General features: G+C 40.1%; 1 protein-coding gene across 1 annotated transcript; it reads right to left on the bottom strand.

The window, feature by feature from the left end:
• Positions 1-22,435: 22,435 nt before the first annotated feature.
• On the bottom strand, positions 22,436-60,755 carry LOC139740496 (uncharacterized). Its single transcript, XM_071651093.1, has 10 exons — positions 60,595-60,755; positions 44,064-44,198; positions 43,558-43,755; positions 41,731-42,279; positions 37,234-37,968; positions 31,937-32,671; positions 29,937-30,671; positions 24,204-24,938; positions 22,609-22,940; positions 22,436-22,450 (listed from the first exon to the last, which is right to left on the bottom strand). Exons 2-10 carry the CDS (start codon positions 44,167-44,169, stop codon positions 22,436-22,438), a joined length of 4,140 nt encoding a protein of 1,379 aa, XP_071507194.1. The 5' UTR covers positions 44,170-44,198; positions 60,595-60,755.
• Between the last annotated feature and the right edge of the window lie 11,334 nt (positions 60,756-72,089).

Below are 72,089 nucleotides of genomic sequence, written 5' to 3'. Positions count from 1 at the left end.
TATGCAGACTCCTTTGTTCCATACGCAATCAGGATGTGCAAAACAACCGCTGATTTTTGCATAAAGTGAACACTCTTAAAACATGAGTCAGAACTGACCCGGAACTGGGTCCATTGGGTCATACACCGTTCCGCGGGTCAGAAATGACAAGGAATGGGGTCAGATATGACCCATTCAAGTCATGAATTGGGTCAGGGTGACCCATTCGGGTCTTCATGACCAAATTCCAAGTCATTTTTGACCCGGAACGGTGTGTGACCCCAACGGACCCAGTTCCGGGTCAGTTCTGACTCGGAATTTTTTAGAGTGAAGGATGAGCTGTAGCTGGTTTGTGTATGAAGGCAGGCGGGGGGGGGGGGGGGTATTTTTGTACATTATTAAAAACACGCGAGAATTTTAAGTTTGTGATTTTTTTTTTTGGAACAAAATCATTTCTATGTGAAATAAGATTATGATTTAACCCTAGGCCGGGCTATTTAGGTAGATCATAGAGCGGGGGGGGGGGGGAGCTCCCAGGTCCCCCCTCCAGATCTCGACTGTCGAGCGCGCGATCGCGACGGAAATTGGCACACACATTGCCTATGATGTACTCTAAAGTACCACAAAGTTAAATTGAAAGAAAAAATAATCATTTATGCTAAATTATGTTAATTTATGCATAGTGATGCATGAAGTCAGACAATTTAGTATAAATTACTAAATAAGCTCAAAATGGGCACATTTTTTTGTGTAAATATTCTTTTAAGTGTCCTGAGCAAATATAGGAGAAAAATTGCGCTATCAGAAAAAGATTCTGAAGTATTTTGTTGTTTTAAAAATTTCTTATGTATTTCTTTGTTTTTTGGATTTTATCTTTTCATTGTTTTTTCGATGAAGCTTGTCCGCGACATTGTTCCGAGCAAGGAAATATATGTTATTAATTGATTATAATCAATAAACCCCCAAAATAATCATGCTTTTATGAAATTGGCCTGTAAGCACAGTTTGCATTGAAATTGTACACGAATTCACGTTTTTGAGCAATTTTTGGTCCGACATGCACGTACATATTTATGCGCAACTTCGGAACCACGCGCCCGGGCGTCGCAAATTTGGTGTCAAAAGATGCGGAAGACTCGAAAGAAAAAAGTCATGAAACGTCGCGGCGATTGCTTCTCGCGTTTAGTAGCGATACATCGCGCGGAACGTCGAGGGGGGGGGGGGGGCTCGGAGGCCCCCCCCCCCCCGGCCTAGTTAGGGTTAAGATTTTGGGTTGGATGTATATTTTGTTATGAAATTACCCGATGAGTTTATTTTGTGTCTCTGTGTTTAAGTTTAAAAATAAACATGGTTTTCATGGTATTTGAAATGAAGTATTAACAGAAATGTATCTTTTTATTTTTTATTGGAAATATCCCATGATCTATCACAGTATATTGGAAAAAGATATATTTGATTCCTAATGATGTAAATGTATGTATGGATTTTTTTTCTGTATGTTAATGTGCAATCAGATAATGGTTGTTCGACTGAGCGCATCAGGCGTGTCAGGGCATCAGTGAAAGGAAGCAAATTTTAGCTGTGTGTATGGGGGTTGTAAGGAATACGTGCAATATGTGTTTTAATTTATGGTTTATGATGTTGTGGTGGTCTGTATAAAGTAAGGTGTTTTAGAATTTGTGGTTATATATACTTTTTGCAGCAATTGACTCTTTCATAATTTTCTGTGTATGTACACAAATGTATCTATTTTTCCCTCTCTGCACGTTCAACACATGATAGTCTGTTGCTATGTATGTTTAGTTCCCTGTATTTTTTTTTTAGTATTCATTTAGTGTTTTATATGCGATGTAATTTGTTATTTATGTGTTGTCGATGTGTTTATGAATCTGTGACAAAACCAAATTTCCATGCCATGTTTTTATACATAATTTGGACAATAAAGAAATGAAATGAAATTACAATCTGAATTACACGAACGTTAATTACATGTAAAATGTGTATGTTCGGTGATAGTATTGGCTGACGTGAGAATTCAGCTTTTGACTTGCGAGATACACTATACTTTGAAAAACAATTTTTGAAATGTTCAAAAGCATACAATTCTAAACGGAATTAAGTTTAATTGATGAAAATCAGTTTTGAACGATTGGTCGAGATGTTCAAAAAGAAAAGCAACATCGCACAGAGCGATCGTAAAGGCTAAAATGTGATGGGTCCTACCTGTTCCTTCTATTAGGATTGTTTGGTTTTTTGGATATCTCAGCCATTTCAAGACCAATATTTATCAAATAAACTTACCCAAAAAAATCTCTTAGAATATTACATGCTCTCTTAATATTTCATAGGTGTCTCTTCATCTAAAAAACATAAAATTGTTGTCCATATATATATATATATATATATATATATATATATATACATATATATATATATATATATATATATATATATATATATATATAACATATTAACATACTATATATAATAACACGTATTATACAAATCTATTGCAAATTATTTTAATATCGGAGGATTGAACAACCCCCATTGCTGTAGGTCCGGCATAGTAAGATTCGTGAGATTCATCGCTACCAGAATGACACTAAACTTCTGATCCTTCTTCACTCCCCTCATCAAATGGGACTTTTTCTTTTAAAGTAAAGTAGGCCTACACCATATGAATTCTAATAGCCTCGTGTAGAAAACCTTCAAATTACAATTGAACTCAAATGCTAATGATAAAATGAAGATATCCACTGATAAATTTTGTTACTGGTGATTAAGACATTTTGTTCAAAAAGTTCTTGATCTAGCGGAATACAGTGAGAAAACGGAGTGCATGCTGACTGCACATCAACTCCTGACTATAATGCAAGGCCGGCTTTAGCTTTTTGAGATGTGTTGCTCCCAAAATTACATCGTACACATATCATAACATTTTTGCATCTGCGAAATATTTCATCTTGATGCACATAAATTGAGGGACTAAGAAAAACAGGGTAATGTGAAGGGATAACAAATCAACAAAGAAAGATACACGAAGTCGAAGAAACTATACCATTGTAGTTACTAAAACGACGCTTACGGTTGTTCACAACCATGCTAAAAAAACAACTAGTTTTATCAAAAAGGATACTACTTGTACATCCAAAAAATCCTCAAATTATTATTTTTGGTAATACAGGATAAGAATGTAGATTTTTGAGGAAAATTTCTTTATCTCATTATGGGGTGTGCACTCCACTGGGACACAAAGTCATTAAATTGGAATTCTTATCAGCTTGTGAAATGAATATTCACTTCTTATCTCTTTATATACCATTGAAAGTAGATGAAGCATCTTCTGGAAACAAAAAAACAAACAAACTCACAAATCCAATGTAACTCAAGATAAACAATTTAGATAAATCCGTATTTATTACAAAATATTCACCTTGTTTGCACAAATGATACAACTGTCCTACGAGAACACGTAAAAAAAAAAAGAGGACAGCATTAATCTAGTCGTACACCTAACTGCCTATATAGGAGCGTAGCATATGAATATTCCTTGGGCCAAACGGAAGAGATTACACAAAACAAATCGCCAGACTTTTTGAAGAATTCCTTTCATTAGCAGGAAAAATGCATACAAGTGTATAAACAATGACGTAACATAAGATTTTAAGCATGTATAATGTACAGAATATACATGTTACATTAATGAAAGCTTTCAAGCGAAATAAATACATAAGGTGAAACCTGATGCTGAAATTTAGGGTATATATTATTGTATTGACCCTATGTTCATGCTAAAGTGAGATACTGGACATAATAGGGCTACATGAATTGAGGTCACCAACAAGCAAGAATTTACCACCAAAACCGTTCCTACAAGCAGTTTCAAATCGTTACAAATTCTAATTCTTTTGATAGGCACATTTTTTCTTTGTGCTAACTGAAGCATAACACAGCGGAATGTTTTTTATTTATATCTTCGAAAATGAAATCAAACTAATTCCCAACGAATAATTCTGAAGGTTACTCAACACAGGAAATGAATATAGACCATCGTGCAGGGAAAAGGTGTTTTTTAGCTCCACGTGCTCATTGACGCTTGACACCTTGAAGGAAATGCCACAGGATCACTGTACAGACACATCAGTTTTTAGCACAACAAAAATGCCATTAAGTTGATTCAAGTGTACAAAATCAAAGCACTATCTACTGCATAAATTCAATGATTTTTCTGTTTGTTTTATAATGAGTTCATCCAATTAAATGTCCTGAATTAACCAACATTGCGTGCCAAAGTCGTCGTTATAGCTTATCAAAACATCGATTCTATCCGTTTGAACAAATGTTCCATGCGAAAAATGTCCAAACTGCCATTCGGCAATTTTTACTCCGTTTTCACTCAACCGTGACATTTTGCCCACAAGTCATATGGTACGACAGGAAGCACATAAATTGTGCATTGCATGCCTTCTTATGCTGGCAATGTGAGGTATGTTCCGATAACCTTAAATCTAAGATACGAAATAATATGGCTTGTGAACTTCAAAAAGTGACCATTTTGCCTTGAAGGCGTGCTAACTGAAGCGTGACCCGACAATATACATACAGTGAATTCCACATGATAGCTAACTACAGCTACTTGCCCCTGTGCTGAGATTTCCTCTAAGGTTCCTGATTTAGAAATTACAGCGATTTGCTTTAGGGGGAACTTATTTTGTGTGTGTGTGTGTTTAGTGTTAAGACTGACTCATCGCTGTGATACACTTTTCAATGGAGCATGTTGAGAGAGACAGAGAAAAAAAAAAATCCCGTTCTATATTAATAGAGAACCACCACTGTCTTCGCAATTTTAGTGTTGAATACCAACATAAGTACACTTACAAAGAATAATAACATCCAAAATATCTTACATGTATATTCTACTTACAGTATATCATGGCAATATTCCAGACCATACACTTTCAAGATTAACATCCATTGGTCTCCTTTTGGCAAAAGTCTTCTTGTGGGGCAGATAAAAGATGTCTTTCTGTCCCGAAACAAATACACAGATATTTCATATAGTACATGTATGTACATGTATATAGCTCACCCAATCTGGAATGATCTAGGAGGTGCCTATTGACCGATTCTGTGACGCGCTATGTGTATTTTTGGCATGGGCACAGCCATAGTGGGTGTATCAGTCGACCCCCCCCCCCCCTCCGCACTCCCCTACCCCTCTCCCTACATTAGCACGCGCGCAGAATGAAAAACTGCTTTAGCCAATGGGCGTCTCGTACTGAGTGCGCGAATGCTTGCTAGTGCGCGAACCTTTGTTACAAATGCGTGATAAACATGTTGCCCTGGGGTGGGGGAGAGCAGGGGGGGGGGGTCGGCTGATACACCCACTATGGCTGCGCCCTGTGTCGTAAAATGTCTGCTGGCCTCAACGAACCCGAATCGGTCAATACATAGGCCTATTTTGCTGAGTGATGCACTGTACAGTGTATTTGAAGCCTAACATGATTGTTATAGTTATTTTTTAGGGATGAAGTACAAATGCAATTCCTACACTGTCCTTGTAGCCAAAATCTTCAAGTGATCCCTGAGGTCACTCGCAAAATGAGTGAAAATAAGCATTTTCACTCAAAATTCACCTTTTTTTGTATTCACTCGATTTTTTTTTTTTTTTTTTTAATAGAGATGTGCATCGAACATCGTCTTTGGATATTTCCAGGGATTACATCATGGACCTTGTGATTTCAGATTTGACTGTATTGCATGCATGAAGTGATTCCATTATACCGATTTATAATTGTTTGTATTGATTTATTGTGAACAATCATTACGAGTCTGTAACAGCAATATTACTGTTAATTAAACCGCTTGAACATCAACATATTGGTTCATTTGTGCGATCGTTTCCAGTGTGATTTTGGTCGTAACACAACAAATCAACCGAGAAAAATAGAAAATGTCAGGGAAACTAAATTAACTAGTTACTAAAACAACATATACGGATTGTTCATCACCCTCAAACTTGCATATAAGTCGAATCTAATTTGGAATGAAGAAATAGCTTCGACTTAGGGAAATTTTACTTGGGAATTAAAGTCAGTAGAATATAAAGAGAAGAGGACTTGAAAAAAACTTCGACTCAGGCCATTATTCGACTTATGCGCGGAAAACTTGAGCAGGGTTTTTTTTTTTTTTTGTCGAAAAGATGGTAAATCCACAAAACCCAAACTGTTCCTTTAAAAAGCAGAGTAAACGTACACGTAGATTTTTAAGGCAAATTTTCTTTATCTCGCCATGGGTATGATAAACTGCAATGTGACATAAAGTCACTGAATTGAAATGATTTGTAGCTTGGGGAAAAAAGAAGCTTTTTTCTCTTTATATGCCATTGAAAGTAGATGAAGTATCTTCTTGAAACAGACAAAAAAGTACGAATTAATACAATCCAATTACATTCAAGATAGACATATTTATTATAGATATACATGTATTCACCTTGTTTGTGCAAATGATACAGAGTATAAAAATACTGTCCCATGAGAACATTAAGAAAAATGACAAAAGAACTATAATAGTGTTACTCGAAGATTTTGGAGTGATCCCTGACGTCACTCCAAAATGAGTGAAAATGAGCATTTTCACTCAAAATTCACTCCAATTTCACTCGAAATTCACTCTTTTTTGTATTCACTCTTTTTAGAGTGAAAATTTTCACTCGATTTTTTTAGAGAGTACCATGGACATAACATTGATAAAAAAAGACACTTAATAGAGGTATAATGTACATAATTATATACATAGTGGTACATCAATGAAAGCTTTCAAGTGAAATCGATTTGAATCATACAACTTACCACGGACCAGGTTGAGACAAAGAAAATGCCCTAAGAAGACTACCACTGTCTTTGCTATTCCAGTGTTGTCTACCAACAGAAGTACACTGTACACTTAAATTTATCATTATATTATTCTAAATGTATACTAGTATATTCTACTGATATAATGGCGACAGACCATACACTTTTCAAGATCGATATCCAATGGTATTCTTTAGGCAAAACTCTTTAATTTGCCTAGTAAAGGCTACGAGTTCGTCTGCCTCAGAGTTTTGCCTGAGGCGGACAAAATATTTTCTCTGTCCCTATACATAAATAAACAAATATTTTAGATGAGTTCATGTATATTTCATAATATGATCATAATGTTGATATGACCTCTTAATTTGCATGATCATGTAAATTAATGAAACGTAGTATAGCAATTTACCATCAGACGATATAATCACAACCATGTCATTCAGTAAATAAATTTAAAAACATGTAGTCACCAGACAGTCAAACAGCAGACATCTGCGAGCAACGTTTTTCTTTTTCCATCACTTTGTGTTCATTGTCCCGATTGCAACGAGTGGTAATGTAAAAAAGTGGACGGGAATGGTTCGCATACTAGGCAAAATAAAAAACTAAAACCACCCCCCCCCCCCCACCAAAAAAAAACAAAACACAACAACACCAACACACAAACATAAACACACACAAAAAAGACAAACAAATAGAAACAAAGCCAAAACAAAAACAAAAGAGGATTTGGGTTGTCTGTTAGTAGTCTCACAGTCTGTGTGTATATACGCGGCAAAACCAGCAAAGATACAAGTCCAATATCGAGAAAAGGTCGTTGCCGGTATAAGAGGGGAAAGGGAATAGTCACCACACATCACCTCAAAGTGTGTAATGAAATTCCTGGTACCTCATTCTACATGAGTATTGAAGTCGAAGAGAGATGCACGAGAGATGCTAATGAATTATCAGTTAAAGAAAATAAAAAAGAAATTCCAGATAACAAATAAAACTTTTAAAAGATATATAATTGCCACTGAAGTAGGCGAGGTTAGACAGACTGAAGACCACAAGAAGTGAATAAAGCGCTGTTTTATTAAAGGAAGGGGTTTCATGATCAGGGGTTGACTAGTAACTGATCAATGGGAATCAATGGGAATACTGGGGTATGATTGTGCCAATTCCTGTGGGATTCATTTAACAGTACATTATAATTATATTTTTGTTAACGGCTCGTTAAAGATCGCCGACACTGTACAGGCATGCAAACCTGGAAACATTGAACTGCACATTACTTGAATACGAGACAATTCTGAAGCAAGTAGTTTTCACACAAAAATAGATACATGTATATAATGTTATAATTATGATATGTTGCAAATGCAGCAGGTGTAGGTGTGCATCCATGGGACCATACACACACAGGTGTCAGTTGAGGTTCACCTTCCTTCGAAGCACTTTTAACACACTTTACAGCAAAATGGTTTCTCCTCAGTGTGCACCCTCATGTATATACTGAGTATTTTGAGAGATGAGATCGCAGACCTCTCCCGAGCAATCAACAATAAGCTCTACGTGTTGGAGGTGGTGGTGAACGAGGTCAAAGAAGGACAGACCGGAATCTTGAATTCGATCTCTTTTCTGAATGAGAAGCTTGAGAAAATGAAGGCAACAACGCAGAAACTGGAAAAAGAAAACATCAACCTAAACCAAAAGAATCTAGCCCTGCAGAAGCAGGTTGATGAGCTCAGCCAGAACGTTCTCGATTTCGACCAATACCACCGACGCGTCAATCTGGAAATCAGTGGAGTGCCGAAGAGGAAGGAGGAAGAACCAATGAAAATCGCCCTGCAAATCGCCCAAGTCGTCAGCTCAGCAGTCAAGGCTGACGACATAGACATCGCCCACCGAATCGGGAAATCGAAGGAAGGAGATCGACGACCTCGGCCTATCATCATCAGATTTTACAACCGCCGCCCTAGGAATGCCGTGTATGATGAAAGGGGGAAACTCAAGGACTTCATCATCAAGGACCTCGGATTCCAGGCAGAGATCGGATCTACATCAACGAGAATGTGATCAGCAGTACTCACGAGTTGCTGGGAGAAGTCAACAAGGCCAGGAGGAGTGCAGGCTACAAATTCCTTTGGACATATAACGGGAGAATCTAGGTGAAGAAGAATGAGACGGCCTTCCCGGTCATCATTCATGGAAAGGAAGACACGCGTCAGATTAAGTAAACCCTTTCTCTCTTATAATATCTTAAATCGCTAGATATTGTATTTGATACGGACGATGTTGAACTTGAAAGAAATGATTCTTTTCTGCAAAACACAAATAATAATTTTGATATAAATGTCAGCTCATCTCGATTATTTCCCAAAAATTGTAATTCTACCATTGACGAACTTATAGAGAAGTCATTATCTATTTCGCACGTAAATATACGATCACTATACAAGAACTTTGATTCTTTACAGGAATTGTACGACGAAAGTTTAGAAATAAGTTTACATTAATTGGATTATCTGAGATTTGGAACGTAATAGATATTGACCATTTCAAAATACCTGGCTTTAACTTAGAGATACAGTGCAGAGCAAAACAGAGAGGTGGTTGTGTGGATGCATATTATATCCATTCCTCCTTGAATTATTCACGAATTAATAATATATCTCTTGTCAATGCAGAATCTATTTGGCTTAAGTTGAATTTAATGAATAAAACTATCGTCATTGGAGTGGTGTACAGAAAACCTGGAACGAATTTTGAAGAATTTCAACTTGAACTCGAGTTTGTTTTACAAAACATGAATCTTGACAAGAAGCTAGCGATTATAATGGGAGATTTTAATGTTGATCTTATGAATAATGAAGACAAGGGTAGTGAGTTAATACGTCTTACAGAGTCATACCGCTTAGACCACTTCATAGAAACAGCAACAAGAAATACTAATACAACCTCAATGCTAATTGACCATATATATATACGAATATTTCGTCGTGTTGTATTCAGTCAGGATGTATTGAGGCTGGTATAACAGACCTTAGCAACTTTTAGCAATTTTAAACACCGTTGTTTTGAGAATTTGTTTATACAGTGTTCTGCTTTATACAGTTACCTTAATTTCCTATTTTATTTGCCTACTTTGTAATTCTGTCAATTTTCCCGGATATTAACAATGACTGGGGGACGGGGGGCTGGCGCCTTTAACATGTCATACCAATGTGTACACATGTTTGAAAACATTTCAGAGGTTTGGTTTTCATAAAAGATATATCTATACACTGCAAAGAAATTTAAATTGAAATAAGTTTATTGTTCCTTTTTCTTCTTGAATATGCTATTTGAATTGATTTAATAAGACGTTAGTAATGGTAATAATACACATACATGCCAAGTTTCATTAGGATACCTCAAAAGGTTTTTTAGTTACGCTTGCCACAAAATTCATTACGGACGGACGGATGGAGGGACGGACGGAAGGACAGACGGAAGGATGGACGGACGGAAGGACGGACGTACGGAAGGAGGGACGGACAACCCGAAAACATAATGCCTCCGGCACCACTTCGTGGTGGAGGCATAAAAAAACGGAGGCGCCATACCCAAGAGTCAACAAAGAGAATAGCCCTCAGAGGATTCAACTACATGAGCAAAAACGAACAAAGCTCCGCAATTTTCGCCATCGCTGCAACCTATTGACAGCTGTCATCAGTCAGGATCTTGTGAATCAACTCAGACAATGCTGACACTACATCAGATGAAGGTCATAGTGCTGAAGCGATTTTTTTTTCTCACGTCAGGGATGTAGTCCTCATACTGTAATAGCTCTGAAGGCTCTTCAAGTTCTAAGCATCCACCAACACCTGCCAAAAAAAAGAGAGGCCTCGTCCATGAAGGTCACACCTACTGTATTAGTGAGAGTCTACGTATAAAGCAAAATCTTGAAAAATAGTTTGAACACACTTTCAAACTACAAAAGCGTTTGAAGATTTCAGCAGCAAAATGAAGATACTTACAGATGTAGCTGCAACGCTGAAAGGGAACAAAATTTCTATCAAAAAAGTGGGCTTGAAGCAATGGATAAGACATGCGATATTCCCAGTGAACTGAAGGAGATTGTAAGAGGGGGTAAGAGGAGTGACAAGCCATCACGAGAGAAGTATCCATCAGCCCTCCGTGCATTTGCCATCACGCTCAACTTGTACTCAGCAAAGGCGTATTGGTATTTTCTAAAGACACTGACCTTCAACCTCCACATTCTCAGACATCCATAATTGGTATAGATGGCCAGCCTTGATTTAATGATGAGGCTTTTTGCACACTTACGCAGAAAGTGCAAGAGGCCAAAGATGCTGGTCGGGAACTGGTTTCCATCCTGACGCTCGAAATGACCATCAAGAAGCATGTCCAATGGGACGAAAAGATATTTCACGGCTATGTTGATATTGGTACAGAAACAGGGATGACACCACTCCATTGACATCTGAAGCATTAATCTTCATGGTTGCAGCGTTGAATGCCCCGTGAAAATTACCTGTTGGCTACTTCTTGATTCAGAGCTTCTCTGGAAAGGAAAGAGCGAACTTAGTACAGCAGCATCTCAAGAAACTGCATGCACATATAGTTGATGTTGGCGTTTGGATCTTATCCTCATGTGATGGCCTCACCTGCCGCATTATCATGTTTGAGATCCCAGTTACGAGGAATGAAACTTCCCGATATCCAATCTTCATTCACACATCTACAGGATGAATCACGGTATATCAGTGTCTTTCTAGACGTGTAAACTGAGAAACACACTCAGCGCCAATGAGCTGTGAAGGCGACGGGTGAGGATGAGACATCAGATGGCATGTATACATTATGAAAGAATCACACAAAATTTACGAAGAAGGCAGGAGACTAGGAAACAAGCTCTGCAACGCACACATCCAGTGGGAACATCAGACGATGAAAGTGAACCTTGCTGCCCAGACCCTCAGTCAAAGTGTTGTCGATACCATTGAATTCCTGAGGGCGCAAGACCTTCCACAATTTAGAGGATGTGAGGCCACAGTCCACTTCATCAGGACTCTGGACCGACTCTTTGACCTACTGAATTCAAGAACTGTTTGCTCGAGGTTCCAAAACACCACTCTATCCATCAAATATGCATGTCTGGCAACCATTTGATTTTCTGCAGAAATATACTCCCATCTACAAGAGGTCACAAATGCTGAGGGAAGAAAGATGTCATCAACCGCAAGACTCTCTTCCTTGGCTTTCTCACTGGAATAAGGAGTGCTGAATGCATGTACAGCCACCTTATACACCTGTAGTTCCTTGCAATTCCACCATTGAAATACCTCTACTTACACACACGATGAGCAAGGACCACATTGAGCTCTTCTGTGCGATCAGGTCGAGTGTTGGTTGCAATAATAATCATACCGCCAGACAGTCCATTTCAGCATACAAGAAGCTTCTGATCAGACATGAAACTCAGAGAATTGGTGACAAGTGGCAACTGCACAGTGCAAGACCTATCCTTTATATGTCTAGCAGCAATTCCCAAACTTCTGCAGACAGTAACAGTCATGAGAATGACATCCTTCCTCTCCGTAAATAATTATAATCTTCAAGAACCCCATTTGCCAGCAACCACGACTATTGCGATACCTCTAATCTCTACCATGCTTTTACCATGAATAAAAAAGCTGCTTTTCCATACATTTTAGAACGGAGTTCATTATGAATGTGAAATTTTTGGTTTAAAAAAAAAAGCTACTTGATTTCAAGAAAAGGCAATTTGTGACCCTGCACCTCAAAACAAACAAAAAGTCGCCAGACATGAATTTTTAGGTAAGACCATATTCTGAAAGAGCAGACTTTAAGCTTTAAAATGGTGTATAATTCAAATCAAATGGATTCTCCTATTGCCTATCTAAATATTGGAAAGAAAGCACAAACTCAGGAAAAGTGTGAACTGAGAAAAGAGGCTCTGAAGTACAGTGTCTATTCAAGCATTTAATCTTTACCAAACCGTGCTGGCTGTGCGATGAATGGGACAAAAAACAAGAAATAAACCACCAGAGTAACAACAATGAAGGGATTATCAGATAAAATTGAAATTAGGCATGCCTCATTAACACATTCTGTCCATAATTAATACCAACTTTCAAAGCAGTAGCACTATCCTTTCAAAGGTTATTAGAGTTGAAAGTGAAGAGTGTGGACAAGGTTTTTCAGAAATGAAAAAGGGATATTCTAAAGACACACCTAATCACACTATTCTACCAAAAATGTTCGAGATAAACTGCTAAAAAAACTCACTTTCCTGATCGTCTTATGATACCAAATTTTAGCATAATGTCAAAGAAGACCCGCTCTTTTAGAAAATATGAAAGAGTAAAGTTCGGCTGGGTTGACCCATTTCACTTACTTTCAGTCCTCACGCAAAATCAGTGTGTCCGACTTTATGTTCGTTTTGAGGTGCACAGTTACATTTTATGAATTAGAGCAGAAGTTGAATCATAAAAATTGTTTTATATATGTGATTAACTGTGGATGCAGAAATTAGTATGTCGAGATAATGTTACAATAATAGAGTTTCTGGGATATACTTGTATCTGAAGTGTACTTTCATCACAGGAATTGAATTTCATGTGGTGATATGATTTTGACAGCTAATTGTTCATACATTCTACACTTCTTTTCTACGTTCGTACATCTTGCTCTCTGTACAGCGATGTAACTAGACACCAGGAGCTGAAATTTCAAATTTACTCATTTGAAAAAAAGGTATATATTTGGTTAGGTAAATGTTCAGAGTATATTTGGTTAGGTAAATGTTCAGAGTGTGAATCTGATTTTTCATTCCTTTTCACCTTCGAACAACCGAGTTACACCTCCTGTAACAGAGCTTCTTTTTATTTTGTCTACAGAAATTATGCCTCTTTAATACTTTTTTCATTTAACACTATCAAAAGCATGTTCCAGTATCTATAGATGTATCGTTTTTGTATTAGATCTTATTTTACACCCATTAAACCATATCAAGTTAGATAATGCATTTCTATGTGACGTGCTTGACTGTATTTTCGATTGAAAACACCCTCAAAATGTGTCACGCAAGTCAAAAAAATATGTCCATATTTTAGATATATAAATATATATATTACATTAAACAAATACATACTGCTACTGAACGTTTTCAACGTGCACTCTTCGGAGTAGAAACCGCACGTATGAAACAGGAAGCGCGAACATAGCAATATAAGCAAAACGAGCAAACCATTAAAGCGAAACAGTGCGTACGCTGATCTCGCGAGCAAACCATTAAAGCGAAACAGTGTGTACGCTGATCAGCGTACGCACTGTTTCGCTTTAATGGTTTGCTCGTTTTGCTTATATTGTTATGTTCGCGCTTCCTGTTTCATACGTGCGGTTTCTACTCCGAAGAGTGCACGTCGAAAACGTTCAGTAGCAGTATGTATTTGTTTAAAGCAATTTTGAAGTTTTGTACCACTAAGCATCTCTTTATATATATATATATATTAATGGAATGTCAACATTTGCTGGGCCATACTGTTCAGCAGCTATGCAGACTGGGGAGGGGGTTCTAGATTTACTCAACATTCTGATTCCTCCAACTACTAACAGCTCCATCCCCTTCTTTTAAATGTGAACTTCCAGCTGTTCATGGATATGACAGATTTATGTCTTTTAGCCTTGCAAAGTCACTTTACTTCAGCCACATGAGCATCCATGTTGAAAAGTGGTAGAAGTATTGCGTGTTCTTCATCTTGTCTGCCTAAAGAAAGGAGAGTTGCAATTTTGACCAACACATTTTCTAGAGATTCCCTGCTGCAATTTTGCACACAGGTAAGAGCAAGTTTTGATTTTCTTTTCTTTTGAGTGCTTTCATTTCCAACTTATAATACAGACTGTACAATGTTCGTTTCAATAAGCTAGACAGAGTGGTCTATAACAGACATAGACACTGTACTACAATCTTACAATCTTTTGCATTTGTTATCATACCAACTGGCCATATATGTACAATGGATCTATGATATGAGTTGACCTCTTTTTTGTTTTATTGTTATTGTTTGCATCTTGTAACATTTAGTGTGATAGATAGCTCAGTAATGAGGAAAGCTTAATACATTGTATTCACTCAGTCAATAAGCCTATACAGTACATTCACTTTCGTGTTATTGTTTTTTATAATTGGCAATGACAAGCATATTTTTTAAACCAAGATTTAGTTATTTTGTTAGAATCCTAAAATGCCTCAAACAGCCAAGGAAAGGCAATGCAAACGTCGTGAACGATTCAAGGCAAGTGGGGAATATGAGACCTACAAGATGAAGAATTCAGGCTAAAGCAGAAAGTATCGCACAAAAAAAGAAAGAGGAAATATCAAAAAAAGAGCAAGGCAGACTAAGCCATTCTGCAAAAGGAAAAAAGAGAGAGGGACAAAAAGGGACAACAAAGACATCGCTTTCTGAAGAGGAAATTCATTTGAAACACTGCAGACGAAAATGATGCCTGAAACAGACACCCCCTTACACTATTCTTCCACTCCCACCCTCAACAAGGCTAGCAACAAGGCGAAATCCTCATTCATTAAGCGACCTGCATCAGAATTCCTAGTGTCCATGACGTGGCCCAAGAAAAACTCTCGGATCACACGATTGGCCATGGACACCATTGATGCAGTGAAAGATTACTACAGGCGTGATTACATCAGTCGAATTTCCCCAGGAAATAGAGATGTCGTTACCATTAGTGATGACAACGGGAAAACCAAGCTCTAGAAACGACACATGACTATGAGCATCAAGGAAACTTACGCTTCATTTAAGGAGGGATATCCAAATGTGAAGATTGGTGTGGGCAAGTTTGCTGAACTGCGACCGCATGATGTCAAATTAAGCTCTGAAACACCAGTCAATGTATGTAAGTGCACTTATCATCAAAATTTCATCATGGCTGTGGATGCTCTGCACAAGTACGTGCCAGATATCCCATTATACTCTGTTGCATTTCCTTCCTCATGCTTGGAGTCACCGGATGATGAAAAGTGCTGGTTTGGTGAATGTACTCACACCTCTTGTGGATTTTCATCTAAATATCCACTGCCAGAAGATCCAGAGGTGAGGAATAAGCGCACTCATCGGAAGAACTGGCAAGAAGTCAATGGCCGTCTTATCAACAAGGAAGTATCAGGAACTCTTCATGAACTGTACAACTACAGTATGTCAGCTCCAGTTCTGTAAAGTTCTTGGAGCACTGCTACATTAAGCGGCGACAGTCGGTGAGCTACGAAGAGGATAAGAATATGGCCTCAAGTCCTGCCTCGGATTTTGCTGTCCTCTAGATTGACTTCGCGGGAATTATACATGCTCTAGTCAAGACGAGGTCCAGTCTGTCCATTGGAATCAAGGGAAAATAACTCTGTACACATCGGTGATGTGGTTTCGGGAGAAAATAAAATCAGAGGTCATCATCAGTGATAAATGGCCCATGACAAAACAGCAGTTGTAGTCTTTTGTGGATCAGTGGATGAGCTTCTGTCAACAGTCAGCAGTGATGTGAAAGCAGTCAAAATATGGTCATATGGTCCTGCAAGCTAATTCAAGAACCGATTTTGTAATGAATGCCCTACCAATGCTCGCAGAGAAACACAACATTGACTTGGAATGGAATTTAAGTGCTACAAGTCATGGGAAAGGCCCAGTTGATGGCATTGAAGCAACCCTGAAACGCAGAGCTTCAGATTTGGTAAAGAATCGAAAGTGCTCTATCTACACTGCTGAAGAATTCTGTGATGTTGTGAAAGATTCAACCATTACGACCACACTCATCACAGCAAGGGAAGTTGAAGATCGGTCTGAGGCCTTGAACCTGCCTGGCATATTTGGAGTAGCTACACCACTTAAAGGCATATGATCTCTTCATTATGTCACCTACAAGAGTGGTCAGCTTCCCGCAAAAAAAGTTCACTTCACAGAGAAGCAGTGGTGATCTATCTGTCGTGGGTTTGTGGCTCGACCACTGCATTTAGTAGTTTCGGGGGTCCGGTTGTTCAAGCAGAGAGATTATACAGGCTATATGTTTGAGAGCTCCATCTGAGACACGAAGAAGACTTCTTCATGGGTATGGACGAAGTATAGTTCCATGTCAAGAAGAAAAGAGCGATTCTGAACAATATTGCTGGTGTTTAATAACTTTTAACGAAGTTCAGAGAAATGTTAATGGAGGGTTTAGGGTCGACACGCAAAACATGGTCCATCAAAACGAATGACATGATAAACACACAAAAAGGTGAATGTGTGTTTTACACACAACGTTACTGTTAAAACATACATTACAACAATGCGGAATTAAACACTCAATAATTGGCGGATAACAACTGATTATCTCCCTGGTACACTATTCTAATCCAGCTTGGGAGGAAGCTCTGAAATTCCAACTCCTTAAACAGTACGCAATAAATAAAAAAAACAAAACGAACCCCTTGTTTCCATTCATTTATGATCACTATACAGTAATTTGGGGGAGTTTTGTTAAACTAGAGAAACCGCTCCTAAGTTTCAAAAAATTGTAATTACTCATTATTTCCGATTCTACTTTTTGTGGAAGCATAATAGGCCTACGGAACACTGCAGATTGTCTTCCTTCACTATACGGGGTGGCCCAAAAAGAATGGAACACCGAAGATCTTTAATTTCAGCAATATTGTTGCAAATATATTATTATTTTGCATACTATTTGAAAGACCATTCTTTGTCCAATAGACTGACACCAAGTTCTTTAATTTTGGTTAATGCGTTATGATTTTAGGACCATTTTTGTCAACCCGTGCAATTTTCAAAATGTGATCATTTTGCACTCTGAGCGATACCGAAACCAGACACAATTCGGCTGGTCATAGAACCAGTAGCGTTCAGAGTGTGTAGAATGTGAGGCCAGACGTGTGATTGTCATTGTCCGCCCCACATTCCACACAATGTGAACGCTACTGGTTCTACGACAAGCCGAATTATTGTTGATTTCTGTGCCTCTGAGAGTGCAAAATGTTCACACTTTGAAAATTGCAAGGGTTGACAAAAATGGTCCTAAAATCATAACGCATTAACCAAAATTAAAGAACTTGGTGTCATTCTATTTGAAAATGAACGGCCTTTCTAATAATATGCAAAATAATGACATATTTGCGACAATATTTCTACAATTAAAGATCTTAGGCGTTCCGTTCTTTTTGGGTCACCCTGTATAGTATACGAAACCGTATACAAGGTTAGAGAAAAAAGACTGACAAAGAGCAATAGCTTTGTATACATAAGATACATTGTTAGTACATTGAACAAATCATGGGATCCGAGGACAAGGTGTACACTTATACATCCGTCGCTTATTGCCCGGGTTGTAAAGTATCATCATGAGTAATTACATGGACAAATCTGACTTTACACAACTCTGTACAGAACTTGAACTCTGATAGAAATGCACACGTACTACCAGCACATGAGACCTTTCACCAGGACAAGATGTCACCTGCCACAACCCAAGAGAATGAGGCCTCATGATGGAGGTACACCCAACATTGCTTAATTTGACCTCGTCTTAATCCTACAATAGCCAAAGTCGAAGGTTCTTTCAAGAGGATATTCATCCCTCATATTTATATTTAAATTTTCTCTCAGTTGAAGCTATTTTTTTCCTTGGGGAAATTCGTTCCATTGTAGATACTGTGTTTTTCCTTGGGGAAATCAGTCAATTGCATGGGGTTTCCCCAAAGTATCTACATTTTCATCAATAACTTAAAAACAAAACAAAAACACAAAATGATATTTTCCTGGAAAATTGGTAGCTATTGTAGATCGACTAAAATTCCACAATGAAGAAATTTTTCACAAGAGTATATTTTCCAGGGGCTTTGGCAAAAATATGAAATGGTGAATATCTCGGTTGTTTAGAAATGGAGCTGGATGTAGATACTGCGTTTTTCCTTGGGGGGGCAGATGTGGACAATCATCTTGTGCCTGTGTATGAATTTCCTACACACTTTGCACTGCTCCCTTTTAAAGAAGTACTTGGGTGTCTTCGACGGGGGCTTGCTTTCATGGTCTTTGTGTGCCATCACCCCATGTGATATTTCTCCTCCGACACCAAGCGCTGGGAAATCTAGCTCTTTTTTATCCTCTCCTGGTACGGCTTGTCCTTCTGAGGGCCTGCAAGGACCTGTGTTGGTTTTCTTCTCACCTCCAAGACACACTGTATTATTTGTAGCATGTGTGGAATTATGATGGGAAACGTCTGTGCACATTACATTCTGTACCTGGTCAGATTCTGCAGCACTAAATTTTCTCAGCAATTCACTTTGCTCAGGAGTGTTCACTCTGGACTCAGAATCCTCATCTTGTAGAACAGGGTCTTTGATTTCACCTGTTAAAACAACAACATGACACAAAACTCATTGTAGTGCAACTTCAAGAAACAAATGAATGTTTCTCTCTCTTCAAACAAAAATGATAATTAGTGTTCACACAATGTACATGTGCATCACAGTGTATCTTTTGTTTTTATTCTTAACTCTACTCATGTACATCCAAAGCAGTTCCCATAATGACTTCTTGCTTTGCTCAAAAGGTGTGTGAAAACAAACTTATATTGCTTTTACGCTTTTGATGAATACACTTCTGTATTCAATCCTCCTGCATACACGCAGCTTTATGTACATTAATGGAAATTTTGAATCATTTCTGTACATATTCCTAAGTCAATCAGGCACAATAACAAGTTCTACGAAAGATGCACAAAACACAGTGAAACCAATGGGAAACAGCTAGGCAGTTTTTGAAACAAATTAAATTCTCACATATTTCTTAAGAAAGAGCTTATTATTCAAAAGAAAAACAATTACAGTAAATATGACATCAAAATATGTGTAAAGTGATAAATCTACTGACTGACCGGAGGGGGAGGTCAAGGTCTGTGAACATGGACCCTGCTTGATTTCTTTGCTTCTATTTTTTCAATTTTTTCTTTTGTGTATACGTGTGCGTATGATGTACATAAGGAAACCATACTTTTCCATAAAAAATTACTTCATCACAAAGCAAAATGATGACAAAATTCTCAGTCTCCCTACCATAAAACTGCAGTCAATCACATCCTTCAGCAGAAAGCAGGGCCTACCTAAAAGCCTGTGATGCTATTAATTAAAAGTCATACCATATGCAGCTTGTGTTAAAAGCTATGTATATTACAGATTACCATTATGAGATACATTGTGAAGTCATGAAATTTGTCACCCTTTTGGGGTATACTACTCATATGCACATTGAGTATAAAATTCAATGTAGGTCAAAAGGAGCTTTAAATTTCTTACCCTTGAGAACTTCAGAGTTGTAAAATTTGGCTGGCCCTTTTTCAGCATGGATGAGCATGTGTTTCTTGAGTCTGTAAGGCGTTCCGCATGATTTCCAACAGATGTGGCAGACACAAAGGTTTTGAAACTGCATTAGCAAGCCACTCTGTCCATGTACATTCCCCTTTTTAGGAGCAGGTACACAACCTTGTTTGAAGATGTTGATCTTTCTTTGTGCCTCCAGATTCCTGTCACTTGCATTGCTTCTGGAACAGCAGTCACACTTCACATTTCCCAAGGCGGACATTTCTTTCAAATGCAGTTTTCGGTGACGCTTAAGATCCCACTTCTTGATAAAGGTCTTTGGGCACATTTCACACTTGTAGATCAATTGTCCACATGACACTTCTCCTGGATGTACTGCCCTCACATGCTTATTCAGGTCCCACTTTGTTGGGAAGTTCTCAGAACACCACTCACACTCATATATCTTTCTTCCCTCGTGCAGTCGCATGTGTCTTGTGAGATTGACAAAACGGCCTCTGCAAATATGGCAAAAGTCACTGCTTGTGGAAGACACGTTCCTGTGAGAACTAAAGTTGCATTCGTCTGAAGTGTCTGTTCTGTCACACACACTTTGGACCTTGTCCATTGGTCCAAGTGTACCAGCTGCAGACTGCATCTGATTGGGAGCCTCTGTTATCACACTTTCCTCAATCCTGACCGTGTCTTGGTTTCCACCGTCCAGAGCATCTTCTACATTTCAAATGAGACAAATCAAGAGCTCGCTATCATCATAAAATTAAACATCTGAGTGTCAGATCAAAATATACTTTTTTGTGCTTTTGAGGTACCGGATTTAAATCATTGACCCTGCATCTCGAAGCCACAAAAAGTTACAAGGTTTATTTCCAAGTATCAAGGTAAACCTGAAAATTGCCTTCTGGGTCAACTTGTAGCCTGTTGGTTTCCTTTTTAATATCAAATTCTTCCCAACAAAATTTAGTAGTTTTACTTGTAGGCCCACACTTGAACAAAAGTGCTGAACCTAATAAAAGATGTAACATTTAATTTTTTTATCGGGGGAAAAGGGTAGGACTTGTCATTCCTGCAAAACATTTTAAAATTACAATTAAAATGCAGATATTTACTTTATCAGAGTACATGTACATGTATCAGTATACCGTTCTGTCACATTTGGGAACAAACAGCTCGTCACATAGTTTTGTTCACTTCTTGTTTTGCCACCTTTGCATGGCCAGAATTTACCCCGTAAAACAGTGTCTGCAACACAAAGGGAAGTCTTTGCTCTCTCCATTGCCAACTCAGTTGTTATGACTGTTGTTATCGTTGATTGCTTGTGTCTGGAGGTTTTCTGGAGATGAGGCTCAACCTTGACAGTTACCTCAGAGGGATACTCTACTGTTTCAACAAAGACTACCGAGCCATCAGCTTGGTAACTGGAAAGGTGCCATCTTTGGATGACAGTTACCACTTCGTCATTTATTTATTTTGTTTACATTTTGTGGTAGGAGAATAATATCACATTTTCTTTAAACAGTTAAAATGCCTTCAGGCATTTCATAGAGACGGGGGGGGGGGGGGGGGGGGGGGGGTTGGCAGTGAAATTTGGGGACATTTGACCTTGACAACTGACCTGACACATCTGCATCCAAAGGTTGACTGGCACAACTTCACCCATATTTATATGCATGCCAAGTTTCATAACGATACCTCAAATGATTTTGAGTTACGCTGTCCACAAAATTGCTTTCAGACTGACGAAGGACAGACAACCCAAAAAACATAATGCCTCTAGCAAAACTTCGGTGGTGGAGGTATAAAAAGTCACACCATCTGCAGCTTGCATTAGAAGCCATATTACAGCTTTACCACATAGAGATACACTGTGTAGACATGCATCTTGTTTGTCGACCTTTACAGTATTGCTCATGTGTGTGTGTAGAATTGATACCAATAGGCCAAAATGGGTTCTAAATACTTCACAGCGAGACCTTTCTTACCTTTGAGAACTTCATAGATGCAAGATTTGGCTGGTCCTTTCTCAGCATGGATAAGCATGTGTTTCCTGAGTCTGTAAGGCGTTCCACATGATTTCCAACAAATGTAGCACACACAATGTTTTTGAAACTGCATTGGCAAGCCATTCTGTAGATGTACATTCCCCTTTTTGGGAGTACGTACACAACCTTGTTTGAAAATGTTGATCTTTCTGGGTGCTTCAAGAGTCCTGTCACTTGCATAGCTTCTGGAACAGCAGTCACACTTCACATTTCCGAAGGTTGACATAACCTTCGAGTGCAGTTTCCAGTGACGCTTAAGATCCCACTTCTTGACAAAGGTCTTTGGGCACATTTCACATTTGTAAATCAATTGTCCACATGAGACTTCTCCTGGGTGTACTACCCTCACATGCTTATTCAGGTCCCACTTTGTTGGGAAGTTCTCAGAACACCGCTCACACTCATATATCTTTCTTCCCTCGTGCAGTCGCATGTGTCTTGCGAGATTGACAAAACAGCCTCCACAAATATGGCACAAGCCACTGCTTGTGGAAGACACGTTCCTGTGAGAACTACAGTTGTGTTTGTCTGAAGTATCTGTTCTGTCACACATACTTTGGACCTTGTCCATTGGTCCAAGTGTACCAGCTGCAGACTGCATCTGACTTGAAACCTCTGTTATCACACTTTCCTCAATCTTGACCATGTCTTGGTTTCCACTGTCCAGATCACCTTCTACATTTCAAATGAGACACATCAAGAGGTCACTATCATCATACAACTAATCATTTGAGAGTAAGATCAAAATGTACGTTTTGTGCTTTCAAGATACTGGATTTGAATCATTGGCCCTGCATCTCAAAGGCATAAAAAGTTACATAAGGTTTATTTCCAAGTATCAAGGTAAACCTGCCAATTGCATTCTTTGTTGATTTCCTTTTTAATGTCAAATTCTTCCCAGCAAAATTCGATAGCTTTACTTGTAGGCCTAGACCCGAACAACATAAGTGCTGAAACTGATAAAATACGTATGACAGTTTTTTTTCTATCTAAGAAAAAGAAAGGATTTGTCATTCCCGAATAAATTTCAAATAACAACTAAAATGCAGAGATTTGCTTCATCAGAATACATGTACATACAGTATATCAGTATCTATCTTTCTGTCACATTGGGAATAATAGCTCATCTCACGACATATAGTTTTGTTCACTTGTTATTGTTTTGCCACCTTTGCACGGCCAGAAATTACCCCATAAAACAGTATCTGCAACACAAAGGGAAATCTTTGCTCTCTCACTTACCAACACAGTAGTAATAGTTGTTGTCATGGCTGATTGCTCATGTCTGGAGGTTTCCTGGAGATGGAGGTTCAACCTCGACACTTACCTCAGTGGGATACTCTAACTATTCAACTAAGACTGCCAAACCATCAGCTTGGTAACTTGGAATTTGCCATTTTTGGATGACAGTAACCATTTTGTATAAACTGTATTTTTGTAGTAGAATAATCTTATATTTGCTTGACAAAATTTCAAGAAAACAAGCTTCCAGAATTTCACATAAATATATGCGGCAGAAAAAGTGAAATTTAGGGCATTTAACCTTGACCATTGACCTTCGTCCTTATGCATCTATACCCAGAGTTGGACAGGCACAACTTCACCCACTCATACATATGGGTGCTACGTTTCATTAGGATACCTCAAAAAGTTTTTTAGTTTATACACTGTCCACAATATTGATTACAGATGGGTGGAAGTAATGACAGACAACCTGAAAACATAATGCCTCCAGGGACGTTTCTTGGTGGAGGCAAAAAAAAAGGTCTACCATCAACAGCTTGTATTAAAAGCCATATTAAAGCTTACCAAAGAGATACACTGTGTAGACATATATTTTTTGTAAGCCTTTTGGAATATACTGCTCATGTGTGAGTGTAGAATTCATACCAATAGGTCAAAAGGAGTCCTCATACTTCACAGCGAGACCTTACTTACCTTTGAGAACTTCAGAGTTGTAAGATTTGGCTGGCCCATTTTCAGCATGGATAAGCATGTGTTTCTTGAGTCTATAAGGTGTTCCACATGATTTCCAACAAATGTAGCAGACACAATGTTTATCAAACTGCTTTGGCAAGCCATTCTGTCCATGTACATTCCCCTTTATAGGAGCAGGTACACAACCTTGTTTCAAAATGTTGATCTTTCTGTGTGCTTCAAGATTCCTGTCACTTGCATTGCTTCTGGAACAGCAGTCACACTTCACATTTCCCATGGCTGACATAACCTTCGAGTGCAGTTTTCGGTGACGCTTAAGATTCCACTTCTTGGCAAAGGTCTTTGGGCACATTTCACATTTGTAAATCAATTGTCCACATGACATTTCTCCTGGATGTACTGCCCTCACATGCTTATTCAGGTCCCACTTTGTTGGGAAGTTCTCAAAACACCGCTCACACTCGTATATCTTTCTTCCCTCGTGCAGTCGCATGTGTCTTGCGAGATTGACAAAACAGCCTCCGCAAATATGGCACAAGTCACTGCTTGTGGAAGACACGTTCCTGTGAGAACTACAGTTGTATTCGTCTGAAGTATCTGTTCTGTCACACATACTTTGGACCTTGTCCATTGGCCCAAGTGTACCAGCTGCAGACTGCATCTGACTTGAAACCTCTGTTATCACACTTTCCTCAATCTTGACCGTGTCTTGGTTTCCACTGTCCAGATCATCTTCTACATTTCAAATGAGACACATCAAGAGGTCACTATCATCATACAATTAATCATTTGAGAGTAAGATCAATATATACGTTTTGTGCTTTCAAGATACTGGATTTGAATCATTGGCCCTGCATCTCAAAGGCATAGAAAGTTACATAAGATTTATTTCCAAGTATCAAGGTAAACCTGCAAATTGCATTCTTTGTTGATTTCCTTTTTAATGTCAAATTCTTCTCAGCAAAATTCGAGATAATAAACGGAAAGATGTTAACTCCGCAAATGCCATGGTCGTCAGCAGCACACCAGGGATCACCAGTGTTTCGGCCATTTAAGTGCTGTACACCTCCCCCTGGCTGGCCGGTGCTGCGTTGGGATCCCCTTGACAGCACCCCCATGGCATTTCAAAGAAAAAACAAAACAAAACAAAACAAAACAAAACAAAGCAAAACATCACAAAGCAAGACAAAAAAAAGGAAAACGCTTGGCATCAATCACCTCTCCTCACTCCAAAAACACTCTCTCTAAACCCCCTATTCCCACCACCACCCCCCCAAGCCTTCCCTACTATCCATGCAGATCCCGTCTCTGCTGCCCCACAAATTCTCCTGATCCACCTATTCCCATCCCTCTGACCCACCTCCTTACCAATCGTCCAGCATATCCCCTGCACCCCACCTCCACAGTATGCACCTCCGCTCTCCACCCCCTTTTCTCACACTCCTCCCTCAACTCAGCACACCTATCCAACTTTCTTTCCCTTGCCTCATCCATCCTTGTCTCCCATGGTACAGTCAGCTCCACCATTGCTAACCTGTGCACAGACCTAGCCACCAGCACCATGTCCGGCCGAAGGGCAGTTACTACCACCTCCTCTGGCACTGTACGGTTTTCCTCATCCACCCGCACCTCCCAATCATCCCCCGCTGCTAAGATCCCTCCACCATCATCCCTCTGACCCTTCCTTCTCACACTGCATCTCACCCCCTCCTTCACAAACCGGATTCCCCTCACCCTAGGAGGCCCATTCTTCTTCCTTGCCTCCACTGCCACCCTCGCCACCTCCGCCATCTCCTTCAACACCTGGTTGTGTCTCCATGTATAGGCCTGTAATAGACCTCCACATGCTGACAAATTTGTGCTCTAGTGAGCCCTTCGCCTTGTTGCAAACCCTGCATCCACCATCCTCCACAATGCCCCATCTCTGAAGATTTACTGGAGACAGCAAAACATCAAAGGTGGAACTGATCATGAAGCGCACAGCTCCAGAGGACATTGACCAAAGGTCATTCCATGACACCTTCCTCTGCTCCACCCCTTCCCATCGAGTCCATGCTCCCTGCACTCCCTGCTGTACAGCCTTGGCAAAGCGATACTCCTCCTCCTTCTCCTTAACCGCCTCCACCACCAACTCCCTCCTACCCTTCCTGCCTTGCTTGCTGTACCATCCAACACCCTGATGAAACCCGACCCCTTTCCGACCCACCTGAACCGCATCCTGCATCTCCTTCCACTTTGCCATTGCCACTGCCTCGTCCGCAGCCTCCTCCGCCCTCCACTTCCTCCCTGTGTGGATCGGTGGCCTAACTCCTGCTATTGCCTGGTCCTTTGACTCCCTCATCATCATCACTAGCCTAACCTTGCCAGCTTTAAACTCCTCCACCACTGACGTCATAGGCAATTGCAACCTGCCTGATCTGCAAAAGAATGCCAGATCTGTAAGCATTCCTGGAACGCCTAACCACTTCCGGTAGTACAAGTTTATCTTCTGCTGCATCCTCTCAACCCTGGACACTGCCACCTCGTACACCTGCAGTTGCCACATGATCCGTGGTAGCAAGCCAAACTGGCAGCACCACACCTTCGCATTCCCAGGGATGAGTGTCCTGTCCACCCTCTTCAACCACTCCACCACTTTCTCATAGATCTGAACTCCTCGGTGCCTGTCATTCAACTTGCCCTCATACCACCGCCCAAGGCTCTTCACCCCCTGCTCAGTGACCCGAGGGATATCTTCTCCCCCAATCTGAAATCTCCTTGCGACCACCTTCCCCTTCCGCACTGACACTGAGCGGCTCTTCTTGGCCTTGAACTTCATCAGTGTCCACGCCACCAACTCCTCTAACCTTTGGAGGCCATCTTTGACCTGGGTCTCGTTGCCAGACACGATTGTGAGATCATCCATGAAAGCCCTAATCGAATGCACAACCACATCTGCAGCCAGCATCAACCCTTCAATTCTCGGGGCCACACACCGGGTTAACACTTCCATCCCAAGGACAAACAGCAGTGGCGAGACTGGACACCCCATGGGGATGCCAATTTCTAGCGCTTGCCATTCTGTTGTGTAAGTCTGGGTCGTGAATCTCATCCTGAACTGACTGTAGTAGCTCTGCACCATCTCCCGGATCACCCTAGGGACCCAGAAAAACGCAAAAGCAAAGCTGAGATACCTGTGAGGAACTGATCCATATGCATTTGCAAGATCCAACCAGATGACATTCACATCCTCCTTCTCACGTTTGCACCTCTGAATTGACTCCCAAATCATCTGGACATGCTCCGTGCACCCAGGAAAACCCGGGAGCCCTGCCTTCTGTATAGAGGTGTCCACAAACTTGTTCTTCATGACAAATTCTGACAACCGCCTCGCCAAGACACTAAAGAGGATCTTACCATCCACATTGAGAAGCGAAATCGGTCTAAACTGGCCAATGCCTTTGGCATCCCTCTCCTTTGGGATATATACCCCTTCTGCCACACACCAGCTGACTGGAACAATCCGCTCCCGCCATATCACCCTTAGGATCCGCCACAGCACCCTTCAGACACGAGGACAGTACTTGAACAGCTTGTAGGACAAGCCATTCAGCCCAGCTGCACTACCAGCTCGGGCCTTTTTAACCATGGCTTCAACCTCCCACAACTTCAACTCACTCAAGTCAAAGCTGACCTCTGGCTCCTGTGGCCTCAATAGCCCTGCCACCCCAGTAAAAGGCTCCTCTCTCCTTCCATCACAGTATGTGGCCTTCAGATGCCTCTCGAGCTCTTCCTTCGACACCTCCAAACTTCCTGAAACCCCTTCCTCAAACAACCTCTTTGTGAACCTGTGCAGATTCTTATAGAACTCCCTCCTCTCCCTCCTCCTCCTCCTCCGCTTCCTACACTGATATTCAGCCCTCCTAACATCCGCATACCTCTTCTTCAGGTCCTCATACAAGCCCTTCAGACTAGCCCTTTCTCCGTCTGCCTGCCTCCACCTACGCCGCAAGCTCTTCTTCTCCGCCCTCAATTGGGCCATCAACCACTGTCTCCTCGACCCTGACTTTCCAAAATCCCCCTCCACATTCCCCCCACCTCCACTACCCACAGGCTTTATCCCAAACTCTTCTGCACAAGCCCCATAACACAACCCCTCAAACATACGCATCTTCTTTTCAACACTCCCAGCCAATTCCACTTTCAAAACTCCCGCAAGCTTGATGTCAAAAAGCTCCCACTTATCACTTCTCACCGGTGGCCATGCAATCAGCTCCTTCCGCTCAAACACAGCATGTAGAGCATGCTGAGGGTCTCCGGCTCTGTGGTCTGAAACCTGACTGGGACCTCCCACTGTCTCACCCAGCTCAGTGCTGGTGCAGTCATGCCCTACTGCCACTCTTCCACAGCTCGTTCTTGCTCTGTGAACTGCCACACATCTCTTCCCCTTGAACCTCCTCCCGCATCCCACACACACACCCTCTTGATCTTTGTTGATTGTTGTGAGTCAAAGTACCCACCCTTTCAGAATCCAATATGGATTCTTATTCAGCACGACTCAATGCGAAAAAGCGGATGAGGCGGGCGAGCAGCCTTTCAGTCAAGTGGGCACACACTCACCAATAGGGGTGAAAACCCCTCCCACTGCCACCCCTCAGCCCTGGCGCACAGCCCTACGCCGCAAATGGGCCACACTTAAAACCGGTTTAATGTCAAATTCTTCCCAGCAAAATTTGATAGCTTTACTTGTAGGCCTAGACCTCAACAAAAGTACTGAAATTGATAAAATATGTATGACATTTATTTTTCTATCTGGGAAAAAGAAAGGATTTGTCATTCCCGAATAAATTTCAAATAACAAATAAAATGCAGAGATTTGCTTCATCAGAATACATGTACATACAGCATATCAGTATCTATCTTTCTGTCACATTGGGAATAATAGCTCATCTCACGACATATAGTTTTGTTCACTTGTTATTGTTTTGCCACCTTTGCACGGCCAGAAATTACCCCATAAAACAGTAACTGCAACACAAAGGGAAATCTTTGCTCTCTCCCTTACCAACACAGTAGTAATAGTTGTTGTCATGGCTGATTGCTCATGTCTGGAGGTTTCCTGGAGATGGAGGTTCAACCTCGACACTTACCTCAATGGGATACTCTACTGTTTCAAATAAGACTGCCAAACCATCAGCTTGGTAACTCGGAAGTTGCCATTTTTGGATGACAGTAACCATTTTGCATAAACTGTATTTTTATAATAGAATAATCTTATGTTTGCTTGAAACAGTTTCAAGAAAACAAACTTCCAGAATTTCACATAAATATATGCGGCAGAAAAAGTGAAATTTTGGGCATTTAACCTTTACCATTGACCTTTGTCCTTATGCATCTACACCCATAGTTGGACAGGCACAAATTCACCCACTCATACATGTGGGTGCCACATTTCATTAGGATACCTCAAAAAGTTTTTTAGTTTATACACTGTCCACAATACAGATGGGTGGAAGTAATGACAGACAACCTGAAAACATAATGCCTCCAGGGATGTTTCTTGGTGGAGGCAAAAAAAAAGGTCTACCATCAACAGCTTGTATGAAAAGCCATATTACAGCTTACCAAAGAGATACACTGTGTAGACATATATTTTTTGTAAGCCTTTTGGAATATACTGCTCATGTGTGAGTGTAGAATTCATACCAATAGGTCAAAAGGAGTCCTCATACTTCACAGCGAGACCTTACTTACCTTTGAGAACTTCAGAGTTGTAAGATTTGGCTGGCCCTTTTTCAGCATGGATAAGCATGTGTTTCTTGAGTCTATAAGGTGTTCCACATGATTTCCAACAAATGTAGCAGACACAATGTTTTTCAAACTGCTTTGGCAAGCCATTCTGTCCATGTACATTCCCCTTTTTAGGAGCAGGTACACAACCTTCTTTCAAAACATTGATCTTTCTGTGTACTTCAAGATTCCTGTCACTTGCATTGCTTCTGGAACAGCAGTCACACTTCACATTTCCCATGGTTGACATAACCTTCGAGTGCAGTTTTCGGTGACGCTTAAGATTCCACTTCTTGGCAAAGGTCTTTGGGCACATTTCACATTTGTAAATCAATTGTCCACACGACACTTCTCCTGGATGTACTGCCCTCACATGCTTATTCAGGTCCCACTTTGTTGGGAATTTCTCAGAACACCGCTCACACTTGTATATCTTTCTTCCCTCGTGCAGTCGCATGTGTCTTGCGAGATTGACAAAACGGCCTCCACAAATATGGCACAAGTCACTGCTTGTGGAAGACACGTTCCTGTGAGAACTACAGTTGTATTCGTCTGAAGTATCTGTTCTGTCACACATACTTTGGACCTTGGCCATTGGCCCAAGTGTACTAGCTGCAGACTGCATCTGACTTGAAACCTCTGTTATCACACTTTCCTCAATCTTGACCGTGTCTTGGTTTCCACTGTCCAGATCATCTTCTACATTTCAAATGAGACATATCAAGAGGTCACTATCATCATACAATTAATCATTTGAGAGTAAGATCAAAATATACGATTTGTGCTTTCAAGATACTGGATTTCAATCATTGGCCCTGCATCTCAAAGGCATAAAAAGTTACATAAGGTTTATTTCCAAGTATCAAGGTAAACCTGCAAATTGCATTCTTTGTTGATTTCCTGTTTAATGTCAAATTCTTCCCCGCAAAATTCGATAGCTTTACTTGTAGGCCTAGACCTCGACAAAAGTGCTGAAACTGATAAAATACGTATGACATTTATTTTTCTATCTGGGAAAAAGAAAGGATTTGTCATTCCCGAATAAATTTGAAATAACAATTAAAATGCAGAGATTTGCTTCATCAGAAAACATGTACATACAGTATATCAGTATCTATCTTTCTGTCACATTGGGAATAATAGCTCATCTCACGACATATAGTTTTGTTCACTTGTTATTGTTTTGCCACCTTTGCACGGCCAGAAATTACCCCATGAAACAGTATCTGCAACACAAAGGGAAATCTTTGCTCTCTCCCTTACCAACACAGTAGTAATAGTTGTTGTCATGGCTGATTGCTCATGTCTGGAGGTTTCCTGGAGATGGAGGTTCAACCTCGACACTTACCTCAATGGGATACTGTACTCTACTGTTTCAACTAAGACTGCCAAACCATCAGCTTGGTAACTTGGAATTTGCCATTTTTGGATGACAGTAACCATTTTGAATAAACTGTATTTTTGTAGTAGAATAATCTTATATTTGCTTGACAAAATTTCAAGAAAACAAGGTTCCAGAATTTCACATAAATATATGCGGCAGAAAAAGTGAAATTTAGGGCATTTAACCTTGACCACTGACCTTCGTCCTTATGCATCTATACCCAGAGTTGGACAGGCACAACTTCACCCACTCATACATATGGGTGCCACGTTTCATTACGATACCTCAAAAAGTTTTTTAGTTTATACACTGTCCACAATATTGATTACAGATGGGTGAAAGTAATGACAGACAACCTGAAAACATAAATGCCTCCAGGGACGTTTCTTGGTGGAGGCAAAAAAAAGGTCTACCATCAACAGCTTGTACTAAAAGCCATATTACAGCTTACCAAAGAGATACACTGTGTAGACATATTTTTTTTGTACGCCTTTTGGAATATACTGCTCATGTGTGAGTGTAGAATTCATACCAATAGGTCAAAAGGAGTCCTCATACTTCACAGCGAGACCTTACTTACCTTTGAGAACTTCAGAGTTGTAAGATTTGGCTGGCCCTTTTTCAGCATGGATAAGCATGTGTTTCTTGAGTCTATAAGGCGTTCCACATGATTTCCAACAAATGTAGCAGACACAATGTTTATCAAAATGCTTTGGCAAGCCATTCTGTCCATGTACATTCCCCTTTTTAGGAGCAGGTACACAACCTTGTTTCAAAATGTTGATATTTCTGTGTGCTTCAAGATTCCTGTCACTTGCATTGCTTCTGGAACAGCAGTCACACTTCACATTTCCCATGGTTGACATAACCTTCGAATGCAGATTTCGGTGACGCTTAAGATTCCACTTCTTGGCAAAGGTCTTTGGGCACATTTCACATTTGTAAATCAATTGTCCACATGACACTTCTCCTGGATGTACTGCCCTCACATGCTTATTCAGGTCCCACTTTGTTGGGAAGTTCTCAGAACACCGCTCACACTTGTATATCTTTCTTCCCTCGTGCAGTCGCATGTGTCTTGCGAGATTGACAAAACAGCCTCCGCAAATATGGCACAAGTCACTGCTTGTGGAAGACACGTTCTGGCTTGAACTACAGTTGTATTTGCCTGAAGTGTCTGTTCTGTCACACACACTTTGGACCTTGGCCATTGGTCCAAGTGTACCAGCTGCAGACTGCATCTGATTGGAAGCCTCTGTTATCACATTTTCCTCAATCTTGACCATGTGTTGGTTTCCACTGTCCAGACCATCTCCTACATTTCAAATGAGACAAATCAAGAGGTCACTATCATCATAAAATTAATCATCTGAGTGTAAGATCAAAATATACTTTTTTTGTGCTTTCGAGGTCCTGGATTTGAATCACTGACCCTGCCTCTCAAAGGCACAAAAAGTTACAAAGGTTTGTTTCCAAGTATCAAGGTATATCTTCTGGGTCAACTTGTAGCCTGTTGGTTTCCTTTTTAATATCAAATTCTTCTCAACAAATTTCAGTAGCCCTACTTGTAGGCCCACACTTGAACAACAGTGCTGAACCTAGCTGATAAAAGATGTACATGTATAACTTTTTTTTAAAAAATCTGAGAAAAGGATAGGATTTCTCATTCCTGCAAAACATTTTTAGATTACAATTAAAATGCAGAGGACTGGTTTATTTAATCAGAGTACATGCACATGTATCAGTATCTATCTTTCTGTCATATTTGGGAACGAACAGCTCCTCACATAATGTATAGTTTTTAGTTGTTTTGCCACCTTTGCATGGCCAGAAATTACCCCGTAGAACCGTGTTTCCAACACAAAAGAAAATCTTTGCTCTTTCCATTGCCAACTCAGTTGTTATAGCTGTTGCTATAGTTGATTGCTTGTGTCTGGAGGTTTCCTGGAGATGGAGGTTCAACCTTGACAGCTACCTCAATAGGATCCATACCCTACCATTTGAACAAAGAATGCCAAACCATCAGCTAGGTAAATTGGAAGGTGCCATTTTCGATGACAGTAACCACTTCATCATTTACAAATTGTACATTTTTGTAGTAGGAGAATAATTTTATGTTTGCTTCAAACAGTTTCCAGAAAACAAATTTTAAGAAAATACATTCAGGCATTTCGTAGAGACAAGGCAGGGGGACAGTGAATTTTGGGTGCCATTTCACCTTGACCTTTGACCTTACGCATCTGCATCCAAGGGTTGAATGGCACAACTTAATATACCCATTCATACATATGCATGCCAAGTTTCATAATGATACCTCAAATGATTTTGAGTTACGCTGTCCACAAAATTGCCTTCAGATGGACGGAAGGGCAGACAACCCCAAAAACATAATGCCTCCAGCGAAACTTTAGTGGTGGAGGTATAAAAAGTAACACCATCTGCTACTTGCATTAGCTCTTTATGTGCCACGTTCGCACGTCCAACTCAGTTGACGGCGTGCCAACTTCGCATATTCTGCTCAACAACAAAGCCGCCAAAACTGATCGATAAATCGCTAATCCCGCGGTACAATCAAAGCGTTTCTCGCGCTTTTGTTCCTCTCACATACGGCTTGCATTCTATGTGGTGATTGACTATCAAGCAGTGTTCCCAACTTAATTTGCGTGTACATTCTAAGTTTCTGTCGCTATTTAAAGTGCAAAAGTCATGCCTTTACAGTATTGTAGCAACTGGTAATTCAAAAGAAAAATTGAAAATAGAATTGTCATACATTGTATATTGAAGCAAAGTTTGGCATTCCTCTTTAACTTTGCTCACTATTATGTCCAGCTTAACAGAAATTTGTAGAAGTTATAGAAATTGGAAGAACAGAATTCTTTCTCAAAGCATGACTACCTTCGTGTCTCAGAATAACGTGGCACACAGGGGGTTTCCTCCATGGCAAATAAAGAGTTACAAGCCACATTACAGCTTACCACAAAGAGATACACTGTGTAGACATGCATCTCGTTTGTCGACCTTTAGAGTATTGCTCATGTGGGCAATTCCACGGTAACTAGGACACAGCTGCCAAAAATTCAAAATGATATTTGTTTGAAACACCATACATTTTCAGACAGTACTTGAGTTGAAGTTTTAAGAATCATTATGTTTTTCAATAAAAGCGGCCATTTTGATTTTCAAAATGGCTGCCAAAATATGCCTATAACTCAATGGTGAAAAGAGTGTATTGTCACATAACTTACTCTCTGTATATCCACTTTATTAGTACTCTAAACAACAATCTTTCATATGTATGCAGTTACCAGAGAAGTCTTTTACCACACGATAGAAAAAAAAGCTGGTAGCTTTAAAGAATTTGATAAAAACTGTTAATTACTTTGATAATGATGGATGTAACGTCAGTTACCAAAAACAAGGAATTTTAAAGTTTATTCATCAAAGGAAGTGAGCTGTATGATGTAACTTGGGATTTCTAATGTATACCCATATGCCTTTATTTTAATACCAGAAATAAGGATACTTGGCATACTGGAGAGTCAAAATGAACACTACAAAATGTGTAACGTCAGTTACCGAAACGTCATACATGAGTATGTAACGTCAGTTACCATGACAGTAATTATAACTGAGGCAAATTTTTTGACTTTTGGCCATTTCAATACATCTGGGAAGTCAACTTACAACAAAGAGCAGTAATCCCTTTCATAGGAAATGATGCCATTACCATGGTATGTCCATGGATATTTTTTTTTAATTTTATTTTATTTCTAAATTCATTTATTCATTCATTTACCATGATTATCTTTTTTTTTTGGGGGGGGGGGGGGGCTTGAGCTTTCGATTTTTGATTCAGCACAAGTTTAAGGTTAAATCATCTGGAAGTTTAGTTTGCCACATGCAGTATATATGCACTCAAATTAGTACATTCCCAGTCCTACAGGATGATAAAGCTACCAAAGTTTGTAGGCCTAATCAGTGACATGATTGCATGTTAACCACATTTTCTAAAAAAAACAAACAAACAAACAAACAAACTTCTGCACAGCTGTATACCAACAGTTTAACAATCTTCACCAATGTTTGCTTTTGCTGGCATTTTTCTTTTTTTTTCAGGAAGCTTAGTCAAGTTTCTACCTCAAGGCAAATGCACAAACAGATATTTCTTCTCTTGCACTTAAATGTGTGGTGTAGTTAACATGGCTCATCTTGTGTACGTCAGGCATGTACTCATTATTGTTTGAAACTTAACACTGATGTTGCTCAAAGTGAGAGAGGATTCTATAGGGTTTTAAAAAAAATTGTTCATACAGTGTGTATTTGTTGATTACTTTATTCTATTCATGCAGGGACATTTTGTAATACAACACATGATAATTATGAACAGGAAGAGTTTTTTATATTGATTTTAGTATTCTTTCGTTGCAAAGTCCGATTTCTTGGTATCTCGAATGGATTTGCAAGCCGTGATATATCAGTGAAAAGGAAAAGAAAAACAGTTAAATTACATCAAGCTAGGAATAAAACAATAATGCTCTTTTGACCAAAAAAGCATTTATTTTTCTTCTTCACAGAGAAATATGAAAAGTGCGACACTTTTCATTAAATCAATTGATGATGGAGATCATCAGGAGTAAAATAAAGAAAAGAAGGAGAAATATATCACAATAGATTTCATACATATTTATGCATATTTATGAGTTGATACATGTTTTTTTCCCCATGACCTGGAAGATATTTTGATATTTTTTTCAAGCACAAAAATATCCATGTTTTGTGTAGTACTACAAGGTATTATGGGTGGAGCACTCTATGTAGATAAAAACTTTCCTGTTCATTAAAAAACAAACAAACAAACAAACAAAAAAGCCCTTAGCCATGTCAATATATTCATACTTGGAACTGCTTAATCTATTAATGGCTCTGTGTAATCATAAATGTTGAATAAAAATTAAATCTTCAGACAAATGTCAAGAAATATCCTCTTGTGCATTTACATTATTTTTGCCCAACTGTGCTATGGCAGGGGGGGGGGGGGGGGTGCCCCCTAAGGGCCCACCCAATGTTATTTGTGTCTTTAGATTTTGTTTTAATTTGTTGCTGTAGTTGCCTGGGATTGTCACTGGTACATTGCAGCAGTATAATAACCTGTTAAATAAATTAGTTCTCTGTAAACCCCACGGCAAAGTATGTGTAACGTCAGTTACGTAATGTCAGTTACTGACATGTTTACCTTTAAGTTTTCATAGAACACACAGAAAATGGACTACTGTTTCATTTCATTGTGTATTTATGACTGATGAACCAAGGTATGACTCCATATCAACCAAATCATTCTGAATGGTCAGAATTATGAAATATCACATAGCTATTCCCAATCATGATTTTGCATGTGTAAACCCTATGGCAAATGTAAGCGTAACGTCAGTTACGTAACCTCATGAAATTGGCATGGTGGTAAAAGGAGACAACTAAAGTGCACATTATTTTGCACACCTGTTCCTAAGAACCTAGGTGTATTGCCATATTAAACACATAAAGGCTAAAAGTCAGGGACATGAGATATTTCCATTTACATCTACACCATAATTTCCCATGTCCTTTTTCCGTAACGTCAGTTACCGACACATTTTCACTTGCTATGTGATAAGAAATGCAGTTTGAGAGAAAAACTTTCCACCTATTTCTTCATTCTCATGAACTTATTCATCAATGCTAATTGCAAGCCCAAGGTGCTTTCATTCACAAAACTACAAGGTAAACAATTTCATGAAAATCCTTACGTGTAACGTCAGTTACCGTGGAATTGCCCATGTGTGAGTGTAGAATTGATGGTCAAAAGGAGTTCTAAATACTTCACAGCAAGACCTCTCTTACCTTTGAGAACTTCAGAGTTGTAAGATTTGGCTGGCCCTTTTTCAGCATGGATAAGCATGTGTTTCTTCAGCCTATAAGGCGTTCCACATGATTTCCAGCAAATTTGGCAGACACAATGTTTTGGAAACTGCATTGGCAAGCCATTCTGTCCATGTACATTCCCCGTTTTAGGAGGACGTACACAACCTTGTTTCAAAATGTTGATCTTTCTGTGTGCTTCAAGATTCCTGTCACTTGCATTGCTTCTGGAACAGCAGTCATACTTCACATTTCCCAAGGTTGACATAACCTTCAAGTGCAGTTTTCGGTGACGCCTAAGATCCCACTTCTTGGCAAAGGTCTTTGGGCACATTTCACACTTGTAGATCAATTGTCCACATGACACTTCTCCTGGATGTACTGCCCTCACATGCTTATTCAGGTCCCACTTTGTTGGGAAGTTCTCGGAACACCGCTCACACTCGTATATCTTTCTTCCCTCGTGCAGTCGCATGTGTCTCGAGAGATTGACAAAACGGCCTCCGCAAATATGGCACAAGTCACTGCTTGTGGAAGACAGGTTCCTGTGAGAACCAAAGTTGTATTCGTCTGAAGTATCTGTTCTGTCACGCACACTTTGGACCTTGGCCATTGGTCCAAGTGTACCAGCTGCAGACTGCATCTGACTTGAAGCGTCTGTTGTCACATTTTCCTCAACCTTGACCGCGTCTTGGTTTCCACTGCCCAGAGCACATTCTACATTTTAAATGAGACATACGTATAAAGAGGTTACTATCATCATACATTTTAGCACTTGAGTGTAAGATCAAAATATACTTTTTTTTGTTTGCTTTCAATGTACCAGATTTGAATCAGCGACCCTGCATCTCAAAGCCACAAAAAGTAACATAAGGTTTATCTTTAAGTATCAAGGTAAACCTAAAAATTGCACTCTGAGTCAACTTGTTGCCTGTTGGAATCCTTTGATCAAATTCTTCCAAGCAAATTTTGATAGCAATACTTGTAAGCCTACACTTTAATAAAAGTGCTGAAACTGCTAAAAGATGTATGAGACTTGAGTTTTTATCTGCGAAGAGGGTAGGATTTGTCATATTTGCACACCACTTTTAAATTGCCATTAGAATGCAGAGATTAAATTTATCAGAATATACATCTACATGTATCAGTATCTATCTTTCTGTCACATAATGGAAACAAACAGCTCTTCACATAATATAGTTTTGTTCACTTCTTATTGCTTTTCAACCTTCACATGGCCAGAAATTATCCCGTAAATCACTGTCTACAAGACAAAGGGAAATCTTTGCTCCCTCCATTACCAACACAGTAGTAATAGTTGTTGTAATGGTTTATTGCTTGTGTCTGGAGGTTTCCTGGAGATGGAGGTTCAACCTTGACAGTCACCTAAATGGAATACTCTACCATTTCAACAAAGACTGCCAAATCATCAGCTTGGCAACTTGGAAGTTGCCATTTCTGGAAGACAGCAACCATTTTGTCTTTAAAACAATTTTAACTGTATTATTGTCGTAGGAGGATTATCTATGTTTGCTTCAAACCGTTTCAAGAAACAAGTTTCGGCAAAATACCATCAGGCATTGCATAGATAAGGAGGGGGGAGGGGACATTTTTTGGACATTTGAGTTTGACCTTTGACCTTACACATCTGCACCCCAAAGTTTATTGGCACAACTTCACATTTTCATACAAACAGCGTATGCAGGCCAAGTTTCATTTAAAGGATACCTCAAACGATTTTAACTTACACTGTCCACAAAATTGACTTCGGACAGACAGAAAGATAGAAAACCCGAAAGCATGCCTCCAGCGACACTTAGTGTCGGAAGCATAAATAGTCATACCATCTAAAGCTTGTATTAAGGACGTTCCTCAGTTCAAGTCAAGTCCATGTCATTTTCTTCAAACTTTCCATACTGTAACTTTGACCCATCCGAAGCCCAAATATGTAAATAAAAACATGGGTTCATGGGCTTGTTTTTCTTCTACGAGACTAAGAATATGACTAATCTGCCGTCCTGTACCAAAATGATAGGGTTACAGGATCAAGACCATGATTGGCAACAAAATCTGCAATGACATACTTAAATCCCCATAATTCTTTCAAAATCCACATTATTTTCTCAAAATTTGCAAGAATTGCAGAAAACGGTACCAAAAACGAGAAGGTTTTAAAGTTAGGGTTTACACTCTCGTTCTTGACCAAGCAGCGTCCTCACACGGCAGAAAACACGGAAATCTCTCAAATCCTTCTCATCGACATTTTCTGTTAGGGGTGAGCTAAAGGACAAGGTTCATTAAACTTATGCTGTACATTCACAACCCATGTCATTTTCACGAACTTGACAAAATTGTAGAAGAAGGCTTACTAATTCCAGAAAAACAATAAAAAGTGGGGGTTCATGTGCTCGTTTGTGTGCTAGCAGTGCCCCCATGCGACATATACCATCATAAGTCCCCCAAATCTGCTCAGAAACCTATGCAGGGATGGCCTGACAGGGTGGGTTCATAAATCTTATGCTGTACATTCAAAACCCATGTCATTTTCACGAAACTTGACCAAATTGTAGACGAGGGCTTACTTATTCCAGAAAAACAATAAAAAGTGGGGATTCATGTGCATAGTTTTTGCGCTGGCAGCACCCCCGTATGATAGAAATCATCCTAGGATCCCGAAATCTGGTTATAAACCTATCGTGGGTGCCCTGATTATGTGGGGTTCAGGAATGTCATGCTGTACATTCAAAACCCATGTCGTCTTTACGAAACTTTATCAAATTGTAGAAGAAGGGTTACTTCATGCAGAACAATTCTAAAAATGGGGGGGGGGGGGGGGGGGGGGTTTCATGTGCTCGTTTTAGTGCTAGCAGAGCCTCTTTTACGACAGAAATCGTCGTAAGACCCCAAAATCTGGCCAGGAACCAATGCAGGGATATACCCTGCTAGGATGCATGAATCTCGTGCGGTTCACTCAAAACCCCATTTTCTTTTTTTCTTTGTTTTTTAAGTGTCACAATTGCAGTGATATGGTGAAAAAATATTCAGAAAGGACGGTCCATGTGCGTTTTTGTTATTATTTCCCTATACACAGCCATAATGATATTACGTGGACGCAAGCGTGGAAAACTCCACATTGACATGCTTGTTTGTTTGTTTGTTTTACCGAGTTGCTGTAACCATGTTCAGAAAGTGATATTGGAGGAAGAAGAATAGATGTAAGCAAATAGGAGTTTTGGCATTAGTCTGACTGTCCTCCAAAGGAAAAAACAAATCTTAATATAATGATGTTGATTGCAGATTACATGTGTTGGTTGTTGCAGTGGTTCGTAAAGTGCGTGTTGTAAACTATGGAGATGTACCTTGAGTACCCCCCAAAAGAAAAAAAAATAATTCTTTGATTCTCCTTTTGTTACACCAGATATGACAATCAAAAATTAATATCTGAATGGTGGAAGTGATAAATACATGTTTGGTAATACTTTCGTGACCTTTTATTTTGTTACCCAAAAAACAACAACAACAACAATATTTTGTATTAGTAATGACAAGTTTAGATCTAATTTTAAACAGAGATACTCAGATTGTTAGTTGTTAGACCTAAAGATGAAATGTGTGTCACATGTTTGTTTCGTTGTTGTTGTTGTTCCTGTTGTTGTTGTTTTTAACACCTTGTCCAGTACACTAGTAGTCCCCAACTAGGGCCTATATAGGCCCTAGGTATATCTTAGCACTCCACTTGACCATGTTGATGAACAGATAATGAACTGCATGTCACAGAACAGATCTATGGATTGAAAATGGAAACAGTTCAGTGCTGCTTCCAAGCTTCCCAATTCCGTTGATCAGTGTTGTGCTACCATGACCATGTATATGCGGCTCCGACCACTAAACTTTGTGTAGTACGCACAGATTGCGTACAGTCGGCACGCGAACCGAGCGCGGCCGCCCAGCGCGGCCGCGGTGGGGAGCTGTGGGGTATCCGTACGTACCACACTCTAGCTCGATCTACTAGCAGCTGCTTAGCTCAGTTACAAGAGTAGCTCAGCTCATCACTCATGCCTGCGCTTCTACGTTCTTTGTAACGTCACTGCCAACCTGGCAGCTAGGAGGCGCACAAACTCAACTGAGGAACGTCCTTAAAAGCCATATTACAGCTTACCATAAAGAGATACACTGTGTAGACAGGCATTTCGTTTGTCAGCCTTTTGGAATATACTGCTCAAGTGTGAGCGTAGAATTCATACCAATAGGTCAAAAGGAGTTCTAAATACTTCACAGCGAGACCTTTTTTACCTTTAAGAACTTCAGAGTTGTAAGATTTGGCTGGTCCCTTTTCAGCGTGGATAAGCATGTGTTTCTTGAGTCTGTAAGGCGTTCGGCATGACTTCCAGCAAATGTGGCAGACACAATGTTTTTGAAACTGCATTGGCAAGCCATTCTGTCCATGTACATTCCCCTTTTTAGGAGCAGGTACACAACCTTGTTTGAAGATGTTGATCTTTCTTTGTGTTTCGAGATTCCTGTCACTTGCATAGCTTCTGGAACAGCAGTCAACCTTCACATTTCCCAAGGCGGACATTTCTTTCAAATGCAGTTTTCGGTGATGCTTAAGATCCCACTTCTTGAGAAAGGTCTTTGGGAACATTTCACACTTGTAGATCAATTGTCCACATGACACTTCTCCTGGATGTACTGCCCTCACATGCTTATTCAGGTCCCACTTTGTTGGGAAGTTCTCATAACATCGCTCACACTTGTATATCTTTCTTCCCTCGTGCAGTCGCATGTGTCTCGAGAGATTGACAAAATGGCCGCTGCAAATATTGCACTCATCACTACCTGTGGAAGACACATTCCTGTGAGAACTACAGTTGTATTCGTCTGAAGTATCTGTTCTGTCACACACACTTAGGACCTTGTCCATTGGTCCAAGTGTACCAGCTGCAGACTGCATTTGACTTAAAGTCTCTGTCATCACACTTTCCTCAGTCTTGACTGTGTTTTGGTTTCCACTGCCCAGAACATCATCTACATTTTAAATGAGACATGAAGAGGTTACAATCATCATACAATTAGTCATTTGTGTGTAAAATTAAAATAGACGGATATATATTTTTTTGTGTGTGCTCTTGAGGCACCAAATCTGTATTATTGACCTGACATCGCGGTTTCACTAAAAAAAAAAGAAAAAGAAATGAAAATAAATAAAAAATACAAAGGTTCATCTCAAAGTACCACGATTAGAATGGGAGCTGCTGAAACATCGACGAAGAGTAGGCCGCATTACCGCATTCCACGAAGTGCTTGCGGGTCGGCTATCCATCCCAGTTCGAAAAGCCCTGCGTCTGGTCCGAAGGGTTCTCCGGAAATCATCAACTACGAAGCTTCATCCCAATTGCCACAACAACAAAAAAACTGCTATAAATACTCATTTATCCCAAGAACAATCACAGACTGGAACTCACTCCCATCGACAGTTTCCAACATCACAAACAAAGACTCCTTTAAAGCAGCAACCATACAGTACATCCAGGAACAAAGCAACTAGCCCCTACACTTCTCTCTCCGCTCAATTCAACACCAGTGCACCCCCTGTCCGGTTGGCCGCTACTAAGGGGTGTTGGACAGTACACAGGAAGAAGAATGATAATAGCAGCTGGGTCATCTCTTACCCTGTTTGTTTCCTATTATCAAAGTGTTCCAGCAAGATTCAGTAGCTTTACGTGTACACCTACAGTGTATACAAAAGTCCTGAAGCTGACATAAAAAACAATAACATATGACATTTCATTTCTTTATCTGGGAAAAACGTAAGATTTGTCACTCTTGCAATACATTTCAAATTGCCATTGAAATGCAGAGATTTACTTTATCAGAGTATATCTATCAGTATCTATCTTTCTGTCACATAATGGGTACAAACAGCTCTTCACACAATGTATAGTTTTGTTCATTTGTCATGGTTTTGCCTCCTTTGCATGGCCAGAAATTACCCTGTAAAACAGTGTCTGCAACAAAAAGGGAAATCTTTGCTTCTCCATTGCCAACTCAATTGTATAGTTGTTGTAATGGTTGATTGCTTGTGTTTGAAGGTTCCCTGGACACGGAGGTTCAACCTTGACAGTTACAATTGTACCTCAGTGGATACTCTAACTATTCAAATAAGACTGCCAAACCATCAGCTCGGTAACTTGGAAGTTGCCATCTTTGGATGACAGTTACTATTTTGTCATTTTACAATACATGTACATTACATTTGTGGAAGGAGATATTGTTTCTTAGATGTATTCCTCTCATCATCATCACCTAGTGGGGTGGGGCTGTCTTGAGTGTGTCTGGATCCATGTCTTGTCAGGTGCTGTCTGAAATCTTCACTGCTTGTGAAAGCTTCCCCACAATCTTCACACAAGGGAAGCTTGTAAGTCTTGACTAGGACTTCTCTCCCCATCTCCAGTTTTGGAATGGTGGAAGTTGAACATGGGTTGGTATCACATTCTTCTGCAACTGGGTGTAATAGACACATATTGTATGGAATTCAAAGTTATACTGGCACCATTCAGGAAGATGTATGTCATGAAGCCCAATCATTTCACAATCAGAATATACTTCTGGGAAGTGGATAAAAACAAAGGTGAACTTTATCAAGATACTGTAACTCTAATATATCTACAATTGCAACAAATGTACAATTTCAATACCCATGATTTCATTTTAAAACTTTACATGATTTAATTTTGAAATTATTAACAGTAATAGCAAAGGCAATCAAAGCTTGACACAAACGCTACAGTTTGACAGAAATTTCTCTATACCTGTGCCAGTGATGCCTTCCACAGAGACCTTCTTGCTCTGTGATGCATATTCTTCTTCTTTTTTGTCGTCATCTTCGACCTCCATCTTGATCCACGAGACTGCCATGTTGATCTGTTATGGCACGGAATCAACACCTGAAATGAAGCAAAAAGACCGAGTCTGCAATCATGTTAGTTAAATGAAAGAAAGGTTTTCCTGAAGGCAGCAGACACATCACTTTAATACAAGATAATTACATCATATTTAAGAGCTATAATTCAATATTCTTTGTCCACCTACCCTGTAAAGTCACATTCATTTAGTAGTACAATTTGTGCTGGAGTTCGACTATGAATGCAAAAATGATAAAAAAGTTTTAGGCCCCTAGGCTAGCCATTGGTGTACAATTACTTTGTATGCTTTTTATTGACAAAAATAGTTACCATGCCAATGTATTGTTCAACATTGAATAAATGTATATTTTGCTCACTGATAGTCACATGTGCTCTATCTCCAGTCGAGAGCTTAAAACCTACAGTAAGATAAATAAATCAGCAATTTCTATGCATTTCATTGAAAAATTATGCTGTTGCAATGGCAACATGTATGACAGTAATTAACAAACTAGAAATGTCGCTATGCCGACTGATGCCTCTGCCATAATGCATGTTTCTCCCAATAGGCATATATAATGTCTTCACAATGTGTGATCCATGGCAGTTTCACATAACTGGCAAAATATTGAAATTACAGGTTTGTCAGAAATGTCTTGAACTGGGTTTGCTATAATTTTCTAAGAGTGCAGGTACACATATTTGAGGAATTGAGAATTTTTACTTGAATTCTGCTAGACCTTTTTATAAGCTTATGCATTGAGTAATTTCCAAGGTATGAAGAAAGAGTGTAATGACAGTACAAAATAGATTTTTTTTTTTTTTGGGGGGGGGGGCATTGAAACCTGGCATTTGACCCTTAACCTTTGACCTTTGACCTTCTGGCTGGAAATTTCCCAGAGAATCTCCATTAGGTAATGCATGTATTAAGTTTTGAAACTAATAATGCAAGCATTGCATATACTAGTATGTGAAGGAAATAGTAAAATTTTGAGGAGTTGACCTTGACCTTTGACCCCTGATTATTGACCCATGACCCCTAAATTCCCTAGATAATCCCTGCCAGTAAGTACATGCGTATGTACCAAGTTCCTCGAAGATACATTGGACCATTTGCGAGAAAAGTGATATTGCAACATTTTCACCTAACCTTTGACCTTTTGACCTTTGACCTTATGACATGAAACTCTCTCTAGAGAATCTTTACACAGTATTACATGTCCACACTAATTTTCAAGAAAATACCTTTGGGCATTGCATAGATATGGGGGAAACTGCAACATTTGTAGCGTTTGACCTTGACCTTTTGACCTTTGACCTCTTGCCAATGTCACTAAAGTCTACTCAACTAATTGTCCCATCATACATCATCCTTGGACCAAGTTTGGTGAAAGCTGCTTCATCCAGTTTTGAGTTATCACGTTAACAGATAAATTTTAGGATTTGACCTTGATCTTTGACCTTTGACCTCTGTCCGATTTCACTGAAAAAACTAATCAAGTAACTGTCTTATTATACATCATCCTCCAACAAATTTTGGTGAAATTTGCTCCATCCAGTCTTGAGTTATCGCGTAAATGGTTACAATTGATCATGATTTGACCTTGACCTTTCACCTTTGACCTTTAGCCGATTTCACCCAAAATCTAATCAAATAATTGCCCCATCATACTACATACTTGGACCAAGTTTGGTAAAATTCCAGTAAATATTACTCAACTAATCGCGTAAACGAAAGCGGACGGACGGACGTACGGACGGACGGACAACCCGAAAACATAATGCCTCCGGCACCACTTCGTGGCGGAGGCATTAAAAAAAAGTTTGCACAACTATGTATCATACACGTAGGCATCACATGTGCCAAATTTCAAGTCAAATGCTCAAAAGCTGAGGGAGTTACATTTGTAGCTCAATTCACAATATCATTTTACGATTTTTATTCAAAATATGCTGTTATCACAGCAATATATTTTTCAACAATGACGAAAGGTAAATTTTGCACAGTGCTAAATTTAAAGTCAAATGCCTAAAACTGAGAGAGTTAGCGGAATTTTTGTATGATTTTCATTTAAAGTATGACTTTGGCATGGCAACACAATGTTTAACAACATTGACGAAAGATCTTTGTATTGCATAGTGGTCACTTAATTTCAAGCCAAATGCAAAAAGACTGATGGAGTTAACTACGGTACTGTAAATCAACACAATTTTTGTATTAACCAGATTTTCATTCAATATACAGTTACAAGGGCAATGCATACTTCAACAATGACAAAAGATTAACTTTGCACGTATGTACCACAGCAGTTATCCAAATGTCCATCAAATATGTAGCTAATTGCTAAAAGACAGAGAGAGTAAGCTCATCCACAATATTTTTGTAAACTTTTTCGTGAAAACTAGAATTATTACTGAAGGTGATTAATACCCCCGCCCTAGTGTTGCCTTATAGTATGTGATGTCATGAGGGCAATTGCGTTAATACCAAGTTTGTGCACAAGTTTGTCGAATTGGAAACAGAATAATTTTAGTTTACTGTACAATTACCAGGGGCGGATCCAGGAATTCTGTAAAGGGGGGGGGGGAGGGGGCGTGACTAATATTTCTGGTGCCACTTCCGGGTTTCATTGCAGTATTTTCTTTTTATTTTCTTTGTTTTTAACGAAAATTAAAGGGGGGGGGCGTGCGCCGGTTGCGCCCCCCTCTGGATCCGCCACTGATTACAGAGTTGACACTGAGTATAAAACTTACAGCAAACGGAAACATGCTTTTCCCCAGCATCACTACACTTAAAGACCATCATACACATCAAATTTGACCTTCATAGCTTGAATGGTTTATTTTGATACAAAAATGAGTGGTTACCATCGCAACACATTTTCCTTACACTAACACATTGGTGTCTTGCAAAACTACACCTCTAGATCATGATACAATTTGACTTTAATTGCTTGAATGATGGAAAAGTTTGATTCGATCTGCAAGGTTTTGGTAAAATTGTGGTTACCATGGCAACGGTTTGTGTGACAAACACAAAATTATGTGTTCCACATCTATACCTCAGGGTGATAATGCCTACCAAATTTGGTTTCAATTGCTTGAAAACCGTGTGAGAAGTTCACTACAAGATTTAAAAAAAAAACATGCAGTTACTATGGCAACGCATTGTCCGATACAAAAACAAAGGACATTTTGCAAATCTACACTTAAAGAGCATCACACACACCAAATTTCACCTTCATAGATTAAATGGTTCAATTTGATACAAAAATGAGTGGTTACCATGGCAACACATTTTTGTTATAATTATATTAACACATTGGTGTCTTGCATAACTACACCTCCCGATCATCATACATACTAAATTTGACCTTAATTGCTTGAATGATGAGGAAGTTATTCAATCCACAAGGTTTTGGTAAAATTATGGTTACCATGGCAACGCTTTGTCCAACAAACACAAAAATTATGTGTTCCACATCTATGCCTCAAGGCCATAATGAGTACCAAATTTGATTTCAATTGTTTCAAAACTGTGGAAGTTGTTCACTCCACAAGATTTCAAAGAAAACATGCGGCTACCATGGAAATGCTTTGTCAAGTACAAACACAAAGAGTGTACACTATAGATCATAGATACCAATTTTGAAATTGATTACTTAAATACTATGGAAGTTATTCAATCCACGAGGTTTTGGTCAAATCATGGTTACCATGGCAACGCACTGTCCGACAAAAACAAAAAACATGACTTGCACATCTATACCTCAATATCATTATTTACCCTAAGTTTCATTTAAATTGCTTCAAAACTGTAGGAGTTAACGACGCAAGATTTTGCAATAGACTGACCGACCGCCCGACCAACATCACGGTGATTCCTATATACCCCCTTGACACTAAGTGTGGCGGAGGTATAAAAATACTTTTAAAATGGCAGTGCAGAGTTCAACAATGACGAAAGATTAAGTTTGCAAACCCTGTTCAACATCAACAGATGAGTTCTGCAAATTTACATGCTGCAGCGGTCACATGTGGCAAAACTCAAAACAAATACTCAAAAACTCAGGGAGTTAAAGTTAACCCACATATTTTTGTATGATGGTATATTAAACTGCTGTTGCCATGGCAACATATTATATATTCATCACACACAAAAAGGCGTAGTGCACAACTACACATTACATTGATCACATATCCCAAATTTCAACTGAATTGCTATAAAACTGAGAGTAGTTTGATCAACATGTTATCAGATTTTATCAAAATTTGCTGCTGCCAAGGCAACACATTGTGCAATACTAACAAAAAGGTATCTTAAGCGGGGTTCCCACTATCGCGCGATCCATTGCGAACGCCACGATTGGACATTCGTAACTGATCGTGGAAAATTTGTTGAACTCGTCTAAAATTTCACGTTTGGATACGAGGTTATGCGAGTCAATACGTGTTGGTACGCTTGGATGCGATATGGTCACGATTGGTCTATTTCAAGCGATACGATCTGTCACGATCTGGTCTGCCGTTCAAATACGATCCGACAGGATTGTCCTGATTGAGTTCACGATTGGTACCGATCTAACATGGCCATTACGATCAGGATCCCCGATCTGGTACGTGCAGCAACGTACTGATACGTTCCAATACGAATACCGCGAACCAATACGGGCTGCTGAGATAAGATACGATATCTTTTACGATCGGGATCAGAAGCGATCCCCATTTAAGACGCGATTGGACCCGAATGGGAATATTATAGTCCGGCTGACGATAGATTTCATCGTTTCCCTTAAATTATGCAGAGTGATTAGGCCTATTAATTTTATCCACAACCATTGATGATGGCAAGGCTTGACAGGTTGACGATGATGACAACGTAACCTTTGCAGTATTGCTAATGACGATTATGTTATCAGAGAGAAAGCAGCACCCAGGCCAGCCATAACCTCAGATATTCCCTCGTCTAATATTAAATGTAAAGAAATTAATAGATTATTAAATCGACATGCTCACCCTCCCCCTCCCCTCACAAAAGAAAGAATGAAATAACGAACCCAAATACATAAGATCAGATGATTGCCCCTCTTCCCCAGAAAACAAAAAACAGCAAGACAAAATGACCTTTTCTCTCCAATACATGAAGAAAATAATTACATGATGAAATGGAAGCTAAGAAAGAGGATGGGATCATTTTGAATGCTATGTAACATAGTATTGTGTGTTATATACGCTCGATATAAGAAAGTTGGCCGAATGGATAGTATTGCTTATGTGTTCAATTTCATATTCGCAAAATATATGTATCATATGCCTTTTTATTTCAAAATCTCGTTATCTCATGGGTTATTAAAAGTTTGGTTTATTCGGCTTGATAGTGTTTTACTTAACAATGTTTAACATAACTGATACACACACGTACTGTAACAGAAAAGTGACTCCCTGATCAAAATGATGTCACTTTTTAACAGAAAAGGAGGTTTTACGCAAAATTATTTCGCAGGGGTATATTGCTACACTTATTGAATAACTAACTGTGAAAAGTAATAAGAGTGATCTTCATTGTCATAATCATACGAGTGATCTCACATCCACGACAATGGTCACTTTTACATTTGCAGTAATAATGAGAGTTAAAAATAACCATTTTCCTCTAAAATTATGCTCTACCAAACATACAAAAAAGACATTGAAAAGTGTCAAAATAGATGTAAAGGGGTCAAACGAAGGCTGATGAAACAACAACTCTTAATTACAATGCACAATACACAAACAGCAGGATACTGCACCCCCTCCAAAAAAAAATACTCTGTCATATACTTTTAAAAATTAACCATTTGCCTTTGATATGTACCCATTCAAGCACGATTCATTAAATTATTCTCATCTTTGTACTGACGTTAGTCAATACGTGCAGACATACAATTGCCATTTTATTTTTGCTCATTTTTTGTTTTCGTTACAAAAGTTATCCCATATCCTGTTTTGTGTGTCTGTATAATGGTAATAGCAACTCATTAATGAAAATATCATTAACATAATGTATGAAAACATCTAAAAATCTGTAATACAACTTCCATTTTATGAAATCATTTTAAAAAAAATGATTTTGATAATGTGCCTTAAAAATTAAGACAATTAAACCCCACACCGTCATACAATTTACCGTTTGGAAAAAAATAATCTAAAGATGCAGGCTACCACCTATCAGAATACAAAATAAATCAATTTATGAGTAACATAAGGGCAAATGGGCAAAAAATAATTATAATGATAAGCGAGAGTAAAGTGAAAAAGTCGATCCCAATCAACACGATTAAGAAGCACGATTAGAAGAGATTTGCTGCGTTTGGATACGATCCTAGACGATCTGATGCGATGATCACGATCAAAAACTAATCGTGATAATCGTAGAAAATTTTTGAACCGTCCAAAATTTTCCTACGATTAACGCGATTGCCACGATTGACCTTAAGACCTGATACAATCTGATAAGACCATCACGCTTGCTGCACGATTAAGACCACGATTTCAATCGTGGCGCCAATCGTGATAGTGGGAACCCCGCTTTAAGCCCCCGTTCCACTATCACGATTTGGACCCCGATCTGTCCCGATCTAGCAGATCGGGAGAGAGCGGCAAAAGCGTACGGGGATCGGAAGTATATCGTAGCAGCAGCGTGTGGAGGTCGGGGTTGGAGCGGGCATTTTTTCAGATCGGGAAGAAATATTGAGCCGGTTCAAAATTTCTTCCCGATCTCCCCGATCAAAATTTAGATATTTTTAATCGTACTGCAAGCGGGAAGAGCGTAGTGACAGCGTAAACGCAGCGGGGAGAGCGTAGTGACGGCGTAAACTCAGCGGGATGAGCGTAACAAAGTCTTTCTGAGCGTAGTAACATCGGCACAAGAACGGGAAGTAGTTTCAGCTGTAATTTTCGAAGAAGAAGAAGAGATGAAGAAAAAGAAGAGAAGAAAGGAGCGCAACAGCTACCCAAAAGGCGAAGAAAGAGAGACTGCACGTGATGCTGAAAGAGGAAGAGGACATAGCAGAATTTTGAAGAATATGAAATCATCTACAACTGGAGGAAGACGGACTATAAAAGCAAGGACATAAAAAAAAGCCTTGGAAAAATCAGCACGTCTTTGTTTATAACAATGCATTGCTGCAAAAGAACCATGAGTTGAGGAGCCTCTTCGAGGTCCACAGTATACTTCTTCGGTTCTGCATTCTAATAAGTTGACTGACTGCAGACCGACAGTCGAATCGGGGTACATCGGGGCACATCGGGCACTTTTCAGCTCTCTGAACGGGGTAACAGCGTGATAAGATCGTATAGATCGTTCAGAGCGTAGATACAGCGTGCATCGATCGGATAACATCGGCAACATCGCACTGACAGCGTGGCTACATCGTTCTACAGCGTAGCTGCAGCGGCTGAGATCGTGATGCCTCATTCCCGATCATCGTAGTAAGAGCGTAGCAAGCACGTGGTAGTCGTAACTGCAGCGTACTGCAGCTCAGGTTCTACCCGATCCTTCCCGATCTGAGAAAATTGTCAAATCGTAGCGAGAACGGCATAGTGGAACAGGGGCTTACAATTGTACATCTTCCTTTGATAGTGATCACACATGTAGGCTATGCCAAATTTTGGGTTAACTGCTCAATAAATGTGAGAACATGTACTTCGATCCACATTTTGTATTCTGATTTTTTTTTGCTGTTGCCATGGCAATGCACATCTTCATTGCACATCTTCCTTGGATAGCTTTCACCAATGTCATGCCAAATTTGCCAAATTTGCCAAATTTGCCAAATTTGCCAAATTTGCCAAATTTGCTTGAGATATGAGAGGAGTTCGATCCACAAGATTTTACAACGGACAGACCGACCGAGCGCCCGGGCACCCGACCTCAGAGTGATCCCTGTAAACCCTAATACAACTAGGCCTACACACTATGCGTGGGTGGGGGTGTAATAACATGATATTCATTTATTTTCATGTACATGATTTCAGCTTTAATCAATTGATGTATGTACTCTCTAACTGAGCTGAATTCACCTACATTTTGAGATATACATTTCATGCCAAAGATCTGCTGAATTTACAAGTACGTGAAATTCATGACTGTCAATCTGAGAACCCAAAGGGCAACACACCCATCTATATTCACTGTAAGTTGCCGAGTTGGCAATCCCACTGGCCGATACAGACGGACACAAAACGCATACATTAGGACACAGTGGACGAGCAAAATTTTGAGGGTGACTCCATCCGTTTTCATCCACTCCAGACATGGACAAAATTGATGGCGAAAATTTGCGAAAACACAACGGAAAAGAACGAACGTGGGTAGTAAGTAGCGGGGATATTAAACGGATGTCCATCGGAAGCATAGCGGATGAAGGCGGATGGAAGTGGATGACAGCTCCGAGGGGGTTACCGGGGATAACTACGAAGCGGAGGCATGGCGGAAAGAGCGGATGCACAACGGATGAAGCGGATGCATCACGTATGCCAAACGGAAACGAAGGGTATGCCGCGCGGATTTATATCGGATGCGTACCGTCCACTGCGCATGCGGGGGGTATGAATTGCGTCCGCAACTCCGCGGATATAAAGGGATGCAGCACACGCGCAGAACGATAGAACGTTTGTTGCTCGTGTATGTCGCGGATTTGCCTCGTAATAGGCCGTGTCACACCAAGCAGGGAGGTGACTAACCGGGTTTGTTGCGAGGAGGGATTTTCCGCGGGCGGACAAGAATGTTTGCGAGTTTCGCACCTGTTTCGTACCTACTAGACACGTACTACTTACCTTCTACTGTACTTGTGAGCATGCCGTGTGACCTTTAAAGGGACATTCCAGACAATTTTCATAATTTCACCTCATGTAGTACATAAATCGACAAGTATATGTATAGGTTTGTGGAATTTATTGTGGTTCTTGAGCAGAGAAACAATACTTTGAGAAATCTTAAACAAATTACACTGAACAAGGATGATGACAGAGGAGGTTCACATATTTCAGAAATGTAGAAGTGTAATTTCATTACAATACCGCTTGCTTGCGAGTTCACCTGTGTATAATATATGCATGCCTTCTTCTTTTGTTCTGCTTCCTTGAGCCCCAACTCATGCTTTCTTATGGTGACTCTGCCATGTCATCATCCTTGTTCATTGCAATTTGTTCTAAATTGTGAAAATATTCTTATTCTTCATCCCAATTACATCACAAATTCTGAAACTCTGTCCTCAGTAAAACTAATTTATAGTTGTTCAAACGTAAAAATCTGAAAATCATCCGGAGGTCTCCTTTAAAACTGATCTGTTTTCTGTTACGAGCGACTTAAAGGTACTGAGATGTACCTGCTCTGGAGTTGCCTGCGAGGTGCTGGTGGTAAGAGTCTCATACTGGTGTTTTGCGTGTACCTCTCCGAGCGAACCCCCATTGACTCACTCGGAACAAGTTTTGAGCATGCTCAAGGCCTTGTCATACGACATTTGGGGAAGTTTTGCGGCTTGACTTGCGGGGAAACGACTTTGCTACCCGGAGCTCTCCGTAGTTGGTCCGCACCTGACAGTACCTAGCGCGTATCTCGCTTGTTATAGTTGCCCGGAGGTGCGCACGCAAGTCCAATTAACCGCAGCCAAGTTTTGAGCATGACTAAAATTTCTTTCCGGGTGAGTCGCGGGAATGCCCGGAGAGCTCCACGCAGAACGCTGGTAGGAAGCCTTTAGCGGCAGCACCTCGCAGGTAACTCCCACGCAGATATACAAATTTGCAGTCTCGTATATGCAGCCAAGATTATGACATTCTGTGGGATTTCAGCCATTCCTTCAGAGAAATTCCTTCACTGAGTCGTTAGCCCCCACGCGACTGGTTAAGTCACACAGTATACTCGCAAGTATAGAATTTAGGTAAAACGAGTCCAACAAGTGAGACACGTGCACTGACTCGCTCAAATCCTTGTCCGCCCTCTGGAATGCCCGGTATGCTTGAAAATTCCTATACATGTACTTAACAAGCCCGCGTAGCTTGCCCGGAAAGGTTGACAGGGCCTAAACACAGTTGCGGGTAAAAAGATTTACGTGCAATGCGCACCTCCGGGCGACTACGGATGAGACACGTGCTAGGTTCTGTCATGTGCGGGTCATCTGCGGGGACCTCCTGGTAGTAAAAATTGTTCTTCGCAAGTCGCATACGCAAGGCTTGCCCGGAAAGGTGTGACACGGCCTTAAAAGTTTTGTGAGGCTCATAACTTCTTGCGCGGATGAAATCACAGTGGACGAATGCTCGATGGATCGAGGGCATGAAACGCGTATGCTATACACGACGGATGCATCTATAGCGGGTTTTTTTTCTTTTCTTTTCTTTTTCTTTTTTTTTTTTTTTTTTTTTTTTTTTGGTGTGCGTGTTTTTTTCTTTTTCGTTTTATATCCTCCATCAGTATCAAGAGAAGTGGGACCAGGCCTTAAGATCGGTCAAAAGGCTTACGCATTACGTTCGGTTCGTCTCCATCTCCCTCTTACCATAATGTGTACGTCTGATCTTATACTGTACCGATTGTACAATATACTTGCATTACAGTGCACGGTTATAACTAAATTCCAGTTACAGTGAAGTAAAAATTCAGGCCGCAACACGATTCATTATTGTCTGAGTTGATAATACATGAACACGCTCGGTATACAAGTACTAAGCACATTCATTTATTGCGCAATACAGGAGAAAGAGATGTCTAATTTTTTTTTCTCTTTTTTTAGTTCATCAATCCCTCTTCCCCTTACAGCTGATCATATTCGATACTAGTCTGCCTAGACCATATCTTCGACAATTAAGTGCACTTTTGTCGACGAAATGACTGGGGACTGCTCGATAAAAACAAAGAAAACATGTTACCGTTTGCTACTCTGAAAGTTCGTTATTCCGAAGTTTAGTTAATCGAAAATGAAAGGAAAAAAATACTGTCAATAACTGAAGGGTTGTTATTTCAACAGTAAAAAAAAAAAAAAAAAAAAAAAAAAAACTAGAGCACTCGTAATCGAGCACATGTATCCCCCGAATCCGTCTCCCATACCCCATCTGGATTACTTTTTAGGCCAGAATGTTGTATAATAATTATGGCAACTGTCGCAGGATACAATGAAATCCGACGAGAAATGAGGCTAGTATAGCACATATACAAGGAATGTGACATGACATCCTATAAAAGTTTAAACAATGAGAGCGCTGGCAATGAAAACTTGTGTTACCTAGAATAACTCCCCATAAACCTCCATAGCAAGTTTGAATAAAATCCGACAAGAAATGTGACTTATAGAGCATATAGGCCCTGCAAGAAATGTGACATGGCCTCCAAGTCGAACACTGAGGGCGTCAACACCACAAACTGTTGTGTCCTTCATGTAGAATGACTACCCATACACCTCTTTAGCAAGTCTGAGTAAAATCCAGTAACAATCAAGTTATTGCCTAAATAAGCATACATTTTTGCAAATTTTGACATGATCAGGGTGACCTTTGACCCTGTAAAATGTGGAACAGTGAGGTCAGCATTATCAATGGTGTAGGTGTATAGATTTGACTATGATGCATTTACATACCAAATTTGAAAAAAAAAAAATCAGTCAGGAAACAAGGCCAGCGCATCGCACACACAATTAAGCAGACCCTGCTAAATTTACCTTTTTATGTATAAAGACGGAACATGCGAGGGCGCCACCACCAAAAACAATATAGGCATCTTCATTTTACTATAATGCATCTTTTTGCCAAATTTGAAGAAAATCTGATAAGAAATGTGGCTGATAGAGCACACACAAGAAATGTCCATTGGCATCCAAGTCGGAACACTGAGGGCGCCGTCACAACAAACTGTTGTGTCCATCATGTAGAATGACCACCCATACATCTCCTTAGCAAGTCTGAATAAAATCCATAGAGTAACAATCAAGTTATTGCATAAATAAGCACTTCTGCGAATTTTGACATGATCAGGGTGACCTTTGACCCCGTAAAAGGTGGAACAGTAAGGGTAGCATTATCAATAGGTATAGGTGTATAGATTTGACCATGATACATTTACATACCGAATTTGGAAAAAAAAAATGGTCGAGCAACAAGGCCAGCGTCGCACACACAAGCAGACCCTGTTAAATTTACCTTTTCATGTATAAGGGAGTTCATGGTTAGTGCATGTCTCATTTGACCCCTACACCACAGATTTTGAAATAACATGGACATAATGTTGTGATCAAGAATTCCTTCTTGAAGCATGTCATCGTGTGTTGGCATCAATGTTGAGAAAGTGCATGGAGAGATTATGCTAAACAGTGTTGATGAATGACTTACACCTGTACATTCCAATTTAGTCTGGAACACATACATTGTACTGACATAACTGAGATTCTCATATATAATTGCTCGAGACTTCTTTACGTTTTACAGGGGATGGCTAGTAACTGATCAGTGGGAATCAGTGGGAATGCTGGAGGATGATTGTTCCAATCCTTGTGTGATTCATTTAAGGGCACATTATTTATATCTATTGTTGTGTGAAAATTATTTGCTTCAGAATGGTCTCATATTCAAGTAATGTGCAGTTTAATGTTTCCAGGTTAGCGTGCCTGGTCAGTGACGGGGCATTAATCTGCACATTACTTGAATATGAGACCGTTCTGAAGCAAATCATTTTCACACAACAGTAGATATATAATGTACTCTTAAATGAATCCCACAAGGATTGGAACAATCATCCCTCAGAATTCCCACTGATCGGTTTAACTAGCCATCCTTTTCAAAGTCAGTGGCAATTACCACAGAAGTGTAGAGTTATGTGGCAATTACACAGACATTCTCATTTGACCTTTGTTCTGCACATTTATGCGGAAATCACAACCGTGAACTCCCTTATAAAGATGGAACAAGCGAGGGCGCCATCACCAAAAACAATAGGCTTCTTTGTCTTCCCATAATACACCTTCATGCCAAATTTGAAGATGATCAAAGAAGAACTGCAGCCAGTAGAGCGCTCACAAGCAAATCTCAGCAGCGGACGCGGCGCAACGAGGCCAAATCCATAGTATCCTCCGAACTCTGTTCGGGGGATACAAAATAGATAAATAAAAGTTTTGATATTTCGGAGGTTCGATCAGCATTTTAACCAGCAGGGAATCATTTAGAAAAAGTAATATAAATGGCAGGGGAATCTTTAAGGCAAGAAATAGGTTAAATTCATAGTTTACTATCATTAACTTAAGACCAACATAATAGGCCCTAACGGGCAGCCAGGGATGCTTCAAAAGGAGTTATAAACGACCGGGGAGGGGAATATTTAATGGGGAAAAAAAAGAAAAAGAAAGTGTATACCTGTTAGTTTGACGTCGCTATAATTTTCACTGCGAGGTGTTAATCATTCTGATATGCCGAATCCGAAAAAAAACCCACGCAAATACATATAACTGTAAAGATATTTGTAAATTTAAAACAAAAACAAAAACAAAACAAAACAAGGAACCACGGTTCATTAATCCAAACATACATGTGGCATGATTCTAAAGTTCCATAATCTGATAATAGACCATGGTTTATTAATTTAACACCATGTCTGAACAGTTAGTGGTTCGAAACTCATATCGTTTACATTATATCAACAAACCTTTACAATACCGAATCTTATTTCGTTTTGGAATCAAAGAACCTTTGAAATAAGAAAAAAAAAAAGCTTGTAGTGGTATCTTTTTATCATTTATGACTTTGGGAAGTTAAAAAAAAAAAAAAAAAATCATTTTCTTTCTTTCTTGCTTTGAAGTTGCCTGCGAGGTGTTGCCGCTTAAGGCTGTGTCACACCGTTCCGGGCAAGCTACACGGGCTTGTGGCGAGGAGGTAGTTTCCAGCACGTAGAAGATTTTCAGCGGGCGAACAAGAATGCTTTGCAATTTTCATGCATGCCTTATCGTATCTGGGGAAGTTTTGCGGCTTGACTTGCGGGGAAACAAAATAAATTTACTCCCCGGAGCTCTCCGCAGTCGGTCCGCACCTGACAGTATCTAGCACATATCTCGCCTGTAGTTGCCCGGAGGTGCTCACGCAAGTCCGATTTAACCACAGCCAAGTTTTGAGCATGACCAAAACTTTTTCCGGGTGATCGCGGGAATGCCCGGAGAGGTCCACGCAGAACGCCAGTAGGAGGCCCTTAGCGGTAGCACTTCCCAGGCAACTCCCACGCAGGTACTTCGCAGTCCCGCATGCAGCCAAGATAATGAAATTCTGTGGGATTTCAGCCATTCCATCAGAGGAATTCCTTCACTGAGTTGTCAGCACCCATGCGACTGGTACAAAGGTCACACAGTATACTCGCAAGTATAATTTAAGTAGAACGCGTCCAGCAAGTAAGACACATGCGCTGACTCGCTCAAATCCTTTTCCGCTCTCAGGAATGTCTGGTATGCTAGAAAATCCCTACACGTAACAAGCCCGAGTAGCTTGCCCGGAAAGGTGTGACAGGGCCTAAACACGGTTGCGGGTAAAAAAAATATGCGTGCGCACCTCCGGGCGACTACGGTTGAGATACGTGCTAGGTACTGTCATGTGCGGCTCATCTACGGCGACCTCCGGGTAGTCAAAATTGTTCTTTGCAAGTCGCACGCAAGGCTTGCCCGGAAAGGTGTGACACCGCCTTTAAGGCCGTAGGATTTGCGTGCGCACCTCTGTTCGACTACGGGTGAGTGTACATGCTGGGTACCGTCATGCAGGTCATCTGCGGGAATCTCCGGGCAGTGAAAAAAAAAAAAAAAAAAAAAAAAAAAAAAATTCTTCGCAAGTCGCACGCAAGGCATGCCCGGAAAGGTGTGACAGGGAAATGCTGTTTGTTGGAAGTCTGTTGGTCTTTGGACTTTGTATCCCCGTTGTGACTGAAATGATACAATTTTTATCGCATCATTTCGTTACGAAAATGATTGTAACTCGCGGCCCACAAAATGTTCGAATGGTATCACTATCGTGAGTAGTATACAAATATACTTTGCTTTGAGAGTTTCTTGTTAAAACTATGGCAGAGGTGACTCCAAAAAGAACTATTCACTTCGGGGCTGCGCCCCTCAGTGAATAGTTCTTTTTGAGGCACCGAGGCCTATCTTTAACAAGAAACTCGGAATTAGGCAAAGTATATTTGTTTCATATTTTGGATCAAAACTTTAAACAAAAGGGGTAAATGGGGGGGGGGGTACAAAGTGAGAAGTCGTATGATGGATGGGATGTTGTGAAGGGATCTTACAAGTGGAAGAGATTAAAGACAAGTTCATCTTCTAAACGTGTAGATTGAGAAATTGCAGCACTATAGATAGAACACATTAATAGGTGAAGTTTGAGTAAACTCGAACAATCCGTTCATAAGTAATGAATTCTGGAGTTTTAGTTCTAGGATCGCTGGATATGAAGACTACTAAAGCTTGTGATGTTTCATATCCATGTGCGTAGAATGATAAAAAAAACCTATGCAAAGAGATAGGAAACATATTTTCCCTTTTTTTGCATAATAAAAGAGCACATGACTTGCCTCTTTCACTATAGGCAGGAGTAATTATTACCATTAACGTAGGCCCTAATGTTATTTAAAAGCTGAGGGAATGTGTACTTTTGTCATGAAATTGAATTTAGCGCAATTCTCTTTATATTTTCCTTTATTGTTCCACGCATTTTTATGTCGTGACATCTTCGACTGCATGTAGTCTTCGCATTCTGACCATGGGAGAAAGGAGTGCAATTGAATACATGGCATGCATGGACCACAGAAACGTTGCATTTTAATTGGGTTGTCTGCATCGAAAAACGCGATTATTAACATGCAGTTAGAAGTTACAACATGAAGAAGTGTCGGATCTTAGACAGAAAAATCCGCCTGCCAATCATTATTTCACTAAAAATACGGCTTTCCGATCCCCCCCCCCCCCCCCCCCCCCCCCCCCCCCCCCCCCGTAGACAAGGCCAAATGGGTTCCGTCGGGCATACAATGTACAAAGTATTTAAGAGTACAATAATAATGTTCCGCAGTCTCCGCGGCCCGGATATGGATACCCCAGCCCCATCTTTTCGTTCAACCGGATCTGAAGGAACCCTGCCACTGCATGTACCATGGAGCTATACCTATAAAGCGCCATGCACGTACACTAGCACTAGCAGTCATACTGTGTCTGTGCTGCCTACATGGCTGTGCTGAAGTCAGAAGCCTGTAATAATTTAGCCCTCTAAAACCCAGGAATATCTCTGTGTTAATGGTGTTGTAGCCCAATGAATAACAACGTTAGAATCTACGGTCGTTGATGGGGAGGTCCTACTCTCCATTGACCATCTATAAAACGGAGGACCTCGACAAAGAACTTGCAGACACGAATTTCAGTTCGGTGAATTCTGTTCGTCTGATCAAAGCATCACATACCTGTGTAGTAACTTGTAGTTGTACAATGTATTCTGGAGATGAATGTCGCAGGTTCCTGTAACCGCAGTTGGACCGAGGATTGCCCCGCAATTACGCTTCATCAGTCGCTCACTCGATTTTAGCCTTTTCCTTATCCCGCCCTGTATCCAGTCCAAGTGAAATCCGACTCATCGAACAAAAAGTAAACACAGCATGCATGGTACATAAACACTACACTGACCTCCGTCGCGGCTAGATTTAGTACACACGCACTCGCATTGCTGCTAGTTTTGCTTCCAGACCCTCTGCTCGTACTATTTTGCTATGCATGCAGGATACAGACGGCCTCAACGTCGAAAACTGAAGCAGATTCATTCGTCGCGCCTTTCGGCAAATAGGCGCTGACTTCTTTGAACTTTGAACTTTATTGTAAAACACGCCTTTTGGCCCCAACTGGGCATATAACGGTTTAACATTGTATGAGATACAAAACATGAGTAACAATGAACAGTATAACATGTAGGCCCTACATGACAATCACATGTGTATGACATGTGACACGTGTTTGCTTCTCATTCTCTGTTGAGATAGTACTACTAGTAGTCCACAACTTGCGGTCACTTACTGCAATTAATATTCTTAAAAATGGTTCAAAGTAATAGCTACAACTCGAGCTTAAACTTTCAAATCAAAATCACTGAACGCCAACATTATTTTACAAAAAGAAATAGGCCTACACTGTAATTAAGTTTACTTGATTTCCTATTGGCTTGAAAATAAAGTTTACATAAACTTGGACGATTAGATTAAGCATTTTCTTGTTAATTTATCATTTTCAAACCATTTTTAATTATACAGTAGTTCTAACAATAATACAATAGAAAAGGATGGTTATCTTAACAAGGGGACCACTACCAAGCTGGCAGGGGAGGGGTTGGTGGTGGGGGAGATGAGTGGAGAGGTATCAGCTATTACTAAAGTGGGGTGAATCAATGTATAAAAAAATAATGCAGTTATGGGGAAGGCACTGTATTTTCGTGGTCAAAAAACAAACAAACAAACGAAGGGGGTGTCTGCTATTACAAAAAGTATATGGAATTAGTCAATGTATGCAAAGTAATGTAGGGGAGGGCACTATATTCTGGTGGTCAAGGGGGGGGGGGGTGTCTAGGGCGGCGTTGAGGATCTGAACTTTGCTGTAGGCCTAATAGCCTCGATCATTTTACAAAGATTTAGCAATACAATTTCGTACCTTACTTTTACAGTTAAATAGTTTTTTTTTTCATTTTATAGATATTTGGATTTCTATAATAGTATCTAGGCAACAAAGCTTGTCTCAGAGTATCAAATGAACATACATTCAAATAACACATGGAATCCATCACCGATTTTGTTCGAGTTACACAGTGAACATAATTATATCATAATCATCATAATTGATATTGCTGTACTTCCCTACTACTACTGGGAGTCTAGAATTAGCTAAACGGAATTTAGTCAAAGTACTAGCATATTTGCGAGGGAGGGTCAGGAGGTACGGTTCAAACATAAATTTACATTTAAGATGAATCCGATAATTTACAGGAATCACTGTCATTATCAGTACTAGACCAAGTTTGAATTGATCAATCAATCTCTATTTTACTTTTTTTAAACATAAGTGGCTACACGTTTGAGCTAACCATATCACTGAACCAACTGTATTGTTCAACACATTTTGAACAGCAATTAACCATTGTGATTGGAGGTTTTGAGCTTTTTGTATAAGCCTATCAAAAGTAAGACAATACATATAATGTAAGTGTTACATTCGTCCCGATGTGGTAAGGGGTGTTTAAAAACTGTGTACAAGGAAAGGAAAAATGCCACGTCTAGTCACAATGGATGCAGGGATGAAAGTGTGTAATATCTTTATTCTGGTATAAATCATATCGAGTTTCAATGATCATATCAATTGCAATCAGATTAATTATCAAACACTTCTTCTTATCAACACAATGTGAATGACACATGCCAGTTTGCTGACATGAATACGTAATTCTTCATTCAATAGTGTAATTGATAATTTACCTTGCTCAATATGATGTTTGATTTATACCTCAAAGAATCTCTAAAATCAAAGGTTAATTATAACACTTACTCATAACAATCATTCTTAATATTCCTTTATAGTAAGCATAATTAACTGTAAGATTCTCCTTAAATAAAGCAATCTAGTTTTACCTTAACCAGTCATTTCAAGTATTAATGATTTAATCAAATAAACGCAACTTCATATCATTTGATTAATCTCTGTTTGTATCGATGAATTGAAACACAACTGATCAAATAAACCTAACCTGGAATGCATTCACTTCTTTGGCAAGAATTGTTTCAAAAGCAAGAAGGAAAACCGGTAGTCTTAATACACTGCAAAACAAATCTAACTTCTTTAGTTTTCCTTTATTTCTCTAAAAGCCAGGTTTTCTCTCTCTTTCCTGCTCGTTTCTGTATTTATTCCTCTGATATAAAACAAAACGCTTCTGTAGGATCTTTTACAATATACACTTTAACAACATTTGAGATGGTCCCTGCCGTCAGGCAAAAGCGAAAGTATTTCGGGAATTTTACTACAGTCGCTCTAAAGACCAAACTTTGGGGACGATCCCTGAATAATTCCTTTTCAGTTTCTTTATACCAAGTGAGGAACTGAGGGACTGGGAAAGTGAGAGAGACACTGACCACAACTATAAACACACCGTCCAGAGAGCTAGTGGTCAGCGCTCTGGCCGATAAGGCGTGGAGGTCGCTGTGAGTCATCCAAGCTGTATTCACACCGACCCTCCGTCTCTATCTTTATTTATGTTGTATCTACAATGTATACACTAATCATCATCCGTCACTGTTTCCATTCTGCACAATGCTACATTACTATTTCATGAGCATCATACCAAGTATCCACGTAATTACAATTAGTACTCTCGTTAAAGGCATTTGGGCTTTCAGTCAGAATAACATAATACAGCGGTATATCAGTTACTTTACAGTCGTTCCCAAGATACACAGGACAGTACGGCCTATGGCTTGTTCACACTCATACTAGCGGAACTTAATCCGAAACTGAATCAGCTTAAGTAGCCATTTTAAGTCTTTCATAATGAATACTGTTAAATCACTACAGAAATCTAATAATGACACTAATGCACTAATACTCATTATGGTCACTAGCACATCATAAACAAGCAATCTGGCATTAAACAATAATTCAAAGTTCACTGAGAACATCATCTTTGGTCTTTATTCCTCTTTTACTGAAGGAGGAACCATGTAGTTCAACTACAGAACACTAAGCATCATGGAATTCAACAAATTTACCAGTCAGAAAGAATGATTTAGAATAACTGAACGGAAGTAAAAGCAAGATTTCTTACCTTAACGAAAGGAAAAATGCCACGTCTAGTCACAATGGATGCAGGGATGAAAGTGTGGGGCTCAAAACCACATCCATCGTGATGAAGGCATTTTTTCTTAGAAATTGAAGAGACTGGGCAAACTCCACTCTGATTTCAGGGGTGGGTGAAATAAACTTGTGAGGGTAAATTTCCCTATACAAATGCATGTATCTAGAAACTTCCAAAAAATTTAGGGGGGTCTATTTTCTTGAGGCCTTTACACCACCAATAGAAGAGTTATCTTTCTGAATTTATTTTGACCAGAAACTAACCATCCTATACATTTGACATAATTCATTATTGGATATCGTCCAAGTTCACCAAGGATCATATAAGTTGGAGTTGATTGTTTACAATTAAGGATTATTGTGCAAAATGTTATATGCAATTTTTCAGCCAAAGCACACTGAGACTATCCCCATATTTCACAACCATAAGTCACAATGGGGAGGACCAGGCTGTCAAATAACTTAAGTTGGATATCAATGGGTAAATTAAGTCTTCTACATTTTGAAATTAGATAATACATTGCTTTGCTAGCCTGATCATATAATTTTTTCTCAGCCTTAATAAACCTTCCATTGTAATTGAAACATAATATCCAAATATGTATATTCATATACTACTTCCAAGTTCGAACTTCCTATATGAAAGGTGGGAATCTTTCTAATTTTACCCTTTGAGAAAATAACAATTTTAGTTTTAGAAACATTAATAGACAATTCTTCATCGATACAGTAAGTGTGTAAAGAGTCTAGAGCACATTGTAAATCATCCTACATTCAGCCATTATGACAGTGTCATCAGCGTATAATAGTGTAATTAAATTACAATACTAGTATATAATATTATAAATTCGTCGACGCGAAGTTCAGTTGGCAAAGGGTCTGGAAACCAGACTACATTGCTGCACACGCACCAGTGAACTCGACCACAGAAAACTTAACCAAAAGAGCTCGAAACAGTTCTGCCTTACAGCCAGTCGATACGTCTATTAGGAGAATTTGGACTATAGGATAAATCAAAACGCCTAAAACAGCCTAAACGGGGTGATTGTGGAGATAGGGACAAGAAAGAAAATAAAGGAGTAAATAGGGGAAAATACCGTCAAGAGAATTAGAGGACAAGACCACCACTTTCACACACATATGAATTGAGTGAATGCGGCGATATCAGTATAGAACACAAAAAGTTTGGGGAACAATTCAGACAATCCGTTCAAAAGTTATCAATTTTTTTAAGTGTCTCCACAGTCTCTGGTGGATAGGAAGACTACTGCAGTGTATGTCACATGTTTAGTGCATGTGTAGAACGATATAAAGAAAGTACATTTGTATGAGGAAAATTTCACAAATTCTACTTTTTAAGCACGCGTATTTCCTCAACTTATCACCGACGCATGTTAGGGTAATAAAATCATTATTCTCCCTGCCTTTTGAAAGAAGCGAGTCAAGTGTTCTATTTATTATGCGAAAAAAGTGAAAAAAAAAGAAGTTGAATTTTTTAAATATTTTCTGTATGCTTGGGCGCGGACAAGCCTAAGGAAGGGTTGCGGAAGCAAATTCCGTCATTTCGGCATCCTGTCCGCGTCAGACGCGGAATAAGTGCGTGAATCGGCTTGTCCTGGGACATTCCTAGAAAATAATGTCCGCGGACTGTCCGCGTACTGACTGCGGACATTCCTATAGGAATCACTCCGGAAGAGAGCGAAATACCTCGGAATATGCTAATCGTAGCCGGGCAGCGCGGAAACATCTAGGATTACACCAGGAATGAACGCGAACAATCAGGATGCCTTCCGGACAACATAAGTTAGGCATGCGGACAAATTGCGGACAATACCAGGAAAATGGAAAGGTATAAATTTGACTTTGACTTTTCCTCATTTGACTGCTAGCCGTCATTGATGCTCCTTGTTGTGCTTCCGCAGTAGCTGCTGATATTATATTGATAAGATTGGTCAATATCATTTCACAAATGTGACTACCAAAAGTCGAAGATAGGATTGTCTGCATGTCGGCTGACGACTCATTTTTTTTTTTATGCCTCTCATCTGGGAGAACAATCTTTTCTCTGCCTATACAGTCATGATGGATGATATTCGCAAACTTTTTGAACTATATATATCAGGGATCTCGCCAGCGTATATCACCCTTGTCGGCCCCGACAAGCGTGCGGTTTGAAGAAGCAATTGCCGACAAGGGTAAAACTTGCCGACAAGGGTAACACCACGCGTGAACTTGCCGACAAGGGTAACTTGCTTGACGAGCTAAGTTCGGACCAATTTCTCGCCTTTTTCAGTCTTTATTATCCATGGGCGTCACCAGGGGGGGGTGCGTTGGGTGCGAACGCACCCCCCTTCAGATCCTTAAAAAAAAAAAAAAAAAAAAAAAATCAGTCTGCGAGTGACCTCAACGCCGGACGCTTAATAATTATTCTTTTCTATTTTCTTTTTTATAGTTTGCACCAGGGACACACACACAAACACACACACACACACACAAAAAAAAAAAGCTCGTCGGCAAAAACAATACGCACCCCTGGTTCTGGCAGCGCTGATTTTATACATATCTATTAGTATTCTACAGTGTTTACTATCTATCGACCGTACGGATCGGAGCACTTACTCAGTATACACGTTTGCATGTACGTGTGCTACTTACAAGTATGTAGGGTCTATGTATTACTAAAACTGACCAATCCACATTGCCAGCCCAAGAGCGAGCCTTAGCCTCATTAAAAAAAAAAAAAAAAATGGAGGGGCAAGCATATTTTAGTTTTGCCCCCCCCCCCCTCCCCCGTAATTAATGATTCCCGAAATGAGAAGATTTTCTTGCTTTTGAAAGAAAAAAATGTTGGCCCCATAAAGATATTGGACGGCAAGCGCACCATTTGCCAACCCCACATAATCATAATTCCCGCGATGAAAAGATTTTCTTGCTTTTTTGTTAGAATTCAAGAAATCTGTCCAATTATTTCACTCAAAAGCAGTGGCGTAACCATGGTAACTAGGGAGGGGGGGGTGCGCCCCCTCCCAATCCGCTGGTTTAAAAAAAAAAAGATTTACCGAAATAGTAGTTCAAGTGTTAGTAAACTGCATGCTTTTGAATGAAAGGGTGATCCAGAAATAAGATATTTTTCTATGATTTCCTTTAACCATAATTAAATAGGCATATAGCGTGAAACATTGTTCAAAAAGCCCGGACCCGACAAAAGATTGTGATTCCTGGTCGGCATTCTGCATATAAGCAGGATGTGCGCAGTGTACTCAGTACATCCGAACGAAGAGTCGCTACAATGTTGCGCAATGTGATGTAGAATGTACACCTTTGTACCTTACGCTTCGTTATTATCAAAGCTAGATCATTGACTTTGCAGTGTTGCTTTACATACTAGTCTATATCAAAATGTCTTGCATTGCCAATAAAAAGACTTGACCTGGGGTAATTCCTAACTTTTCCATGTATATAATACACACACACAAACAAACACGCACAATTAGTTTAGGGGATGCTCTATAAAGTGCAGATTTTGGACATCCTTTCCCCGCTTGGTCACTTTGACGCCACCTCGCTGGTCATACCTCCCCCAGTCATGAACATAAACCCACACCCTTGACTACCACTGGATCCAGGGGGAGGGGCGCATCGGGCGTCCCCCCCCCCCCTTTCATTTCCAAAGCGAAAAAAATAAATAAAATAGCTGCAAACGGCAGTTTTGGGACAGTAAAATGTCAAAATTTTCAAGCTCGCTCGCTCCTCTCGCTCGCATTTAGTCCTAATGCCATTCTCCTGAAGTTGCTGCCAGTAATTGCCGGCAGTTGCGCCTGGTGCGCCCCCCCCCCCTTAATTTCCAAAGCGAAAAAATATAGCTACAAACGGCAGTCTGGGGACTATAAAATGTCAAAATTTTCAAGCTCGCTCGCTCCGTTCGCTCGCATGTAATCTTTATACCATTCTTCTGATGTTGCTGCCAGTAATTGCCTGCAGTTGCGCCCGGTGCGCCCCCCTTAATTTCCAAAGCGAAGAATTAGTCCTAATGCCATTCTCCTGAAGTTGCTGCCAGTAATTGCCGGCAGTTGCGCCTGGTGCGCCCCCCTTAATTTCCAAAGCGAAAAAATATAGCTAAAAACGGCAGTTTGGGGACTGTAAAATGTCAAAATTTTCAAGCTCGCTCGCTCCGTTCGCTCGCATTTAATCTTTATGCCATTCTTCTGATGTTGCTGCCAGTAATTGCCTGCAGTTGCGCCCGGTGCGCCCCCGCCCCCCTTAATATCGAAAGCGAAAAAATATGGCTAAGAACGGCAGTTTTTGGACTGTAAAATGTAAAATTTTCAAGCTCGCTCGCTCGCATTTTATTGTTATGCAATTCACCTAATGTTGCTGCCAGTAATTGCCAGCAATTCTGCCCGGTGCCCATCCCCCTTAATTTCCAAATCGAAAAAATATGGCTAAGAATGGCAGTTTTTGGACTGTAAAAATGTAAAATTTTCAAGCTCGCTCGTTCCGCTCGCTCGAATGTAATCATTATGCTCTCCTGATATTGCTGCCAGTATTTGCCAGCAGTTGCGCCCGATGCGCCCCCTTCAATTCTATAGCGAAGAAATATAGCTATACAAACGGCAGTTTGTTTGTTTTTTACTGTAAAATGTCAAAATTTTCAAGCTCGCTCGCTCGCTCGCTCGCTCGCATTTAATTATTACGCAGTTCTCCTGATGTTGCTGCCACTAATTGCCGGCAGTTGAGCCCGGTGCGCCCCCCCCCCCCCCCTTTATTTCCAAAGCGAAAAAAATATGGCTCCAAATGGCAGTTTTGGGACTGTAAAATGTCAAAATTTTCAAGCTCGCTCTCTTCGCTCGCTCGCATTTAATTGTTATGCCATTCACCTGATGTTGCTGCCAGTAATTGCCAGCAGTTGCGCCCGGTGCGCCCCCCCTATAATTTCCAAAGCAAAAAAAATATGGCTACAAATGGCAGTTTTGGGACTGTAAAATGTCAAAATTTTCAAGCTCGCTCGCTAGTTCGCTCGCATTTAATTGTTATGCAATTCTCCTGATGTTGCTGCCAGTAATTACCGGCAGTTGCGCCCGTTGCGCCCCCACCCCTCCTTTATTTCCAAAGCGAAAAAATATAATGGCTCCAAATGGCAGTTTTTGGACTGTAAAATGTCAAAAATTTCAAGATCGCTTTCTTCGCTTGCTCGCATTTAATTGCTATGCCATTCACCTGATGTTGCTGCCAGTAATTGCCAGCAGTTGCGCCCGGTGCCCCCCCCCCCTTAATTTACAAAGCAAAAAGATATGGCTACAAACGGCAGTTTCGGGACTGTAAAATGTCAAAATTTTCAAGCTCGCTCGCTCCCCTCGCTTGCATGTAGTCGTTATGCCATTCTCCTGATATCGCTGCCACTAAGTGCCAGTAATTTGTCGTTTCACACCGTCATTACCCACGCCGATGAAAATCGGCAGGGGGTTATGTAAAGGGTTCCGTATGTTTGTTTGTTTGTTTGTTTGTTTGTTTGTTTGTTTTTTGTTTTTTGTTTGTTTGTTTGTTTGTATGTTTGTTTGTTTGTTTGTTTGTTTGTTTGTTTGTTTGTTTGTGTACAAGATAACAAGAGAACGGGTAAACGGATTTGCACGAAATGTTCAGGGAATGTTTGGATAATGACAGGAAAGAATCGATTAGATTTTGGTGATAATCGGTTGACCCTTGCAAATTCTGTGTGACCTTGAAGTTTTGACCCCATGGTATAGTGACCATTCCGAAAATTTCCCGTTTCTCACTTTGCGATTTTCCGCTACCATACGAAAACATAAACTCCCCAACGATCCGACTTCGCTGCTCAAATGTTCGTAAGAAATTTACGTTTAGGCCTATTTGAGGGACTATGTCCTTCTAGATTTATGAAAGTTCGTTCTCCGTCATCACAAACTGGCCCGTATTTTGATGATTTTTCAAATTAACATTGATTGTTTTTTTCGTTGGAGGAGCATTTTGCTCGGTCGCAGTCACACTGCACGATATGCGTGCTCAATGTCAATGCGTGTGCAAGGCCGCTGAAAATGCATCGCGCTCTACACTGTTGGTGCAAAATTGCACCGGGGACGTTGCGGCGCTCGTTGGTGGCCGAATACTGGTGCAGTAGACATTTGCATTCAACCCTTGCATTGAATAATTCCCGTAGACACTAATCATAGGGGTAATTGCCTAGGGGGGTACGTAAATTTTGTTTTTCTTTTTTGCTTTTGTGGATACCATCAAAGATCGTACACTCATACGACCTTTGATATCATCACACTCTCGGCTTGCTATAATCAAAATATCCCGCAAGAAAACGGCGTATTTCTCGATTTTTAGCGCTTTTTCCGCGACCCGTCGCGTAGACAATACTCTTAAAACTGGACTTAATTCGCGCGCGCTTGGAAAAGTTCCGATTCTGCACTTTTGACGGTGGAATTTGGGATTTTCGATGGATTTTTGGAGGAGACTTAAGGACTTTCCTGTACGTGAATGAGTGTTAATACCGTATGTGTAATGATGTGATTTGCGTGTGATGTGACTGTAGAACCAAAGATCGTACACTTCAGTGTACGATCTTTGGTAGAACTCACTGGCTGGTGATAAAGCACACTGGCAATTAAATGGCCGAATTCTGGTAGATGACCGAATGCACATTATGTTTACCCCGACTTTGTACTTAGGCGTGGGTCTGCCGCCTTTGACGGCCCCTCTCTAGTTCCATAATCCATTTATAGGGGGTACAACCCCCTCCGGCACTTCCACACCCTCCCCCCACCCTTGCTCGCTCCCTCGCATACTAACCCCCCCCCCCCCCCCCCCCCCCCAAGATGAAATCCTAGCTACGCCGGTGCCCTCTCCCCGCTTAAAGTAAAAGTCTAGGGATTGAGAGCTTCCTATATTCTAAATATCTGTTCAAAAAATCTCGTAAACATTTAGTGTCAAAACGCACCCCCCTTGAAAAAAAGCTGGTGACGCCCCTGTTATCTGGCTAGAAAAGAAGCTAGATGTTGAAAGCAGCAGCAGTTTACATACTTATACAAGTGCAAAAATTTACCCACGCAGTCATCGCACCTATCACAACAACGCGGCTCAACAGAGCGACGTACTAGCTGATACCAGGGAGGTCTCACCTCCCTGCTGATACACACCACATCACACACTTGCTCACTCACATCAGGGAGGTGAGACCTCCCTGCTCACATGCGCTCTGATTTGGGATCCACACACACATGCACAAGCACCCAGCCGGCCACTTACAGCCGCCTGTGCGTGTACAACGGTACAGTGTATTGTGAGAGGGAGAGAGAGGACGGAAAGAGAGGGTTGGAGGCCGAAGGAGGCTGAGGAAGGCTGACACGTGCTCGCTTGTTGTCACGCTTGTTGTCGGGTTACGCAAAAACAAACGATATGAAATGCATGCCCCCCTCCGCCAAAGGTTGTATTTTTTTTTTGGGCTGCTTTGGTTTGTTTGTTAGTTTGTCTGCCTGTCTGTCTCTTTTTTCGCAAAATAAGTCAAAATTTGGGAACAGATTAGGATGAAATTTTCAGGAACAGTTGGTTGGTAAAATGGCGCAATGAACAGATGATTAAATTTTGATAGTGAGCAGGATTTATAATACCACCGAAATTCACCGCCAGGATCCAGGATCTTTAGACTTTGTTTCGTATATTTGAAAGGATTCGTATCAATTCTTTAGGAAGCTGGCCATCGGCAATGACGCAAAATTAGATGCGTTCAAAGCATTGCCGCAGAGAGAAAATTAACTCCATTTTTCGTTAAAAAAAGAAAAGAAAAAAGAACTTGCGATGGAGTAAGCAAATGCAAATTGTTATTTAGGTTTTGGTAGTTTCGTGGGTTATTTTTTTTTTTAATCTAAAAAGCCATGCGTTCCATTTTAGCCTTTTCAATTTCTATGGATTTGTAAACGTCATTCGTGAATATTCCATTTTCCTTCTCCGGGCCGAAATTTATAGTAATTCTGTCATGATGGTCTTTCAAGTTCAACGTATACGTAATGCTCCACGTGCTTCTGGCTTGGGTTTGTTAAAAGGTGGGTTAGGGGGC

Source organism: Diadema antillarum, unplaced genomic scaffold (assembly GCF_040938485.1).
Source record: "Diadema antillarum isolate AM-2024a unplaced genomic scaffold, OU_Dant_1.0 scf00000030, whole genome shotgun sequence".
Lineage (NCBI taxonomy): Eukaryota > Metazoa > Echinodermata > Echinoidea > Diadematoida > Diadematidae > Diadema > Diadema antillarum.
Note: the sequence above shows the minus strand (reverse complement) of the source record. Positions and strands in the feature narration are given on the sequence as shown.

Excerpts from the sequence above, each read along its gene's own strand:
- LOC139740496 (XM_071651093.1), bottom strand. The coding sequence starts at position 44,169 with ATGGCAGTCTCGTGGATCAAGATGGAGGTCGAAGATGACGACAAAAAA. Across the intron at positions 32,672-37,233 it reads CAACTCTGAAGTTCTCAAAG|GAGATGGTCTGGACAGTGGA; the intron begins GTAAGAGAGGTC and ends TTTGAAATGTAG. Across the intron at positions 22,941-24,203 it reads CAACTCTGAAGTTCTCAAAG|AAGGTGATCTGGACAGTGGA; the intron begins GTAAGTAAGGTC and ends TTTGAAATGTAG.